At 53.8% G+C, this 71288-nt stretch overlaps 3 protein-coding genes across 4 annotated transcripts in view; 1 reads left to right on the top strand and 2 right to left on the bottom strand.

Annotated features, from left to right (window-relative positions):
• Nucleotides 1–1789, top strand: part of Tmep (Transmembrane endosomal protein) — a 30955-nt gene extending 29166 nt beyond the window's left edge. The window contains exon 11 of the mRNA XM_037218173.1: nt 573–1789. Within this exon, the coding sequence (XP_037074068.1) occupies nt 573–856 (284 nt within the window). The 3' untranslated portion in view covers nt 857–1789. The remainder of the gene's footprint in view (nt 1–572) is intronic.
• A 13047-nt stretch (nt 1790–14836) lies between these two features.
• LOC119095172 (tether containing UBX domain for GLUT4) lies at nt 14837–25707 on the bottom strand. The gene is made up of 12 exons (XM_037218049.1): nt 25504–25707; nt 24246–24387; nt 22389–22558; nt 21582–21741; nt 20185–20523; nt 19513–19681; nt 18200–18330; nt 17567–17702; nt 16746–16833; nt 15984–16161; nt 15573–15647; nt 14837–14873 (listed from the first exon to the last, which is right to left on the bottom strand). The coding sequence occupies exons 2-12, from the start codon at nt 24380–24382 to the stop codon at nt 14837–14839; spliced, it is 1620 nt and encodes a 539-aa protein (XP_037073944.1). The 5' UTR covers nt 24383–24387; nt 25504–25707.
• Nucleotides 25708–29774: 4067 nt separating this feature from the next.
• On the bottom strand, nt 29775–64155 carry LOC119095370 (uncharacterized). Of its 2 annotated transcripts, none has more exons than XM_037218214.1 (5): nt 64035–64155; nt 39248–39406; nt 36712–36846; nt 33558–33729; nt 29775–32444 (listed from the first exon to the last, which is right to left on the bottom strand). In XM_037218214.1, the coding sequence occupies exons 1-5, from the start codon at nt 64040–64042 to the stop codon at nt 31893–31895; spliced, it is 1026 nt and encodes a 341-aa protein (XP_037074109.1). In that variant the 5' UTR covers nt 64043–64155; the 3' UTR covers nt 29775–31892. The 2 variants fall into 2 exon arrangements, with proteins under 2 accessions (XP_037074109.1, XP_037074110.1); XM_037218215.1 differs by lacking the exon at nt 64035–64155 and adding an exon at nt 55093–55201.
• Between the last annotated feature and the right edge of the window lie 7133 nt (nt 64156–71288).

Here is a 71288-nt window from a genome sequence, read left to right as displayed (position 1 = left end):
GAGTTCATAAACCAGCGAGTGATGTTACCAGTGCGCTGGTGGCATCGGGACAACAGCGCCGAGCCACCGGGCGTGCCCTGTGAGCAGGTGGCGCCACCGTCTGTTGTCTGAGAAGGCGTGGGAAGTCATGCACTGACCCGGCCCACTAACCATACCCAATGCTTGCTGGTGCCTTCGCATGCGGCTGCGTGTGGTCTTTTGTTTCCTGGTATCGAGCTTGATGGCTTGCTTGTCGCACCTAGCACCAGTGGTGGTAGCAGTCCATTTCTTGTGTTTTGCTGGTTAAACGATGCTATAGCTTCGTAAGTTAAAAAATAGCGATGTGACTTGAACGTGGGGTAAAGCCTAGAAGCAACAGGAGCCTCCGGTGCTCTAAGGAATGTTAGTCAGTGTGCCCTGCCTGCACCAAGCGTAACCCATTGCGTTTCACGCATGAAGCATTCGTCATTCATTGCGTGGCCCTGCTTTGAGCGGCGGCCGGCCAAGCGCCGCCTGGTGGTGACGAGGCGCGGCGCCTCTGTCCGCGAACCGGCTGTGTCCGGTTTCGCCTAACCGGCTCTATCCGGTTTCAGCCGGCGGCCGTCCGGCCAAGTCGCATTCGCGCAGCCACTCGGGCAGTTACGACGGCGACGCCGGCGTGCCGCAGTCGAGCCTGCATGGCAACAAGCGGCCCCAACAACCCACGCGTCACCGGCCTCAGCTACACGGAGAAGACCACGCTGCTCTCCAGCGACGACGAGTTTCCCTGAGCGCCGCGCGTGGCGCCACCTGTGCTAGCCTAGTTGCTATGGTCACCGTTAGATGTCTCTGTGCGCGCGCCCGCCGGTCGGCAGTAGGCAGGCGACTCTGTGATTAGTTGGGTGCTAGGGGAGGCGCGGTCCGTGGGCCTGCGGTGCTGCTGCGGCGGCCCGAGCTCCAGTAGAGACATCTTTGGGCGGAATGTGCGAACACTGCCGCGCCTGATCCCTGCTAGGTGCCACTTGGACAGGATTAGAGGGTGATAATTATGCTAAGTTGAAGCGTCGACATGGCTTTGCTTGGTTGATTTCGTAATGGAGGCGTCAACCGCTTTTGTATTGATTTTCTATAGCATTTACCGGAATCGTTGTTACTACTTTGTTAATTGGTCGGCACGCCATAGCTCTCTTGCACGCGCATTTATCGATCGCTCCCTTGGCCGGGCTTGAAGACGTTGCATGTGAAGCCATTAGCGGCGGCTGCTCCAGCGCTGGCCCCTGCGACCTTGTGTGCGGTGTGCGGCGTTTGTACGCCTCGGCGTGGCGTCGCCATCTACTTACCGAGCGCCGGCTGAGATTACGTACTGGCTGTCGCCGACGGAGCGGACCCCGCGCGCTGCGACGCGCGTGCCCACGCACGTGCGCCTATTTATTCGGTGTTCCCCGCGGCGCGGCGCCATGAGCGTGCGCGTGCGCCGCCAGGCGAGAGATGCAGATCCTGATGCCAAAGTGGGCGCTGCGCGAGGCCGTCCAATGCCGCCGGTGTTGGTCTGTCGTGCGCGGCGTGGCGCCCGCCACGCCCCGCTGGTTGGCCGACGCCGCCGCTCTTCCCGCTCCCCCAGCGGCGACCACGCACTCACGTGTCGCGACAGGACGGCGGCGCTGGTGGCGTCGATCGCTTCGCCGGGCTCGTGATCGGTGGACGGGCGCGCTGGTGGCTCGTGGCCTTTGCGCGACTGTCGCGCGCGCGCTGGTGCCCCCTCTGCACTCTCGCCCAACCTCTGCGAGGGTCCGTGCCGGCCGGCCCCCGCAGCGTGACGTCTCGCGGCCGCGTCGCGCGCCGTTGCCGGCGGCGCCCCCGGCCTGGCCGGCCGTCTCGGCTGCGGCGCCGACGGCTGTTTGCGCGGGCAGGTGTCGGCCGGCGCCGGCTGTGGTCCGACCCGGCGCGACAGTCAATTGAGCGGGCGTCACGCGGCGGCCACTGCGGCACGCACGGCGACCCCGCCCCTCCCGCCGCCGCCGCCGCCGTCGCCGCCCTCCCTGGCGCCGACCGCGACAGAGCCGCATGCGACGGCGCGCGGCTGATGGCCGGGGAGGGCGGCGGCGGGGGTGGGGAGGAGGGCTGGGGTCACGGGGCGCAGCGGGCCGACGAGACGGTGAACGTGTCCGCCACCCTGAGCGAACGACACGCGAGGAGGTCGGTGCCTGTTGGATACGGCTTGCGGCGTGGCCGCCGCTGCTCCGCCGTCGGTGTGCCCGTGTCGAAGCGTGTTGCGCGCGTCTCTGTCACGATTGTCGTCGCTGTGGGAGGACTGGCAGACTGTCGGCGATCTCTTTCCACACCTTCGTCCATGACACGTTGCCGCGTGGTCGCCGTTCCTGCATTCTGTGACGCGGAGGCCGCAGCCGTCCCGCACGAGTCGTGCAGCGTCCGCCTCCGTCCGGCGCTCGCCGCGTAAACGGCTGCGCGGCGCCGACTCGTCTTCTGCTCTCGCGACGCGCAGTATTCTGTCTCGGGGCTGGCTTCGGGGTCGCGGCGACGGGCCGCCCGCTGCCCGCGGCGCCCTGACGCACCTGTTGTAAAAACCACCGGCTCTGCGGCCGCTGTTGTATCGTGCCGTCTGTGTTTCGACTCGGAGCCGCTATTGTAAATATTTATTTTCGTACATGTTAGCGTGCGATGCGGCGGTCGTCGTGGCGGGCGTCACTGCGCATGCGCCGGCAAAACCATCGGCGGGCGTCAGAAGACGTAGCTGCTGCGCCAGACCTCGCCGCGACGCGAAACTGCGCCGGGTGTCAGGGTCTGCGTTTGAAGTCTCTGTTAGATCGATTCGTGAATGTTTATCTGACGACGGAGCGGACGCGTGGCGGTTAGGTGGGGGAGCGCGGAGCCCGCGGGAGGAGAGAGCGTCGCGCGGAAGGAAGAGCAAGGAGGCCGGTTCACGTGGGCGTGCGCCAGTGCGGCGTAGCATTGTATGGCTTTGTCGTGAATAAAACCACAAAACAGGCGCGTCAGACAAGGCTGAGGAAGGCAAGGCTCGAATGTTGCAGCGGCGATCACGAGATAGGTCGTCTGTAGGCTGCTGAGTGGGATATCCGTGTGGTGAACAAACGGCGGCATTTAAACATTTTGATACACACGCAAATGCACTCCAAACCGCAGCGTTTCCACACTTAAATGGGACGGCAACGTAAAAAGCTGGCGCCACTCACACTAACCTGACAGGACATGTGGTCAAACAGCGCTGCTTTAGTCGCCCAAACCTCATAGCACTGAATGAATCCGGCTCCAAACGGCGAACCTTCCGGTGTCATTTCTACATGTCAGGATGCACCCGTGCCTATCAGCGGAGCGTTTCGGGTCGGGCGCGATGCGTTTCCAACCATCGATGCGCCGTGCAACGCCATCGTGTACAATTAATAAGTACATTTACGCAATATGTGCGGTGTGGCACATCACAGTTCGCCTGGCGAAAGAGTGCTCCGCACCAGCAGCATGACTGCGAATGAAAGAGGAGTGGCTGCAAGCTAGAAACACAACGTGGTGGTCACCATTCGCAGTAGCTATACCCCACTTTTTTTCTTGCTCACCACCTCACCACATAATGGATCCGGTAGCCCACGTGACTGGCGCTCATTATCGCGAGACACCGACCCCGCGGTAACGCACGGCAGGTGCGCACGCCGAAGCCCAGCGTTGGGCCTGGCGCGTCGCGACCGGATGACGTCACTCACCCAGGGTGACGAGACAGCGGATGACGTCGTTCTCACCTAGCTCCTCCGCGACACCGGGCGGTTGGCACCGCAAAACCAGCCGTCGTTGGCGTCGGTGGACCAGTGACGTAACACGCCACTACCAGTGACGTCACTCGGGCCAGGGCTCCTCTTCGGCACCCGGTCGGTGTTTGCAGTGATTACAGCGCCGCTCACGCATCAGGAAGCAAGGCACCAGACCCAGCGGGAACAGGAGCACGCCGAGGAAGACACCGCAGCCGGTGAAGCGGTTCTTCAACGTGCCCACCTGCAGAGGGGAGAAGGGGAGCAGCGTCAGTAGTGTCACCGTCAAGAAAGTTTAGGAGCAGACGGACGGGATGCCAACCCCGGAGCAGCAGGCCCACAGATCCGACATTGCGTCGATTGGGAAAAGTATTCTGACATCTGTGTCTTGAGTCCTGGGCAGCGGTGTAGTATCTTGTTCAGTTCGGGGGGGGGGGGGGGGGGGGTAAACTATAATGGATCGCAGGGAGGACGAACAGTATACACCTGAGACCATTGCTGCCGCATAGGAAGACTACGGTGCTCCCACTGATCATTGCTCTTATATATCTTTCAACAACAGGTTTAAGCAATTAGGTTCACGAACACTGGGCTTTTATACGTGGCGCTGGCCGCCATAATCTCAGCACAATTAGCAAAATAGAAGTGAGGAGCCAGGTCCTTGGTGGGAGGGGGGGGGGGGGGGCGGGCGGGAAAGCGTGCCCCTGTCGATCTCCGGTCGATCCCGGGGTCCATCAGAGGTGTAATTAAAAACGGTTTTGTGGGCGGGCGGGGGGGGGGGGGGGGGCTCTGCCGCGGGTCAAGTGGCCGAGTGTTTATCCTCGGGAGCATCCATATGCTATGTTATGTTTGGATTTTCGGCACTCCACGCTGCCATCTGCACGAGATTGAAAGGTATGCCATACTTTTGTGAGCTGTGTTATATTTCTGGATCTACATGACTATCGCGTGCAGTTCCCTGCACCCGAGTCTCACATTCCACGGCCTGCAACATTGAGCGTCCGACGGCAGGAACGGAACGGAACGGTTCGAAGCCGGCGCGGTACGCTCCTGGCAGCAACGTCGTTGCGCTTGTGGACACAGCAGAGGCCAGTCCGGCGCGGGGTGTCCGGCTGTCGAAGCGGGGCTGGCGGGGTCGAACGGCTCGAGCTTCTTTGTCGCCGTCGGCCGCCTCAAATATTGATGCCGCCTGGACAGTGACGCATATAACTCTGTTTGCACAGCGAGCAGGAAGTTTTACGGTGCGCTGGGGCACGCTCGCTCCGGGCCGCGGCGCTTCTGCGGCGTCGCCGCTGACGAGGCGTCGCCATCGACGGAGGCCTGGGCTGGGGAGGGCAGGCAAGGTCGTTCTCCTCAAAGGCGTAATTTTTCATCTCGAGGTTGTTGGGAACGCGTCTACGCCCCCTCCCCCCCCCCCTCCCGCCCCCGACGACGCCCCTGCCTGCCCACGTCGCTAGGTCTTACGTCTTACGGGCTTGCCACTAAGCTGTTCCCATCCCCGCTAACGAGGCTCTATAATAGCTTCACTTGTGAGGGGGCGGGCCTGATGAGAAGGTCAGCCGCGTGGGCGGGGCGGGAATCCGAACGCCCCAGCGTCGGCAACCCTGCGGACTTGATTTACGTGTGTGCCATGGAGGGGGTTCATAACGTGTATGGTGTCTGCCATCTGTTTGGCTACTTGTTAACATTTGCACGCCGCCGAAAGGCTAATGGTGAAGTGGCGTTTCCGGGTCAGCGCGTGCTGATACTAGCAAGACGGCACCCACAACTGGTGGATTGCTCGTTTCACCGACAGGTCGAGTCAACAACGTACATTTCTCCACTTCGCCATCCTTTTTGCCGCGCCCTGGCGGGCAAAGGCGTGCGGCGTTGCATTACCAACTCCTTGGTGCACGTCTTATTCGTGATAAGTGTTTTTCGAATGGTCATCTGATCTGACGGGAATTTGTCCATAATGAGCATATTTATATACGCATATGCATATATAATTATATATATACCGTCGCATTATATACATACATGTATATATATATATATATATATATATATATATATATATATATATATATATAATGGAAGTCTGCTCATGATAATGCCGCTGCATGGATGACGTCCCATCTGCTTTGTACCCAGACAAAATTTGCGTAGCAGCATAGCACAAAACGCGCAAACCGTTGATATACAGCGGCAACCGACCAGAGCCCATTAAAGCAGGTCCAAATGCCGGTGTCTTGTATATCATGTATGCGATTGTCCGTGACCTGACCCTGCTGATTTGTCTCATCATAGAACGCATGAATTAATTCACGAGTCAACACACGAGACCCCGTTACTGCCCCTCCCCCTCCTCACTTGAGGTGTTGGAGCTGGCGAATGCGGCCCGACAACGCACGTGTATGGCATTGTTGGGTCACGCACCTCGGACTTGTACGTGGCATCTCCCGCGAGGTGGGAGAGAAGCAATGGGAAGAATCTCCTTTCTCATCAGACATGTGCTTGAATCCCAAGTATGGATCCAGGAGCACATAGTGTCCATGTTTCAGGGACCTTTTTCTGTGCTTCGGGCCATTGGTGTCACGTATAGCCGATGCTGATTTGAGCCCCTCAGTGTTTTTCGGTGTCTGAACTGCTGATACACTAGGTACCTAAACATATCACTATCAATATCATCATCATATATCATCATAATTGCTTTCACACCGGCTGCAAGTGGAATGTCATTCCTCAGCAATAAATCAAGTTAAAACCGACCCAATAGTTTTTGTTTTATTTTGGCATTAGGTACCCCATTCAGAATGCCCGATTTCCGGTGAGAAATCAGGACTTGGAGGTAAGTTAGGTTAACTTTATGGCTTCAGCCCATCGATCCTTATTCAACCGATTTTAGAAAGTGGCACTCCCGCTCCAGGCAAATGTCTGCATCTCAACAAGCACAACCGAATCGGGAAAAATTCCTCAGCGGCGTTAGGCTCCTCCGACAGTTTCACGCCTCCAGGCCGTCCAAAAGCGGCCGCGTTGGGTGGGCCGGCGCGGTGCCAGCAGCCACACCCAGCGCTGGGGCGTTGGGGGCCGCTCGCACGAGCCCATGGATACGTCAAACCCAGCAGTCACCGCGGGCGTTCAGAATTGACGTGGTCCTGGTGGAAGGCTCCGCGGTGGACCTTTGACGGCGGAGGGGACAGAGGGTCAAGGGCAATCCGTGTATGAGGACTGGCTCCGCGATGGGTCTTACCCTCCACGGCCGGCTTTTTACGGCGGAGGGAAGACACGGTCAAGGACAATCCGTGTATGAGGACTGACTCCGCGATGGGTCTTACCCTCCACGGCTGGCTCTTTACGGCAGAGGGAAGACGTGGCCAAGGGCAGGCCGTGTACGCGGACTGGTCCTACGATGGGCCTTTTATGGCAGAGGGGTCACAAGGCCAAGGGCAGGCCGTGTATGAGAACCGCCTCGGCGGTGGGTCTTACCCTGCAGACGGGACAGCGCACGCTCTTGGGCGGCAGTCTGTAGTAGGGGTCGTCCGGCTCCTCGGGGCTACCCATGGTGTGGCGTGGCTCAGGTTCCTGCGGTGGGTGGGACTCTCAGACAGACGCCTCCCACGTGCTCATGGGGGCACTGTCGTTATACAGCGGCGCATCACGTGCTCACCGAACACTGCTGTTGCACAGGTGTTGTTCTCCGCAACAGCGGCTAGCAATGTTAAACGTTAAACATGCCTGGCAGCCGTCAACATGCCCCTGTTGGATATATGAGCATCTCTTTGGCATAGCGGCATAGCCAGGAAAAGTGTCCTGGTGGCAAATCGGGTTACCGGGGCCATCCCAGCCCGGGGCCTCTTCTACGTCGCTTAGGGGCCCTGTTTTTGGATTTATGGTATGCTTTCACTCTCGGACTCGTAGGTTGATGCATCTGGGCCTGTTTTATGTTTTAGAATACTTGCGGACGTCTTGCACTGCCAAAAGACGTTAGAGCCTTTGGTCCCAGGCAAGCCCCACCTTCAGGGGCAGAGGGAGTGGTGGGATGGGGAAGGGGGCACCACCCTAAATCTGTCTGGCTATGGCACAATGCTATCACATCAGCAGACCGTTCTGCAGACTGAGCATGGCAGCTGCCGAGGATCTACGCACACAAAATGCATGCCATTGGCTTGACATGAAGGGCACAGAGCTTGGGCCACCTGCCCGGAATGCCTGTGAAACAGCGGCGTCTGAACAAATATCGTTTGACAGAGCAAATACATGCCCTACTGCTTTCACTCGCCTCGCCCGCGGTTTACGTGACTGGAGCACCCATGAGGGTTATGCAACGTAAGCTATTTACGGCCCCAAGCGCCACTCCTTATCCAGGACCAACGCGCGGCTGGTATGTGCCATCGGACGTAAACCCACCCTGCTTCCGTTCTCCTCCGCCAGGTGGGAGGGCGGTGGCACATTGAGAGCGATGGTAGGCACCTCCGACGGTCTCTGGCTGTCCCCCATGTGGTGCACCTTCTTGGCCCGCGGCCCGGGCGCGATCATGGGCTCGCTCGGCTCTGGCGCACCGGCGCGGACTCCGCTGGTGCTCGCAGCTGTGAAAGGTCATGCGGTCAGGGCAGCAGAGCTGTTGTTACTGCTAAGCGGACTGGCGCAATGGTTTCAGTTAAGCCCTTGGCGACACAAGGTGGAGGTAATGAAAAGGCTCGAATAGAATTTACGCTATTAGATGAGAATGATCGTGATATGATGGAGCATTGTCTCAATCATACGACGGAGTTAAAGATGGAGCTTTCAGTTGCGTCGACGACTGTAACCTCATGGCCGAAGGCGCATCGGAATCAACAGTTGATCAACAGTACAACAGTTGATCAGATTGTTTGCCGACATTGCAGCATGTACCAATAATTTCATACTGCATGAGCATTTCCCCTGTTAACTTTCTCGTGACTAAAATCAAGAAACAGCAAAAACAATAAACTAACGAAATAACGAACAGCGCCTGAGTCTTACCTGGTGGCGAGATAAAGAACGTTTAAAGCTTTGAGCGGTGTCTGCCTTCACGTAAGTAAAAAGTCACGCTTGAAGGCAGGTCGACTGCACGCGCTGTCACAGCAACACCTGGCGCTGCTGTGACGCTGGACTCGAACCCCCTGTTTCGTCCACCCACGCCAGAGACAGCGCGCTTCACAACAGTCCGGCACCACTCCACACTAGCAGCGGCACCACCACACCAGCAGCGGCACCACCACACCAGCGGCGTCACCACTGCGCTCCGATACGTCCCCCTCCGCAAGCGCGTCACCCAGCCTCCCCTCGCGTGACCGTTAACTTTGCGGAGGTGACGACCCCACACAACGCTGCGGCACACGACCCCAACATCCAATGTGAGCCGCCTCCACACGGGCCGTGCCGGCCTCGTCACCGGCCACCGCGCGCGGCGTCAGCTCCGGACCTGGCGCTGGGTCACACAGCCGCTGGCGCCACCCGCTCCCACTGGGCGCCGCCCGCCGACGGTCGCAGCACTCCGCCACGGGCTGCCGTCCGTGACGGCGCCATCGATCTACCACCTGGGCTTCTGGGCCCGCTCGAGCCCCGCTCTGCTGCTGGGCGCCCGCGCGCCGCCTGTGAACCGCTGCTGGGCGTCCTCGAGCAGCTCCTGCACCACTCCTGGACGTCCCAGTGTGACTCCAATACCGCTCCTGGCGTCTGAGCGCTGCTTCTACACCACTACTGGACGTCTGGGCGTCGTTCTTACGCCACAGCTGGACGTCTGAGCTCTGCTCTTACACCACTGCTGGACGTCTGAGCGCTGCTCTTGCACCGCTGCTGGACGTCTGAGCTCTGCTCTTGCACCACTGCTGGACGTCTGAGCGCTGTTCTTACACCGCTGCTGGACATCTGAGCGCTGCTCCTGCACCAATGCTGGACGTCCAGGCGATGAATATCGAACTACTGCTAACTTCACACACGTCCGTTCCGGGCGTCTCCAAAACCCTTAACAGCACCACTCACCAGACGCGACTGGAGCTCCCCTCCCAGCGCCTTGATTCCTCGCGGGTGATTGGATGGGTCACGGGCAGCAGGGTAAAGGTGAGCTCATTCTTAACACCGCAGCTTCCAACAAGCGGCTCACATCGTGGGAGAAACTCGCGGTAACCGCCTCGGCAATTACTTAGCGGAGCATTTTGCTCGGAAGGCAACGCGCCAGTTACTCAAGCCGCAGTGGCTGAGGTTATAGAATTTATGTCATTTCACACAAGGAATTATTATAACGCAGCTTGATGTCCGCAACCGGTGCCCCTGACCCGCTAAAAAAACCCAAAGAAAACCGGCATGAGTGTGAACTGAAAGCACCCTTCCGTGGACGTAGGCGATTCTATCCTTAGCTAACGCTCAGCACGCTGTGTCATTAACAGTCGCTGTTTTGAAGATTGGAGGGCTTTGGGGAGTCAATTTATGCCCGCAGATACCGAACGAATCCGAACCTCGCATGGCTTGGCAGATTTCTGAAAACAGCGTACCTCTTGCATGCATACTTGGACTGAGAAAACTTGGTAAATCTGTCGCGCTCGCTACGACTGGTGTAGCGAAGGGTAGCTTCTGATCAGGCGATTTTAATTTTTATGAATGTAAATGTCTAGTACAACGTTTTGAATTGATTTTTTCTTCCTTCAGCGGATTTCCTAAGCAGTGCTTGTGGCGTGAGCCCCGATCCCACTATCCGATTGTAAACTCCCGGGTCAATGCCAGAGCTTTGCAGCCGAAGCTTAACATATCCCACCGCTCACCACGGTTCGTCCCCCCTTTAAGGTCACCTGGCGCGACCTCTGCTACCGGTCGCACGCCGTTCCAGGCTGAGGCAAATCGCGAGCACGTTAAACGACTCGAACCCATGCCGCCACTGCAGGTTGACTCGGAAGGCGAGCTCTCTAACCAACAGAGCTGTCAAGACGGAGAAGGCTGCTGGATATTGTGGGCTTTGGAAGGTTTTGGAAGAACTGGCCATTGTGGGCTTTTGGTTGGCTTTTCAAAGGCTGTTGAGTATTGTGCGACTATGCAATGTGTTCACTTGGAGGGACGAATGCGCCTGAGTTTTGGCACGTATGCGTTCTTTCAATGCTTTTTGTTGCGGTTTTGCAAACTGGCATTTACCTGTTAACCATCCGATGCAGGAGTCCACGTTCTCCACCATGTCACTGGTGGTCTTCAGCGAGCCCGACGTAGGAGTCCACGTTCTCCACCATGTCACTGGTGGTCTTCAGCGAGCCCGATGCACGAGTCCACGTTCTCCACCATGTCACTGGTGGTCTTCGGCGAGCCGGACGCAGGAGTCCACGTTCTCCACCATGTCACTGGTGGTCTTCGGCGAGCCCGATGCACGAGTCCACGTGCTCTACCATGTCACTGGTGGTCTTCGGCGAGCCCGATGCACGAGTCCACGTTCTCCACCATGTCACTGGTGGTCTTCGGCGAGCTCGATGCACGAGTCCACGTTCTCCACCATGTCACTGGTGGTCTTCGGCGAGCCCGATGCAGGAGTCCACGTTCTCCACCATGTCACTGGTGGTCTTCAGCGAGCCGGACGCAGGAGTCCACGTTCTCCACCATGTCACTGGTGGTCTTCAGCGAGCCGGACGCAGGAGTCCACGTTCTCCACCATGTCACTGGTGGTCTTCAGCGAGCGATGCGTCAGGCACGTGCCTTCCGGCCTCTTTTTCGGTGTTTCGGCGTGCCAGCTTAGACAACGGGCCTTCGTCAAACAAGCGCAAATCTAGATTAAGTGGGCCAGACTATCTCTCAGACAGCTGCATGTGCTGAGCTCTGAACTCAAACATGCAGGGCTTGCAACACTGAAGCCTAGTTAGGACAATGGCGCCGGCATAATGCATATTTTAGCCGCTCGGACCGCTGCCTGGACAGGCTAGGGCTATAAATCAAAAGTTGGATTTCAAATGCAGATGGCAAGCTATTTTACCTTAACATTAGAGCCGAAGTACAGGTCTATGAAGACGTCTCCACGGCCAGGCTTGTTATGTTTCCTTTGTAGATGCTGCAGATCACTGTATTCGTGCGAGGAAGGCACGAAGAGCTGAAGCCGAAGCCGAAGGCACGAAGAGCCGAAGCACAGGTCTATGAAGACGTCTCCACGGCAAGACTTATGTTTCCTTTGTAGATGCTGCCGATCACTGTCTTCGTGCGAGGGAGGCTAGACGCTATACACCTTTGCTGCAGTGCGGGACAAATCATTCCTCCTTTAGGTGTCAAGGTAATGGTGAAGCCTGGGATTGAGGATCAGCTGGGAGTCCCGCCCAGGCCTGACCTTCAGACCTTCATGAAGTTATGTAAATTACAACGTAGCGATTTGAAAGTATTCTACTTGGTTTCATAATCGCAAACGACCTGCCTTGTGTCGTAGCTAATCGTCTTTGTGCTTGTATTTAATCATTTAACACGCCACAACGCCACAGCCGGCTAATCTGTGCCAAAAGCTTTGCAGGAGCAAAGCATTGAATACATTCTTTCCCAAAAACACCACACTACCAGACGTCCAACTTCAAAGGAGCTACGGGCAAACAGTAAGACTTAACCTGCAAAAGTCCCACATCAGTCTCAGATTGTCCTTAAAGGGCCGCTGTCACGAAATAGGACGCCGCGTGCTCTTGCATCGTTATCGCTGCATCGTTGCATCGTTGCTTGGCCAGTTGACCAGCCAGTGGGATCCACGTGCCCGAAGTGCAGCACTGCGGTCTGCTACCTGGCACGTGCACTCCCCACAGCGGTAAACAAGACCCAGCGAGACTGTCCGCATTGTGCACGGGTTTTTGAAATGCATGGGGGTTCTGTTGTTGCAGAAAATCGGCCTTAGAAAAAATCTGGGTTGCACGTTTTTAGGCGTCGTTTGGCAAGCACTCAATCGACTGTAGATCAAACGCCGTTTTTGACCATGTGAAAAGATATGCTCAAACATATTACGGTTTTTATTTTATGCGTCCCTTCAGCCGGCACATTCGAATCAATTACCACGCGAGAGTCCTCATCCTCCGCTATTGATGTTTCAAACAGCACGGAGCCGACCGTCCCCGTCTGCAAATTGGTCTTTTCACAGCAAACACTTCCATTTTTTTCCATAAATGTCATGGATAATTCTGGATACCATGATTCCTGTTCCAGCCACCAGCGTGGATCGCGGAGTTACACTGCTGGGAGGGGGCGGGGCTCGGAAAAGGGGGACGAATTGCTACCCTGTCGCTCTTAGCGAATCCCACTAGCTAATGATATCCCTATGGGATAGATTGGCTTGCATCGCACCACACACAATGGTGTGATCGAGACCAAAGCGTTCTCAAAAACTATCCTCTCCCCATGCTCATTTAGAAAATATTGTGTTCGGGGTCCTCCACCAACAAATCTCGAGTTATTAGCGGCCGAGAGGCCTAGTTTCGCCGGACTACATAAGATGTCAAAATATCATTCGAAGGCGAACACAGCGTGCGTGTTTAGGCTACGCTTCCGGGCGTACGGGGCTGCTTTGGCTATTGGTGCCTGGCTCGCTGCGTTGGCTGCAGCAGGGCAGGCTGAAACACACCAACGGAGCTGCGGTGAGTGCCGGACTCAGGTGTGAACAGAGTCGCAGTGGGTACCGGGCTCAGGTACCAACAGAGCTGCAGTGGGTGTGGGACTCAGGTGCCAACAGAGCCGCGGTGAGTGCTGAACTCAGGTATCAACAGAGCCGCGGTGGGTGCTGAACTCAGGTACCAACAGAGCTGCAGTATGTGCCGGACTCAGGTGCCAACGGAACTGCAGTGTGTGCCGGACTCAGGTACCAACAGAGCTGCGGTGGGCACCGGACTCAGGTACCAACAGAGCTGCAGTATGTGCCGGACTCAGGTGCCAACGGAACTGCAGTGTGTGCCGGACTCAGGTACCAACAGAGCTGCAGTATGTGCCGGACTCGGGTACCAACTGCAAGTGCAGTCAGTACTTGCAACCATGAGGTCTGGACTTGACAGCTTAAGGCTGGACGCCCAAGCGTAATCGTGAAAACCTGCGGGGCTGAGACACTGAGGAAGAGTATTTTTGGCCCATGTGACGAATCACATAATTCTCGTGTCGCAAAAAACGCGAGTTTTTCCACACATGAGCCATGATCAATGGCCCACGGGATGCAGGTGTGGCGCCGACTAGGGGCGATATCGCATCATTCATTCATGGGCCCCGGGAAGGATTACTATCGCCCGGGATAGAATGAGGACGGACAGACCCACGCAAGAGGCAAAAAATTATCCACACCCAACACAAACAGGTTAATGATCCAAATGACCGTAGACACCGGCTCAGGTCATTATTGTGAGTACGAAGCGGGTATGTATTGTGGTGGCATGGGTATCGTGCGGTAGTGGGTATCTTGGTGTAGTGTGGATGCGGGTACTGTGGGTGTGAAGCTGTTCTTGTGGTTAAAACTGGTCATGATGATAGTACAAAATGGTAACATTCAAAGATTAACGAGGGTAAAAAAAATATAACACGCCAGTCAACACGCATGGATTGACGTAAACGTCGCCCGCTGGTATCAAACCTGCTGCAGCATCGGACCCCTCCCCCCCCTCCTGGCACGTCCTGTTCCTCCCCTTCCCCCACCCTCCTGGCACGTCCTGTTCCTCCCCCTCCCCCCCCCCTCCTGGCACGTCCTGTTCCTCCCCCTCCCCCCCCCCCCCCCCCTCCACAAACTCTCATTTGTCATGATCGCCGCTGCTGAGCAGGGACAAGCCTGCAAACACTGCACGTCCCGTCCCGTTCCCCAGCGCTGTCCTGACGTCTGCCACGACTTGACGGCCAGCCCCGCCGCCAAGCAGGTGCATGTCGCCGCGCCTCACGACCCCTCCCCTCGTTGCGCACGACCTCGCAGGCGCCGCCTCCAGCCAATCACCAAATGCACCAGCGCTGTAACGCCAACGCATTTATTCGCCCGCGGCCTCACGGCAAATCGGATCCAGGCTAAGGCGGCTCCAGGTGCCGCGAAATGCGTGGAGGCCGTCGAATCACCGGAAAGGCGGTCTCCCGAGGCCGCGGCACGGCACGCCATCGCACCTCTGGTCGGTGGATGAGGTGGGGATGGGAAGGGGCTTTCAGCTGGCGTGGCGGTGAGCGCCGGCCCAGTCGATACTGGGGGCGGGCCCCAGCGTCAGCCGGGCGCCGCGCTGCGAAGAGCTAGGCCCGGCAGAACACGAGCGCCGCCTATCGGGCGGCGCGCGAACTACGACCGCGCCGTGATGCAGCGGACACGCCGCGCGTTCAGGTATTCTTGGGGTCACGACAGGCGGATACATTCCACAGCAGTGAAACTGCCATGTGGGCCGCGTGACTATGTAGATCACAGAGCAGTGTCCGGACAGGACGGCACAGAGCGCAGTGTTTGTCGAGGCAAGCCCTGCTTCGATGTCCACACACACGACATTCGCGACAACTCCGACCACTTGACGCGACACGACTACAGCGGCTCGCGAGACACTCATGCACGCGCGCGGGCGGCTACCGCCTCCCTGAGACCTTCGAGGACCGAGGTTCCCCGCCGCTCGCGTCCCGGGGAAGCCCAGAAACAGACACCTCACGGCGCAGGGCTGCGACGTCCCGAGGTCCGACGCCGAGCGGCCCATGGCGCCAGCGCGCAGTACGAAGCATTCCCAGCAGCGCCGAGCCAACACACCGGCGCCGCCCACGCCTGGCGACCCGCGCCGCTACTGCCGCGCCATCTTGAACCACTTGGGCACGGTCCGTCGCTCGGTGGAGCCGGCGACGGTGGCGGCGGCGCCGCTCCGCGCGGCAGCCGTGCCGGAGCCGGGCCGGGAGCCGGAGCGGGAGCCGGAGCCGGAGCCGGAGCCGGAGCCGGAGCCGGAGCCGGAGCTCGACGCGTCGGCGGACTCCTGTGAGGAGTCGGGCCTGAAAGATGCACGAACGGGTGAGGGCATGGGTGTCATTTCTGCACTGATGGTCTGGGTGAACACACCCAACGAACAAATATCTCGCCCACATGATGACCGCATCCCATTATGCCACCCACAGTGTCATACGATCGCCCCTAATCATTACCCCGGCCTATAACAAATAATAAGAACCTTAACGTCTGCAGACACGTAATGTTCAAAAGTGATGAACACTACTTCTGACCAACATTTCTTTAAAGACCCTTCATGAACAAAATCACTGATATGCCACTTCCCTCATGACTGACTTAAGACCATATCACACAGACTAACTACGCACCGGCTAACTCACCTGAGTCTCTTCAGCGCATGCGCGGCGCCCGTGGGTGAGCTCAGCTGCTGACGAACAGTGTCGCTCAGTGCGACGGTGGCGCCGCCCTCGGCGGCCACGTGCACCAGAGCGGCCGGGATACAGTCGACCTCGAACAGCCGAGCCGACTGCGGCAGCGTTGTCTTGGGCGGCGTGGTGTCTGAGAAGACGCAGAATGGGTCAGCGAGTGACAGCCCCGGGTTCGAATCTCGCCGCACGGAACATTCACGTGTCCTCGTTGCCACTTAAGCGTGACAACCCTCGTGAGCCACTCGGCCGTTTGTGACGTCATCACAGACGCCAGAAGCAGCCCGCCACCAGCTCGAAGTACTGGTCCATGCATACCAGAATGGCAAACGTCTTCTGCAGGTGCTTTAACATATGACGGCGAGACACAAAAAAATGCTTCATTACGACCCAGCGATTACTCCCGTCTCACTAATTTGTTCCGAGCACGCCTACGAGCAGCTGTCGGTAAAAGCTAGCAAAATTCTGGAACAGGCGTGTAGTAAAGGCGACTATCAGAATTCAAAGTAGGTGGGGTATTAACACAGTTACGCTGTTATTATCGTTATTACGTCATCTTTTTATTATTATTACCACACTAGTTACGTAAGGGTTAGCGGTAATGTCAGGAAATGGAAAGTCATTAACTAGCGATCCCCAACAAACTGTCAACTGGCACCCAGGAAGGTGCAGCCTACAGAGATAATCAGAAGCCAGCATGGCGACCCCGATACTTACATAGCGTGAACTTGGCAGTGGGGTCCACCAGAAACGAGGCGACAAACCGCATCACAGACTCCACCGTGTCAGTGGAGAGGAACATCCCCTGAGGACACGCAGACACACTCAACATCCGTCTCATCGCCAGCAATGGCGATGTCTCCCTCTCCTCTTCTTGATAAAAAGACGGAAGATGCGTAGAGCACACCCAGCAGAGCATAAAGGAGCGAGATCCACACGTCACCCGAACAGCAGCAGATACTCCGTATCCACAACACAAATATATCAACCGAGGGGGGGGGGAGGGGGTGAGGGGGCAAGACGCGAGCTACAGTACGCTGCGTATACGGTGCGTAAGGCCTCGGCAGCGTAGTTGCCGTTGCGCAGACAGTGCGCAAGGCCCTGGAAGCGTAGCTGCCGTTGCGCAGACAGTGCGCAAGGCCCCGGAAGCCGCTGCGCAGACAGTGCGTAAGGCCCCGGAAGCGTAGTTACCGTTGTGCAGACAGTGCGCAAGGCCCCGGAAGCCGCCGCGCAGACAGTGCGCAAGGCCCCGGCAGCGTAGTTGCCGTTGTGCAGACAGTGCGCAAGGCCCCGGAAGCGTAGTCGCTGCTGCGCGCCTGCGCCTGCCAGACTACGTCGCTCTGACCCCGTCCGATCCGCCGCCCGGCGGTCCAGCCGTGCTGCACGCACTGCACCGAGCGGCATCGCGCTCCGCATGGGAGCTGTGTGGTGCGCAGACACCGACACAGCAGCCGGCGGCGAACGGCCAGCCATTGCAGGCCCCCCCCCCCCCCCCCCCCCACAACCACTCAGCCGCCCCGCGTGTCCAGCGGACGCACCTGCAGCACAAGCCTGTCGGCGAACTGGACCCGGACGACGCTGTGGCGGCTGGCCGACAGCCGGGTCAGTAGGTCAGCCTGGCGGCGGGCCTCCCGCCGCTCAGCGGTCAGCAGCGGGCTGCCATCCAGCGATGCCCTGCGAGGGGAGCGGTCAGGCTACGGTGTGACTGGACAGCGCCTTGGTACGACCGCGTTACGAGAGGGCGGTTCCTTACTGAGTAAAACTTTGTTTCAGTGTGTGTGTGTAGGGGGGGGGGGGAGGGGGTCTCGCTCTAAGGCTCCGTCGCCGGATGGCGATGCCTCGCTGGGACTTACGCTACATGTTAGAACTACCACAGAATGGCTCCGCTTGTCCCGCGATTTGAGTTAAGATATCTAACAAGTGATTATTTACGACATCATCTACTTCGACCAGACACTCCGCATCCTTACTCGCATCCTTGGCTGTGGATAGGTGGTTCTAACATCCGAGGGAGTTCAGGGGGTTGAGATTCAATCCCCTGAAAAACAGTTCTCATTCTCACACCAAAACAGCTCTCAACTCACAGCCACGACATCACTGAAAAAAACCTTACGATCGGCGAACCCCCCCCCCCCCCCCCCCTGCTCCTGCTGTCAGCCCTCGGTACCTACACCTCTTGCCGCAGCTGCTTCAGGCGGCGGCGGGCGTCCTCCTCCGTGACGTCATAAAAGTCATCTGGCAGCTCGGCTCGCACCGCGGTGACGTCATCAAGGGAAAATGCCACCGCCTGCCGCTCCCCCAGCTGGCGGGCGGAGAAGTCCGGTCAGAGGGCCAGCGGTGGTCGGCACAGGGTGAGCAAAGGGCCAGTGATGGTCGGCACAGTGTGGACAGAGGGCCAGCGGCAGTCAGCACAGGGTGGACAGAGGGCCAGCGGTGGTCAGCACAGGGTGGACAGAGGGCCAGTGGCAGTCAGCACAGGGTGGACAGAGGGCCAGCGGCAGTCAGCACAGGGTGGACAAAGGGCCAGCGGTGGTCAGCACAGGGTGGACAGAGGGCCAGTGGCAGTCAGCACAGGGTGGACAGAGAGCCAGCGGTGGTCGGCACAGAGTGGACAAAGGGCCAGCGGCAGTCAGCACAGGGTGGACAGAGGGCCAGCGGTGGTCAGCACAGGGTGGACAGAGGGCCAGCGGTAGTCGGCACAGGGTGGACAGAGGGCCAGCGGCAGTCGGCACAGGGTGGACAGAGGGCCAGCGGCAGTCAGCACAGGGTGGACAGAGGGCCAGCGGTGGTCGGCACAGGGTGGACAGAGGGCCAGCGGTGGTCAGCACAGGGTGGACAGAGGGCCAGCGGCAGTCGGCACAGGGTGGACAGAGGGCCAGCGGCGGTCGGCACAGGGTAGTCAGAGCGCGGCCACCAATGCACAGCGGGCACTGGCGTGTCAGTACAATACTCCAATACGCCACGTTGAGAGGCAATCTCATCCCAGATAAACAATGCTCAGAAAGGATGTGATCCAACCACATATTTGTCGCTACAATGAAGCGATACAAAATACGTGGACACTGCAACGAAGAAACGCAACATACGTGGGTTGAACAACATGGAAGGAATACAATGCATATGATAATTACGCTTTTTCGGCTTGTTACGTCTCCCATTTCATAAAGTGAACGCGGCCCGCGATGTCCCACCACCCTCTCCTGAAGCACCCGGGACTACAGCGACCGTAGAGGCCCCCAGGGGCCATGGGAACCGAGACAGGGCCTCCTCCCATGTGGAGGTCTGAGACGAGCCCAGCCAGGCCACCGCGACTCTGACCTCTGACCAGAAGCGGCCTTCAGGATACACCATGCTTACTTCACCTCGCCTCCATGGTCCTCACGTTGTACCGCAAATTGGCTCTCTCAACGACCGCAATGTATCACGGCAACGCCCGCGCAGTGAAAGATTCCTGCCCAGCGGCTTAGCACGCGGGACAACTTACAAAGACAAGCCTCTCCTCGGGCGCCTCCGGACCGGGCAGGCTGTCCCGGCTGCTTGGGCAGCTGCCCAGCGAGCCGCCCTCCACCAGGAACGCCTCGCCGCTGGTGTCTGACGTCACGCTGCCGGCTGACGTCACGTCTGATGTCAGACTCGGGGCGCCGGCGAGGTCGCTGCGGAGAAAGGCGCGCGTCATCAGGGGGTCATCGTCGTTGCGTCATCGCCACCGTCGTACAAAAGTGATGGGAACGTCGCTGGAAATGGATGAAAACACAACCAGAGTGGAAAACAAACAAAAAACATCGATGGAAACAGAAGTAAGGGAAGCATTCTGGTTTGAACTTGTCGCCAGGTTGCCCTAGCCTTCTTTGCACGACACACTTACAAGTAAAAAGAAAAAGAAAAAGAAACGCAGCATGAGCAGTGGTGGTCTGCACTGATTAGCAAAAAACAAAAACAAAAACGAAAATGCTGTCATATCTCCAGCACACTCATATTAAGCACCCTCGCTAGCCACCCGCAAAAATTTAAATGGCTCGCACCAAATGGCTAATTTTTATCAATGGCTGCTGCAAAAGTGGGCTATGGGACGAACAGCCCACAGTGCTGCTAGGTGCTGGTGGAGTCTAGATAAGACTTGCCGGTGGTATAGTGATCCACTGGACCATGGTCGCACCTGTCTTTGCTGTCCATGACGTCACAGAGCACCGAGGCCGGCGCTGTCGCGCCCAGCACAGGATCGCTGTTGGCCTGGGCGAGGTCACAGATCGGCGAAGTGCCACCAATGACGTCACGATGCCCGGGCGTCGCGGCCGTCTGCGATTGGCTGACGGCGGCCGGGGTGGAGCCGGCGCCGGCCGTCGGCTGCGGTGGTTGGCTGGCAGCGGGCAAGGCGGGGCTGGTAGCGGCGGCGGGTGGCGGTGATTGGTCCGGCTCAGGGGCGGGCGGTTTGACGAGGGGTGCGGACACGTGCGCTTGACTACCCGACTCCTGGCTGGCGGGCCGAGGCGCGAACCTAGCAGGGAACAGAGACTTGGCGTCAGTTTAAACACATGGGTTGGGTGGTCGTTGACCAGGCGTGAGACAACAGACTGACAGTTACCCATCAACAGAATGGACCAGTGGTTATCCATCAACAGACTGGCAGTTACCCATCAACAGACTGGCAGTTATCCATCAACAAACTGGTGGTTACCCAACATCAGACTGGCAGTTATCCATCAACAAACTGGTGGTTACCCAACAACAGACTAGCAGCTACCCAGCAACAGACTGACAGTTACCCATCAACAGACTGGCAGCTACCCATCAACAGACTGGTGGTTACCCATCAGCAGACTGGTGGTTACTCAACAACATAATGGTGGTTACCCAACAAACACAAAGCATGACACACTGATTCTCAATATCGTGTTATATAGGCTGATAAACTCATGGTAGCAGCAGGCATTTCACATGCCACACTGATTCTCAACATCGCGTTATATAGGCTGATAAACTCATGGTGGCAACAGGCATTTCACATGTCACACTCAGCAGAAGACAATCAGTCAAAAGTCGCACTAGGCGCTGTCCTGTTCATGAGTACACAAGAAAATGAAGAAGAGTCCTGTCCTGTCCTGCCCACAAATCCTGAAGTTACCGTTTCTAGCTACTCAACAAATAAACAAATCAATATTGATTACATGTGGTGGCAGACAGCGCAAGCGCATAGGAAAGAGCAAAAAGACACTATTAACGTAAGAAATTGGTGGGAAATGTCAAAAGACGTCCCTCCTTCAAAACCTAAAAATTGACCACCAACATAAAAATTCCTATCGCAACTTGCAACAACCAAACATCTAACAACGCTACAAATCCCACGATCACCTCCCTGACTCGCAGCCACTCAAACCCGCCTCAGCAGTCACAAAAATAACTCGAGCACCAGTACCACAGCTCATCCCCTCCACCCCTACCCGCCTCACCTTCCCCAAACTCCTCCGCCCGCCCCCCCCCCCCCCCCCACCCCCACCACGGTACCCTGCCGTCCCTCCCCCGGCGCGCGCGACCCGGGCGCGGGCGCCGTCTCACCGCAGGATGGCGCTGCCGGCGGTGAGCCCCAGACTGCGGATGGTGGTGGTGCGCAGTGCCTCGCTGCCCGCCACCTCGCGGCGTGCGTAGATGCAGACCGGCGCCAAGTGGTCGCCGACCGGCAGCAGCGCCTGCTCGTCCAACACCTCCCAGAGCGTGGCTGCCGGGCGAGGACAACGTGGCCGCGTGTGAAGAGGAGGGGTGTGGTCTCATGCACCTCTACGTGGTGCACAAACGTGAGAAACTCGTCTGGCTTTGATTAAGATGTGGTTACAACCGAGTGTCATTGGCTGTCGCGCGCTACCACATGAGAACCGATTACAAATGTGACCATAAAATAGTTTTACAGCGAGGGGAAAGCAATACCTGTGTCTCAAGAGTCTATGTCCTCGTCGTAGCGGGACACCTCCCACCCACCACCCCATCATCACCTTCTCCCCTCCCGCCAGCACCGCTCCCCACACCTTCCCTCTTGGCAGCACCTCTCACTGCGCCCCCTCCCGGCATCACCGCTCCCCACGTCCCCTCCTGGCAGCACTGCTCACCACGTCTCCCCTCCCCGCAGCACCGCCCCCACGCCTCCCCTTCACCAGCACCGCTCCCCACACCTCCCCTCCTGGCAGCACCGCTCACCACGCCTCCCCTCCCCGCAGCACCGCTCACCACGCCTACCCTCCCCGTAGCACCGCTCACCACGCCTCCCCTCCCGGCAGCACCGCTTACCACGCCCTTCCCGGCAGCACCGCTCACCACGCCCCTCCCGGCAGCACCACTCCCCACACCTCCCCTCCCGGCAGCACCGCTCACCGTTGCAGCTGAACTGCTTGACCAGACGGCGGCCGTCGGGCAGCTGGAGCGCCAGCGTGACGTCACCGTCCACGCGCGAGCGCTCCGACGGCGCCAGCTCCAGCTGCGCCCGGTTCGGCAGGTTGGCGAACCGCACAGAGCTGCTCAGGTCCAGCGCCCGGCTGTAGTGCCTGCGGACGCGCCCAGGTCACCCGCCTGCTGTTGCGGCCGTGGCGTCTGGTGGGTGCCGTGCTAGTGCAGTGTCTGGTGGGTGCCGGGGCGAAGCCGGCCGCGGCTTCGTTTTCGCGAAGCCGCAGTTTTTGTTGTGGACTTTCGATTTGGTTTCGTGCCATTTAAACGACTGGACTGGCCTTTGGCTTCGCCTTTGTAACATTTCTCAACTGGATTACGTTTCGGCTTTGGCTCTGAACGTGTTTCGACTTATGGCTCCTGGTTTCGCTCCATGCCAACTTGAACTGCTGTCTTGGACTTTGTCATAGCTATTTTTGTACTGCAGTGGTAGCTTCACTTCGTAATTATAGTCCTGCCCATCCTGACACCCTAATATATCACACAGCTTTTCAACGCAGGGATGCACGCATGGCTGAAAGCTAAAGCCAGCTGGACACCAACATCTCAACCAACCAAAACCAACCGGAAATTCTCAACACCACGCAACGCCCAACGACGGCCGGAAAAATAAATGATCGAACGCTCTGTACATGCTACCCTGCCAGATGAGATCGCAAGTCCGACAGATCTTTCACCTGTAATGCCCACATCTTGTCTCTATCTCCATGCCAAACCATGCTACTTCCTTATCGCATGTATCTTCAGCTAATACAAGATTGTCTTAGTTCCACAAAGCAACGCTGCACGTTAAATTCAGCTCCAGTTCGGCCTAGCGATTTTGAACAGATCGACATGGCTTCGAATTCACGTTTCCTAACTCCAAAGCTGCCGGCTTTGGCTTCGCGTGCACCGAGTTCAAAGGCATTTACTTCGGATTCAGCTTTGTGGTTACAAGCTTTGCATTCGCTAGCTTTGGCTTTGGCATCATCTTTACATGAAAGTTTTGGCTTCGGATTTGGCTATAAGGCCAGACGCCCGCCCTCATCCCTGTGGTGGGTATCCAGTGAGCAGTAAACAGGACATACACACCCATATGGCTGTAAGGGTACCATGAACAGAGTTCTGCATGTCAGTTAGTCTGAGCATCCACTAACAACACTACCATCACAGGCCTAAGAAAAGTGTCATCTGGCGCTTTAAGTACAGCAGCATATTCATCACCACAGGGGTACTGTAGAGCCAACAACAATACTGCTGCTGTGCCTTGATACTGTGGAGTACAGGTTCACTGCAGCATTGAAGGACTATGGTACCAAGATAACAAAAATATCAAGCATCTACTGGTGCTGCCTTACTATTTTGAGAACATGCAACAGCTTAGGAACACAATATGCCATGTTTGGCCAACCAATTTGAGCATTCAGGAAAAAGTGCTCTTTAACTGCTGCACAGAGGTGGGAACTGCAATGGTGTCATCCAAATTCTTAATGGAATCTGTGGAATCTGTTACCTCTGTTGAGTCACATGCAGTGCAGAAACTGCCAAGCCATCCAAAAAGCAGATAGGATCATTCAATCTTAGCTTCTCATTAATCAGATCCAAAGGTCATCCCATTATCAAGATGTAAAGCTGGCAAGGCCAAGAGATAACAGCAAATTAGTTGTAAATGTTATGATTGGTGCAGGAGTGGCTACCAGTGAGAAGCTTCTGCAACATTTGCAAGGGCTGGATACCATGCATGCTAATGCTTAGCTACCAATACTAAGATTCGATTATGACAGGGTGAAGACAAAATGTGTTACATACATCAAGTTGAATAGCTTGCCATCCAACTTCTGCTTGCTACATGCTTCCTCCAGAATCTGCAGGATGCTGGTGTTTGGTGTAACTTTCACCACTTGCCGGCGCCCTCCGGGGCACAGCACTGTCACAGACATTGACATTTTCTCTGCAACACAACGAGAGCTCTGTCACAGACATTGACATTTTCTCTGCAACACAAGGAGAGCTAACATAACCTAGAGCATGGTTCAAAAAATGTCACTATCTGCAGGTTCAGTTTAGTGAAACTCTAAAATGAGACAGAATCAAAGTAGTAGAAGGGTAATAGGCATGAACTGATTTATCCAAGGATTTTTACAATAAACAGTCTGAATAAGATGTGAGCACAGCCACACATCACTGCCAATTATAAGAAGATAGCATGGTTGCATCATCTTACACTCCAAATAACATAACTGTTATCTCATGATGCCTATGTGTTAGAAAAAATATGGATGCATCTAAGTCAAATACCTGCAAGAGACAGAGCTGGTCATTGATTGCCTGTCATTAAAATAACAAAAAATCATTTAGAACAAGTTTTACACATAAATAGAACAACAATGGGATACAAGGAATTGGATGAGCCATTATGAATACACATACTAGCTGCAGCAATGCTGTACACCACTTTGGCCCAGTCTGCTAAAAATCACCTCACTCCACTAGACACCTATGACTGGTTATGCAAACCTTGCACTTGCACTGAACTCAGGCAAGGCTGATCTGTGCCAAATTTTCCAATTTCTGCATGAAAAATTCCTTGGTGTTATCAGCCAGAGACCGATGTTTTTCACCGCTATGATGAGAGGTAAGCGTGTATTTTTAAAAGTTCACTGAGCTGCCAGGAGTGGTGCAGCACTGAATTCAATCTGCCAGACATCTGCGGGTATGTGATTGATAAAGATAAATCTTGTGAGGTCAGAGAAGCCACCACCAAAGATTCGTGTAAGGCCAGATCTATGAACTTCATTATGACCCATCTATGAATATTTTTATTAGAAGACTCATTTCAAAAACTGTTAGAAAATGGATGCATCATACCTAATTTGTTTTTAATTCGGTCATCCCCAACAGAAAGATCACCTTTGATGACCATGAAAATGACTATGAAATGATGACCATGAAAATAATAAAAAACATCTTCAAAAAGCATGCAAATTCACTGATGCAGTGAGTTAACACAATGCTGTGCTTATTTCCTTCGACGATGTGGCGAACTATCTGTTTGACTACAACTTACCTGGACGGTGTGTTCACTTCCACGATGGAAAAAAGAACCTTTTCTTATTTCGTTTACACAACAACTGACTGTCCCCAAGCGCGACTGAGGCACCAGCTTTCACGTTCCGGAGCGCACGTTGTTTACAACTCGGAAACCGGGCACTAATGACTGCCGCAATTGCGTGTCATTTGACATCATCCTGGGATTTGGTAGCTCATTCAGTTACCATATAGTAAAGAGGTATGGTAAGAAAACGAAGACAAATTTCAAATACAGCTTACATCCGAATGGCGTTTAAAAAATGACTGACCTACCCTATAGAATATCTACCAATCTTGCTACCATATATGAACGAGGCTTCAGATCACAATACATGATCGCAGTGTGAAGCACCAGAGCTCTGACGGCATGACAATTGCCATCAGTATGATGATCATCATTGTCATGTATCCATTACGAACCATTTTATGTGCATGGCTTAATGTCTCATTCGAGACAATGGGCTAGATGTCACGCGATAAAACGCAAAAATGATGCAGCCAATGTAAACACATCAGGACAAAATGCGTAGGGGCAAACACAATCAACGATATCACATAAGAAAATCCCGACATAGACACTGCACGGTTCTGTGAAGTCAAAACGTCATCACAACATCGTCAACGGTTCCAGGACGAGGCCTCACGATATGGAAATACTCTGCGCGGCACGGACAGTCAGGAAAAGGGCAGCTTAAACAAGCCAGCCATCGTCGACCGGGCACCCTAAGCCAGCGAAAAATATGACACTCATCTTGACGACTCAGAGTGTATACCCCCCTCCTCGCCTTCCATAATGATGCTCGTGGTTAGTTAAGATATGTCTTGTCCTGGGAGCAGGACATCTACAAGAGTCAAAAACTGCAATTCCATACTGTTTTGCTAAGATTTAAATTAGGTTCGTCACCATTGCACGCCAGCAAACTCGTTATCGGAGCTTATGTTTTGCCTCTCAGTTAGTACTAACTGTATGCGTGAGGCCAGTGGCCACTGCCCGCTGTCTCAGCCGAGTACCAAAGGTGAATTTCGCGCCCTGTGTCACCTCGTGGGCACGGGGCCTGGATCCCATTTCATCGGTCTCGGAGTCGCTTAGTTGGCACATGAGTGACCTTGTTTCACACCGTGACCACATAAGCGCGTTCAAAACCCTAAATGGCCCCTGCGCCCCGGTGGCGGTTCGGTCGCTGCCACCCCTCGCATCGCTGTTTGCGCGTGACGAGGTCGGGTGCGGCCCCCGCTTGGGGGTTCCCCGTTCCCTGGCTCAGACGTCCGGAAAGGCAGCGCGAGATAATGCCAGATTGGCTCGCGAGCGTTGTTGCACTGTACGGCCTCGTCTTGGAACTGACCGCCACCGGTCATTGTGGCTTCCCGCAGCCGTGTTGTGGTCACGTCTGAGCTTCACCAATGTGTCACAGAGGGAAGTGTTTGCTTTCGTGGGCTCTTCCTACCTTACCGGTATTTTTATCGCTATCGCATCTCCAATTCCATTGTACAATATGAAGCCCATTGGCTCCAATCAAACATTACGCTACAAATATTGAGCGACACGCAATGAATGCCTGATAATGATGATCAGGGCGCTGGCAGCCTCAGCCATCTGTTCTGCTGCGGCGAGCTGCAGCCGCACGGTGTGATTTGAAAACTCGTTGACAGATGGCAGCAGGATCGGAAATAATCCGTGGGAGTGTGGTGTTCGTTTTACGTTTAAGGCGCGTCAGCGTCGGGGCCATTTTGTACACGTGGGAGGGTCTGCGGTAGTTGCTCGTGTTTAAAATGTTGTTTCACCAAATGTGAAAAACCCGAAAGGCCTTGGCCACCATAAGGCGTAGCCATGGGGCCCGCTCCCCATAGGCCCTGATTTTTATTTTCTCACCACAGAGGATTCCGGGCAGAGAGTTCAAAACAGGTGATGCGTTCTCAGCACTCACTCCTCAGTACTCACGGAGCTCCAAATCCCTCCTTCAGAATTTTTTAACTACGCTCCTGCCACGACTGGTTTTCTCCGTGTTAAAAAGATGAGCGGCTAGCCAGCGGAGGGCATATAGCGCCACGCCTTTTAATGACAGGTAAACTAGTCGAAACCTTGACTAGCCACCAGTTAACTAGCCATTGCAATGCGCCGAAATGGGATTGTAGCGAATGACAATGCATGAATGAAAGATCACCGAGTTGTCAAATAACCTAATGCCTTCTGGTCGAAATGTGACTTAACGAACGGCAATGGGATGATTAAAAAATAAATTATCATGATAAATGATAAATGACGAACAACAAATTATCAATAAGTCTTCTGCCCTCTTCTGTCGGAACGTGACTTTGACGAACGGCAACCGAAGAATGAAGTCAAGTGGGCAGCTAGCTGAATTCCTTTCGTCGAAGTGTGAATCACACAACCGAAAATTTTCCTGAAAATGATATTATCCGACGTCCGCAGTACTTCAGTCTAGCAGAGACTGATATCTGATTGCTAGTTGGATATTGCGGGGCGCCACGATCGCCTCAAAATTTGATGTGCGGGGCCTTCTTGATGCGCTGATTCCGAAAATCATAAGCCTTGGGGCAGGATTTTCCGTAACTTGCAAGTTACAAGACACGTAACATGTCAGTTTGATATTGCGGGGCGTCGCGATTGCCTTCAAATTTGGTGTGCAGCGTGTTGAAAAGGCACTGCACACCAAACTTAAAGGCAGTTGAAACGCCCTGTAACAGCAAACTGGTGGGCGCAAAATGGCCCCGATGCCGACGCGCCCTTAAAACCAAAAACCAACCAACAGCAATCTGACGGTATGACGCGCCTTGCTACTCGTAAGTTGCGCAACATTTCGCCCCAAAACCTGTAATTTTTTGGAATCAGCATGCCAAGAACGTCCTGCGCATCAAATTTGGAAGCAGTTGAGGCGCCTCGCAATATCAAACTGGCATGTCACTCGTCTTGCGACTCGGAAGTTATACACAAAGTCCGACTCCAAAACCTATAATTTTCGGATTCAACGTATCGAGAAGGGTCTCCGCACAAAATTTAGAATTGGTCATGACGCCCCGCCATAATCAGCTGACGTTTCTGACAATACGGCAGGCCGATGGCGAGGCTGGTCGGAAAAGGCATCATGTGCGCGCCCGCATTAAAGGTAATTGGAGTATAAATCCGGCATCAAAAGAGAGCTTTTGCAATTAATGTCTTAACCCCGTTACCGGACGTGGGCAAGAATAACCAGTCATCATTCAGGTACCCATTCGGGACTGCCGTCTGTGGAACTGGAAATGGTGTTATTGTGGTGTCTGATGATCATGAACGATCTTCTGAATCTCCTTTTCAAGGCATGTCTTTAGGTCTGAGGCCATCTATTTTGCATTGTATACTAGTGGTTCCTCGTGAAATTGGCAACTTGATTAGTTTGAAGTACCCATCACCTTCGGGCTTTGGATGGCCAAATTTTGTTTACATGAGGCATGCCTACATAGATGCATATTTTGGACTGCCGTCATTATATAAACCAATGTAGATGTAAAGTCAGTCTTAGTTTTTGCGTTTTATAATTGGTTTGGGCTGTTTAGTTTCTTACCTTTCAAGGTATGGATTGTTGGTTTCTTTTGATGACTCTTCTCTGTTGGTTTCTTTTGATAAGCCTTCTGAAGGACCAAAAGGACTTTGCTATGGACAAGGGGGATTCACACCTAGAAACCAAGGAGGATGTATGTGGGTTCCTCAGCAGAACGCTTCCACTCACCTTAGTTTATAAAACCCAGGTGTAAGAATAAATGCATGGAGGTTTGGAAATTCTTGTGGTGACCCTTATATCATGATGAGGCCAGGTATACATACCTGGAATTAATATAAGGTATCTTGATGAGCAGTCATACAAAAAAATAAAAAACAAATGGTTATGCCTTAAGGTTTCTTGCTACTTCTTCTTTTGGCGTTAATAATAGTGTAAGGTTGAATGTGTTCACCTGGAATGAAAAATAAGGTGGGTGGTCGCATGCAGGATCTTTTCGGGACACCTGCCTTACGAGGCGGGTACAGGCTTTCAAATTTCTTTCAAATTTGGCTGCGGGGCGGGTGCGGGCATTCCAAATGTAAAAAACTGGCAGATTTATTACCGAGCCAAGACCGTCTTCTTAATTACTGCGAGTAGCTTTGAGGAGTGACCTGTGCAGGGGTTACCTGCATGATGCAGCCACACTCTCTCGTGATGTGACCTGCTCGCATCCATACCAGTAGCATTCCCAAGAAATGAAGCAAACGTGCACTGACTGTTGCCATCGGCTTTGTGTATTGACTTAAGACGGCGGACGTAACGAACCACTGGACACGCGGGTAGTGGTCACTTTCGCAATAAAACCCAATAAGGTCTGATGCAATGAGTTCAATTAAATTATTTTTTAATTGAAAAAAAATAAAACCCACCGACAAAATTAACACGAAATAATGGCACCGGGTCAACACCATTTCTAACGCAAACGGTCCTTCCTCGAGTCCGAGTCGTCGCTCGAAAGATAAAAGGCGAATTGTTCTGGGTTTCGGAAGCTTGAAACGCTGTCAAAAGACGAGAACTCGGTCGAATACAAACATACGGAAGCGCGCTGCGCGACGCTACGTCACCATCACAAAATGAAAACGCAAACCACCTGCTCTAACAGCAACGGCGTAGGGACTGTGAGCGTGTCAGGGTCAGGTATAAGCATGATACCAAGCTAGCGAATATACAAACAGGCTGTAGGCAACCACGATCGGCCAGTCGGCCCGCGGGATAAAATGCTCTCGTTTGACACGGGACAGACTAATCAACTGGCGAGAGACATAGCATACACGGACGACAGGGGATTGAAGCCAAAGCTAAAGCATGGGTGGTATGTCAGCTACAGCGTCCATTGCTCCCAAGCTCCGTCTGCCATTACCCTTAGACGTATTGCGTGCATTAGATCACGAATAAGCATGGTAACACGCAGGTTCACTGCAGCGAAGGTATTTAGAAAATTCTGTTATCCATGTCTTTTTCATTTTACATGTTAATTCAAATCACATAAAACGTTCATTTTGCCGGTGTGCACCGCCCCACTCACTGTCGCTGGTGCGCTACGACATCGCCTTAATTGCCTCACCCGGCCGAAGATGGTGCTTCCCCTCGAATCGTCGCATTGCACGTTCTGTGCACGCCTCACTGCACATTGCACATTCTGTGCACGCCCCAGCGCACATGGGCATTTGCATAATCCCGGACTGAGAGCAACACATCTACGTACTAATGCTAGTGCCAGGACGTCCTGGGAGAAGGGGGGAGCGGTTCGACCAACGGCAGCTGAATGAACCAAATGCCGCCATTGAGATAATAAAATGTTCACCAGACGTTTTGTCCCAGTCGAATCGCGACCACCCCTGGCACATCTTGCTTTGATTCAGACGACGAGAAAGCAGTTTTGCTGACCGCGGGGCTGCGGGAGAATCCGTGGGTAGAAAAGGTCGAACGCTGGCAAACAATCGACAAGCACATATCGTTTGACATTAGGCCATTACGCATTAGCATGATACCCTGTTCATATCGCACGCTCGGCAAGCAACACCATGTTCCAGATGTCAGCACGCCAACAGAAGTTCTCAGTGGGGACTTTACCAATTGTCCTAACGTTCGAGCTGTGAAGCCCTCTCACATCAGACAGGTTGCAGATGTGTATCCGTGCAAATACAACAAATCCTTACTGAGACGTTCAAAGACTGCAAGGCGATTCTGACTTCCGGAAAATTTCCTTTCAGCAGTGCAGGGAAGACTAAACATTCTACGCGTTACAAAAACCTTCAAGTGTTGTGAAGTGACTAGTTTAAACCGGTTTTAATTGAACTTAATTTCTGCCGACGTTGCGCATGGCATAGGCGCAAGCTGACGGTGAAATCAATCTCTCTAAACCCTCCATCAAAATATCACTGCGTGAAGGAATATGCCACAGTTCCTCCAAATCTGGCATAATTCCCATACATGTGCTACACGTAAAATAAGCTCTAGCTGGCTTCCTGGATAACGAACAAAGGACAATTTCACACACACCTGGCGCGGAACTTGCTCCTAACCTCAACTACACAAAGTAAACATCACAGCTAAGAGTGGCACAGCGCTGCCTGTCGCGCGCCACGTAAAAAAGCAGAGTAGTGGACCACAGTGAGTAACATGATACTCCTCAATGTACATCACAGGTCCTCAGGCATAACGTTCAAAGCAGTCGGTGCGCGACTTCGTCGCATCCTGCGGCGCCTGCGCACGCAGGCTCCTCCTGAAAGAACATCTCCCCATAAAATCTCGCCCGTCCACTTGCAACAACAACGCCTCTGTCCGCGCGCCGTCTCCGGCCCCCTCCCGCCTGTCCCTGCGCGGCGCCCTAGTCGAAGATGAACGAGGCGCCAGTGGCGAGCGCCATCTTCACCTTGTCGGCGCGCCGGCTGCGCCGCTGCAGCGCCGCCTCACGGCGTTCAACGCTGTCGCGCTCGTCCAGGCCGTGGCCGCCGCGCGTGCGCTCCATCAGTCGCTGCAGGACGCCACGGCTCCGCGCGCCGCCGCGCCGCCGGCACAGCCAGTACTCCCGGTACGGCTCTATGGACTCGGGCAGCACGGCCGTGCCGTGGTGGGCAAACTCCAGCACACGCTCCAGCTCCTCGCGCGTCAGCACGCCCTCGCGCTCCAGCTCCAGCTTCTTCAGCTCCTTGGGCGACATGGTGAGCAGGCGCAACGCGCCCAGCACCAGCTGGCGCCGCTGCTCCGGGTCCAGGCGGAAGCTGAGCGAGTAGTGGCGCAGCCAGCGCAGCACTGCGCGACCGATGTCCAGCTCGCGCGCCTGCAGTGAGTCGCGCTGCGCGAGCTCCAGCACCTGCTGTGGCTCCAGCGCCAGCAACGGGTCCGACGCCAGCACTTCCACGCTGTTGTTATCGATTACCTGGCGGAGGGTGAGGTTTGATGGGTGTGGGAAGCGCGGGCTGCTTCCCTGTTGCTACGGGGAATTGCGCATGCGCTGTCGCCAGGGTCACGCTCGCGGCCCCGCCTTTGGCGCTGGCTCGCACACACACACACTGACGTCCAGGTGTCGTGACCGCTGACAAACATGGGTTTCGCTCTCTGGCACACCTCATGACCTCTGGCACACATCATGAACTCTGACGTGCATCGTCACTTTTGACGCACGTCATGGCCTTTGACATACCGCATGACCTCTGAAACACTTGATGACCTCTGGCACATGTGTGCCTCTGACACCCCCACGACCCCTAACACCGTACAAGACTTCTGACACACGTCATGCTTCTTTGACAAACAGTCCTACCTCTGACATCCACGGTGACATCTACCATCTGACATCCATTTGACGATCACATGACATCCACGGTGCTGTACGACACCGTGACCAGCACAGACGACATGACATCCTACATACACCATGAAACCTGGCCATCTCGTGCCACACAGTGCCTTCTCGCAGATGACCTCTGAGACATATCGTGACCTCTAGCCGGTAGCGCGAGCTTTGAACCTAATTCAACATTTTACGGAGTCGGATTTTCTGTGCTAGGATAGTGTGTGTGACGTTTTTCTCCCCTTACATCAGCGTTAGGAACGTTGGCTGTTGCGAATCTAGCACAGGGTCTCTTATAATCGCGCAGACCACTTTTCCATTGAGATCCTTGAAACCCAAGCCATCCGTTTCGACATCTCAAACAATGACCAAGAGCTGAAATGCCGTGAGAAAACCACAACAAGCATAACACCTGTAATAGACTCATATGACCCCCCCCCCCCACACACACACATACACATACACAAACGTCCGGACCTCTAAACCCCACCACGACCGCCGACCAGTGGCCTTACCTCCGTCACAATAGCGTCCCCTGCCTGAACTTTGACACACCGCGGCCCACTCCTTTACTCTTAGCCCCACCATGACCTCTGACCCAAAGTCCACCCCCGTCGCAAACCACATCGTCCCCTCATTAACCTTTGACACACTGCGACCCACCCCATGACCCCCTGACCGCTGTTTATGATCTCCGACCTGCAGGCAGCGCTGGAAGGTGTGCAGCAGGAGTTTCGCGAACTCGGCCTGTTCCGGGTCAGACTCCACCAGGTCTGTCTCGGGGGGTGCGCTGGGCGCTGCTGGGTCAGAGTTCGCAGGCAGCTCCGGCAGCGGCTGCAGCACCTTGTACACGTGCAGCACGCTCTCCGCACTGGAACGGTGTCAGAAGGTGTACATGTGAAACACCCTGTGCTGGCTGCGTCAGAGTCAGAGCAAACGCGCAGCACGTTGTCTGGACCGGAACAGCCGTATAGGGCGACACGAACGGCATGTGCCCCCTACTGAACCCTCACTGACGGGCCCCCTAATGAACCCTCACTGACGGCTTGTTTACGACGGCGAGTGTCACGCGACATGACAGTACTAACTACAGACAGGACAATTGCGACATGACAGGAAACGACACGATACGACACGACACGACATAACACGACAGCACTGCACAGCACAGCACAGCACAGGAGAGGGAACAGGGCGGGACATGACTGAGCAGGACAGAACTGGGCAGGACAGGACAGGACGGGACAGGACAGGACGGGACAGGACGGGACAGGACAGGACAGGACAGGACAGGACAGGACAGGACAGGGGACGGGACGGGACGGGACGGGACGGGACGGGACGGACGGGACGGGACGGGACGGGACGGGACGGGACGGGACGGGACGGGACGGGACGGGACGGGACGGGACGGGACGCACAAGACAAGACAACCCAAGACAAGAAAAGGCAAGCCAATATAAGATAACTTATGTATAGCATCAGTATCAAATCTAACAGAATATCAAAAAGCCTATTCATAGCACCTGACGCGTAAAAACGGCCTTTTTGCCAGCGTACTGCCAAGACATACTAATCAAATCGTGGACCGCTGGGAGCATAGCAAAAATAACGCAACAAGGGATTGTTCCACATTGATAACGGTTTTGAACTGAAATAGCCATCTTGAAGATCATTCGGTGCAGTTACAGCCATACCCTTCTCAAGACCTAAAGCCCACTAGTTTCTGAGCTACGAAGAAACTAGTGGGCTTTAACGCGCCCGCGAAGAAACGCGGACTTTTTGGTGCAGACTATCTCGAGACCATTCAGGCATGCATGACACGTAGCAATGCTGTTCATACCCGCCACTCCGTAAGCTGGGCAGCATTTAATGCCGCAAAGAAGATTATCCCCCAGCTATCCAGATCTGATGTCCGTGAGCAGGATTTCCAAATATGAATGGTGCCAATTGGCTTTCAAATTGCGTTGAGCAGGCTGTGCAAGCTTAAAACACGAATCACGTCTTATCTTACATAGTCTAAGAAATTGGACATGGTTTTCTTACTCGCTAGTTGTTGCGGAAATTACAGGAATAAGACGCGTAATCGATAAACTTAACATTCAGGCAATAACCGAGAAGGTGAATGCCAGTAAGCATGTTAAACTTAGGGATATATATGCAAGAACACTATGAGGAATGCTTAAAACAAGGGCCTATGATGGTATTTGGCCCAGCGAACACCTCCAGCACTGCCACTGCCTTCCCTCCGAGAGTTTGAAGAACTACAAATAGGTCGCAGTTTCACACGACTGGTTTTGTCATTCATCACGTAAAGTTGCGTATAATTTAGACCAGTTTAAAAATCAAGTTCATCCCTATCACGGCAATCGCTGTTCACAACATATATGTTAGCGAGCAAACGGGCCGTCGCTGCCGGCGCGGCGGCGGCGTCTCCGCGAGGGTGTGAGCGGCCTCTCTGCCGATTGGTTCCCACCATCTGGAGCCCATAAACCCACATGGGTTTATGGGTACACGCGGGCGGGGACGCACGGTCCTTGCCGAGCAGTCCACGTTCAGACTCCGCCGGCGCGGCTCGACGCGAGCCGCGACAGCGTTTACGACGACGACTTCGGAGTGTGCGACGCCGCCCTTCCAACCCCTCTCTCACCTTTGCCTTGCAACTCTTTGGCTAATAGAGACTCTTTCCTTTCAACGTCTCAAGTCGATGGTCCTCCGGAAAACTAACGAACTCTTTCGCACGAACAAAACACTCCAGACAATCCGATACAAAACCTTCCATCGTTGTTCTGTGCATGCCGATAGCAGACCGATGAATTCAAGTTGAATATGTTAGCACCCAGACACGGATTCAGACTACGAAGGTGCCGGAATCGGGGGGAGGGGGCGGCAGACAACGCTTCCCTAACTTTCTTAAAACTTAGCACCTGCCTCCAACCAACACTGGAGTAAAATCTAGCACCAACCGTATGACACTGCATGGCAAAATGTGCTCCAAATACATTCTGCACCTGCACATTCTCTTCAGTTCTCGCACCCCTGCAGGACTCACAGTGCGGCGGAGACTCGGACTCCGCGCATGATCGGGCTCGGACTCGGGCACATGCAATACGTGGAAGCTGGATGGAGACGGGACTCTTATAGGACCCGGACTCATTGCATCAGACCTTGGACTCGGAGCGCAATCAGGTTTTTGACTGAGGTGCCGCCTGCCGTGTCCCTGGCCCCCTCGTGGCTGAAACTCTGCGGCCTGTCAGGGGCGTTCAAGGGCTGAAAGCCTTCTCCATCGTGCCTGTCAGTTTCCGGGTTTAATTTCAGACCGGCATTGGCAACAGAGCCGCTGAGGGCAGCGAGTGGCGCGCGCCAAGGGTGGAGCGGGGGAGGGGGAGGGGCTCAACGAAGCCCCACGTCGGGCTGATAGCGGTCTGAGGTAGGTGAGGTTGGACCACAAGCGAGGCGGCGGAGCATGCGTAATTATTTTGGCTTGCAGGTACCATGGCGCTCACCAACGCGGCACGTGTCCACATGACGCTGGTACACATGACGCTAGTCTACATGATACTGGCCCGCATCACACAAGTTAACATGGCATAAGCCCACATGGCACCAGTTCACATGACACAGACATATACTCATAAATATGCATGACACACACACACACACACACACACACACACACACACACACACACACACACACACACACACACACACACACACACACACACACACACACACACCATATATATATATATATATATATATATATATATATATATATATATAGCAGCAGACGCGTCGGACCCCACACTAGCTTCCGCCGCCTGGATGGTGAAAGAGCTGGCAGCACCTACCAGCAATGCTGAGATAGCTGGGATAGAATGGCCGTGCCCAGCCTGTAGCACTGGTACTTGTGCGCGCACTTCAGCAGCGTGATGAGGTGTGTAAGCCCGTTGTTGGACAAGTTCACCTCCTCGCCGTGCAGGTGCCTGAAAATGGCGGTCGTGCACGTGAAACACGCGCAGAGCGGTGTGTGGCCAGACGGAGGACACGGTCAGACAGCGGCACCTGGGTGCGGGCGTACGGACTATTGAAAGCACAGATTTTGAAGAAAAAACCGTTCGTGACACCGCTCAAATATTCTGCATTGCCCTCCACACACTTGAAGGCAAACTTTGCAACCCTACTTGTGTGTGTATAAAAACTTTACCTTCGACGAAAATTACTTCGCTTTGCAAAATATCACAAGAAGCTATTCGCTCCGAAACACAGACCGTCCCAAACATTGGATTATAAGGGGTAGAATTCGTTAGAAAAATATAAGGTTTCAGCAAAACTTCTGGGGTGAGAGGCAATTCAACGGAAGCCACCTGAATTCTATAAGGACAAACTCTTGTACTGGGGCATTCCGAGTAATTTTGGATGCAAGCATGTATCACTCCTTGTGAAGGCCTAGGGGCATGAGCATTACATTTTTCTTCTCTTTCACGATAAACGTGTGTAGCCTCAAGTCATCCCGTTTGTCGTTGGCAACAAATGAAGGGAGTGTACCACCTTTGGGACATTTCAAAACATACATGGTAAAACCTTAGGATCAGTTACGTCTGAAAATACCACTGAGTTGTGCCACTACAGCAACAAAAAGTGATATTAAGCAGATCAATTTGATAATTTTGAGGTCGTCGTCCCCAGATAGCGTTCAAAGCTTTCGAAGCACTTTAACACAAGCATTTTGGTGAATTAATGCACTGCGAACATTACGTAACGCACACACACGAAAAAGCAAAGCAAAGGAAAAACTTTCTAGTTGTGGACAGAGTGTACAATGGGATTTTTCCCGTCGGAGCGACTACGTCAAATGGAAATTCCGAGCTATCCAAAGAGGGCTTTCCGAAAACTGGTATCTCTGAGAAAATGGGACGTGTCTGATCTATCAATAAGTGAAAAGTATTAAAAATGTGTAAACGTCCTTTTAAGGAAGTGTTCACATTTCAAAATACCGAAGCGAGGATTAGATAATATGAAATAATATCGCTTATAACTGAAGGTAGACTTTTAAGTAAAAAGACTGCTCTAGTCAAGACAATTTCTCCATTTAGTAGGCACGCTCCTCAATGCATAATAGTTTGGTTGCGTCATCGTTTCTTGCAAAAGTGGAGTGAGAGCCAATTGATAGCCGTTTTATTTGAAGGTCGTACTCGCGCACGCCTGATATGAGCGACTCAAAAATAATATTTTGCTGGCCTTAATTGCCACATGGTCAATGGAGTGACAGGACTTGAATAACGTTGATGTGACGTCATGAATGCTTGGGTGACCTCGAAAAAGTTTTCACGAAGAAGTCTGCAAATTTTGATGACGTGCAGCTCAGAAGCGGCTGTGAGCTGCTCCGAATGATCTTCAAGATGACAATGTCAGATCAAAACCATACACAGATGTGGATCAGTCCCTTGAAGGATCATTCTCTACTTCACGACAATGCCAACAACGCCAGGGGCCCTCTGACGTTCAACAATGTGTGTCAAACAGTATCCCACTACGTTCAACAAAGTGCGTCAAGCGGTATCCCACCAAATAACGCGGAGGTGATCTCGGTGAAACACCACCCAATAACCTGAACGGCGACAGAGCCAGCACAAGCGCTTGCGGCAGGCTGATATGTAAATGGCGTCTGAATCATGCGTCAGATATTGCATACGATAGCCTTTTACGTGCGACTGGGCCTCGTGGCTTACTCTGGTCGCAGCTCCTCCAAACATCTGGGAAGAACCGGCCATAGACCCTAACGATGAGCTGGTGCTCAGAGCCATTCCCACTACCGTACCAGAATGCAACGCAAAGCATTGTTGAATCACCGCGTGACCAGACGCAGAGTACAAGTGTGCGGTGTGGATGTGAGACATCCGCGCATCACGCGGAGGACGTGTGGTTTGTCATCACTTGCACAATGCTCGCGCAACCACTTGTCGCCACCGCAACCGCGTGCCAACCACCGCAGCCGCGTAGTACGCCCGCAGTTGAAGCGAAAAGTAGCACAGCCTCACGAGCTATTGCTGTCAACCATATTCATGAAACCTTGCAGCGTTTACGTTACGAGAGCTGCAGTGGTATGGCCATCGTCACGTGCGTTTTCATCTCTGCGGCGATCGAAAAGTGGAACTGCGTCACGATCAGCCAAATCGGGGACTTTTATTTGGTTCATCATCGGGGGCGCCATCTTCAATAAATGATACGTAAGTAAATAGCTACGTGCCGTTTAACTAGAAATACGTTGACATTTACTTTGCGTCACGTTACGCTGAGTGAACAGCAATTACAACGACAAAATAGTTATGATCCGGAAAATGGAAAACATTCTCGGAAGAACGACTGGCTGCCACATCCACTTACCGCAGAAACGTCTCGAATGTACGTCTGTCGTCGTCCACTGCGATCGGCTTGGCCGGGTCGACGCGGCTGTGTTGCCAGAGCATGTTTAGCACGGGGTTTCGGTACACGACTTCGTAGCTCGTGCTTACTCTGTCGCCCCCACTCACGAGGAAGTCCACCCTGGGGGCACGGGGGTCAGCAGAGGTCAGCAGTAGCCGGTAGGAGTCAGCGAGGGTCACCGACGGGCAAGCCTCGGGCGAGGCCAGAACAGGACAGAACGCCTGTCGATTTCTGATGACTCAGATTTGTCGGTGCATTGCCGTAGCATTTGAATGCCGCAGGTTAAGAAAGGATAGTGTAACCGGTTGATGTAATTAAGTCTACGCTTCAGCCGTTTCATTAGAGTTGTCTCCGAGTTCCAGTGGCCGCGTAAGTAAGTGACGGTTACAGAAAGAATGAATGACAGATGGAATAATTGTTCAGATTTCCATTCATGCCTGATGCGTTAGCAATTACACAACAGTTCGGCCAGTTCATTCTCTGCCCATCGTCAGATGCTTTGAGCACTGAGAGGGGCTGAACGCATCAAGTCCTGAATTCCTTTTTAAGATTATTGGGATTCGAGCTGGAGTGCCCTGTTTACGAGTCCAGCGCTCTACCAACTGAGCTAACCGCGAACAACGGACGAAACACTTTTCGTTACTAAGCATCGCCTCCACAAGTCGTGATGTCTGTATCTTTTTGTGGTAAGGAACACCGGTCAGCCAATTGTGAAGTCACGAGGATAACAGATAGTACCCGATCAGCCCGCAACGCCGCGCCCAGCCCCCCTCCCTTCCCCCCCCCCCCTCCCCACACACACACAAGCGATAGGAACCCAAAATCAAACAAGTGACGGGCAGTTTTCGGACGAACAACTTCACCACTACCCATCATAACTCTCGTCCTGATATGCTGTGTTTCATAACACGGACTGATTAAGGTAAAGGCACCAGTGGCTTGGTCTCAACGAAAGTTTTCGCGATCGGCACCAGTGTTTATGATGTAAGGTAACAGATTAAACCTAATATGTCAGGTCAAAGACACATTTTCCGGAAAGTTGCACCTTTTCAGCATTGCATCATACATACAAGACCACGGCTCCTGGAGACATCAACCCCACAAAGGCGTGCTCCCTGATCAATTCTGAGCACGATCGTGCATATTTTCAGGTAAATTGAGCATTCATTTATGATATATGACCAAGTTAATGTGACAGTGGTGGCTGGCCGCTCGCGTCCCGCGGTGCAGCCGGTTGCCGCCCGTTGCCCGCGCAGGCCGTAGGTCAACATGCAGTGTTCTTTAAAGGCCGCCACTTCTCCGGAATAAGAAAATATAAGAACACGCTTGCGATGTCAAAACACGCGCAATGACTGCTCAGTAGAAACTGCCGTTTGGGCGCCATTGCACAACGTACCGGAGTGGTATCCTCAAAAAAAAACTTAGGGGATAGGGTGGGGGTTCGAATCGACCTCCGCCCTATCAGGGCGAGAGTTAAAAGGCGGCTGAACTCAGTTGCTACGAAGGTGTAATTTCTTGACCTGACACAATTATACGAACGAATGTTTTATATGACCCCCCTGTTTTTCGTCGTCGTCTGCGCTTGGCATGCCTAAAATGCTATCTGAACTTAAAAATAAGAGCTATTTCGGATGTATCGGATATAGGTTTAGCTAAAAGTGCTATGGCTTAACCTGCCAGAGCAGCCGAGACAGATAGTACTAACATATTCCCAGATCCTTACCCAATGTACTCCATTTCCACATTACTTGTACAGGCGTTTGCAGTCTACTGTGTCCGCCTTTGCCCTATCATGCCTTCGATCATTCGACCGCGCATCATGAGTTCAATGCCATCCGACAATCTTTGCCCTATCATGCACTCGATCATTCGACCGCGCATCATGAGTTCAATGCCACCCGACAATCTTTGCCCTATCACGCATTCGATCATTCGACCGCGCATCATGAGGTCAATGCCACCAGACAATCTTTGCCCCATCACGCATTCGATCATTCGACCGCGCATCATGAGTTCAATGCCACCAGACAATCTTTGCCCTATCACGCATTCGATCATTCGACCGCACATCATGAGTTCAATGCCACCAGACAATCCGATCTCATGTATAAGCTGTACGAGCATTACATTCAGCAGGCGACGCCCATCGACACCGGCGCTCATCGACACCGGCGCCCATCGACACCGGCGCTCATCGACACCGGCGCCCATCGACACCGGCGCCCATCGACACCGACGCCCATCGACACCGACGCTCATCAACACCGGCGCCCTTCGACACCGGCGCCCATCGACACCGACGCTCATCGACACCGACGCTCATCGACACCGACGCCCATCGACACCGACGTTCATCGACACCGGCGCCCATCGACACCGACGCTCATCAACACCGGCGCCCATCGACACCGACGCTCATCGACACCGGCGCCCATCGACACCGGCGCCCATCGATACCGACGCTCATCGAAACCGACGCCCATCGACACCGACGCCCATCGACACCGACGCCCATCGACACCGAAGCTCATCGATGCCGGCAGAGTGAGTTCATGTAAGAGTAAGGGAACCTGAGTAAGCAAGAGCGCCTGAAGTAGTTGGGTCTGCTGATGCGCCAGCTTCTGCAACTAGGACGGTACTCCTGAGGCCAATGCTACCACTAAAACCACTAACTCTAACCACTAACTCTAGGAGGACCACTGACCTACTAAACTAAACTACTAAACTAGCATTAACTTAAGGAGACCACTAACACCGTTGCACTGTCTATGTGACAAAATTATGCACTACTTGCATGCGTCAAAACTAAATTTCATGCATTGGTCATGCGTATTTAGCTGTCGTTCAACATCAGTGTTCGTTCATTAAAAAAACAGTGAAGGGAAAATGTCTGAAGAGAAGTAGGAATATATATATATATATATATATATATATATATATATATATATAAAGTTATAATTTTTAAACCTATTATCTTATTTTAATCAAAAATGTATAAAAGAATGGATTCTGCCAAAATATTCCAATATTTATATATACATACACACACACACACGCACACACACACACACACACACACACACACACACACACACACACACACACACACACACATATATATATATATATATATATATATATATATATATATATATATATATATATATAGAAGGCGCCCAAACATTGTGATAGCTCTCCATAAATACAAAAAAGTCCAACCACGCGTAAATAAAAACCACCAAGTTCCTTTGACTTCCTGTGCCATTTCCATTCCACAGGCAGTTCTGCTTTAAGTAGCTCTTATGACCCAGCCAGTGCATGGATCAATCCCGCCACGTCATTATCGTGCATATAAGATCAGACAATCTATTCGTTCTAAGAACATTCTCCTCGCAAACATCATCGCCCTCCTCACCTCTGCCCTTTCCCAGCTTCCCTCCCCAGACACCAAACTGCAGCAACGCAGGTCGGCGTGTCCCCAGACACCAAACTGCAACAATTCAGGTCGGCGTATTTTGAAGTGTTGCAGCGGTCGCCAACAACACAGAGGTCACGCCACAAAAATGTGTTTTTGCAAAATAAGTTTGCGGGGACTGAGCAGGGAAAAATAACTGAACACACCACGAAACCCATTAAAAATTGGCCTTTCCACGGCTTTGGCCCACTGACCGCTCAAAGTTCTGTTGGCTGAGGTCCCACCCCCTCCAAACCGAATAGGAGCCCACACCCCTGGCGTGCCGCACCGCCTGTAGAATCCCACCTGAACAGCCTGGGTGCGACCCGACGAGTCCCGTGCCGAGCGCACGAAGCGAGCCCACGTCGCCGAAGCGTGTGCCGAGCCCCCGCCGCTAAGGTTCAGAGCGAGCCCACGACACTTCACCACTGACCAGCGACGGCCACGCGGCACCTTTAAGCCATGCCCAGACGCGGGGCCCCGCGCAGAAGCGACCAGCCTCCAGGCGGTGAGTCGGCGGCAAAAGAATCCGGCGCTCCTCCGCAGCGGAGGACATCGGCGGGAAGTACCCAGAGCGGCCCCCGCGTGTGATCGGCCGGCGGCTGTCACCGCGGGCTACCGCCGCCGCTCCGTGGCTGACTCATCCGCCGCGGTGACGACGGGGGGCATCTCTAGCAGTGGCGGGGGGAGGGGGGCATCGAGTGAGCGTGATCCGCTCCGATCCGCTCTTGACTGTAGTGTGTAGGGTGGACCTGAACACATTGCACAACAATACTGCCCCACGCCTGCGTTGTCCTCACGTTTCGAACTAAAGGACAGTGCGGTTTTTCATAAAACTTAGTTCCAGGGGCGTGCGCTGCTGCATGACTGCATCCTCAGGTCCAAAATGCGCGGTGATGCCAGCAGGCACTTTCCGCAAAATAGGAGGTAATGCTGTTGATGCCCTACTTAAGGACATTAACGGCCATACCAGTAAAGACGAGCACCCACCCAAACACCTAACAACGCTGACCAATCGCTGCTCTGACAATTCCAAGTGGCCGAGCGCCACCGTGTCTGTAATCGTAACAGCGCCTGCGGTCCTCCCGCTGGGTCAGCCAGGAGCCCCGCCCCACCGACGGCCATTTTGGCAGCGCCGGCCCGGCGGCCGACTTTTTGGCGGGGTCGCGGCATTTTTGGCGCCGGATGTGTTTGACGACATTCGGCGCGCGATAAACAGCGCGCCGCTGCCAGTCGGCGGAGACGCGCTGCGGCCCACCGCACGGGCGCGTGACGTCATCAGTCGCCAGTGACGTCATCTACGGACAAAAACGCGATCGGCGGCAGGCTGACGCGGCGGAGAGCTTAGAAACGGCCAGCCGACGGGATGAGGCATCGCTTCAGCGTGGCGCGGTAAAGGCATGCATTTGGTGCCCTAGTCAGTCGGTGAAGTTATGCATAACGCGGCGGGGTGAATAATGCATACATACATTTGGTGCCTTTCGTCAGTCGGCGAAATTACGTATGCACGCGGCAGGGTGAATAATGCATGCATTTGGTGCCTGTAGTCAGTACGTTAAAGTCATGCATGCATCGACTTTGGAACATGCACTATGCGCCTCAATAAGTTGGCCTCGTCTCCCGCCTCAAAGGCGTCCAAAGCAATACAACAGGCAATCATCTGACCTCTGTTGACCGTGCGGCAGCCCACGATCCGAAATGACAGCGCAGTATAGCTTCGCTTCTGCTATGTTCGCTACAAGCCCCACTCATGTCCACGTTTGCGACCCGATTGAAAGGCGTGTGTTCGTGTTCACAATGCGCAATGCATCAAGCGACGCAATCCGGTGCGGGCAGCTGCTGGGCGACTGGATGGATTACCGGGCCGGGTGTCCGCCGCCGGCCGGGGACGGGTGAGAACCCGGGCGGCGGCGCACGCCCGGCCCGTCTCAGCTAGCAGATCGGACGAGTGGGCTGGGGGGGGGGGGGGGGGTCGTGTTTCCTGGCGGTGATGACTGTCCTTCGCTATTGTTAGGAAGTGCGTTCGGATTTAAGCGTTCCGCTACTGCACCGATCCACGCACATCATATGTACCGCTGCATGTTCATCATCGAAAACAAATAACAACCAAACCCCGAGCTGTCGCTTCGCCCTCCAGATGATGGTGTCCTCTCCAGCCCTCCTCACGGAACTGTGTCCCACGATCCACATGTCACTCGCGTACCACTGGCCTCACCCTCACTATTCGCACGGTCGCCGTTATCTGCACTCCTCGTCATGAAGCCCTCTCAAGCGCCCACCCTCTCCAGCTGCTTCCGGCGCTCCGCGCGCGGTGGAGAACCCCCCAGACCTAGCACCCGACACGATATGCGAGTGTGATGATACGCGATGGGAGTGACATGATACGTGATGAGTGCGATGGCCCCGAACCCAGCCGCATCCCTCGCCCAACAATGGACGCGTCCACTGCACCCTCATCGCGGTGAATCGAGTCGCTTCGTGATCACCTTGCACCAGGGCGGACGGCCAGACCCCGTTCAGCCCCAGGGGCAGACCCCGTTCGACCCCATCACAAAAGGGCGCCTGCGGCGCTGTCAAAACCGAACCACAGGCCGCGGTACCGCGAGCCGCGCGCCGCCAGCTGGCGGAGATAAATAAGGAGAGCGCTGTTGCTTCGCGGCGCAGCCGATTTACCAGGAGGGTCGGCGGACCCGGACGGCGGGAGTCCGGTGGCGATTTCTGGGGCGCCGTGACACAGCGTTTCTGTGCGCTCGGGCTCACCGCCCTGCGAAGACCAGCGAACCTCGACCTGCCGGCGCCGACCCGACCCCGTCCGAGTTCAGCCAAGCCGTGCTCGGCCCGTGTCGTGACCCCGTCCCTTTTGGCACGCAGCCGACACGGACGAGCCGCGCCGGCGGCGTCTTTGTTCCCCGACCGGACCGCCGCCGGCGTCGCGCGGGGTCATGAAGGTCACGTGCGCCGGCCGTGCGCGCATGGCTGCCGGCGCAGCCCAGGCGCCAGGCGTTTCCCGCCCGCGCTCCTCCCCCGCTCTGCCATGCCTCCCCGAGCTCGTGGGATCGCGTCGACCGCGACGACACAGGTGGCATCGGGGCCGACGGAAATAGCGGCACGCGCCGCGCCAAGGCCACCGAAGCGGCTGAACTTGCGGGCGGCGCGGACGGAGCGGGAGACCAGCCGGCCGGGTCGAGACGGGCCCAACCACCGGCGGTATGGCGCTGCCGGACGGCACGGCGTAGGTAGTTAAGTGGGGCGGCCGGGGCCCGGGAACCGAATCGAATTTTTATATGCAGTATAAGGCACGTGGACCAACGTACATAGTAAAAAAAGAAGCAAAGAACAAACGGGAGCAAACGGAAAAATAAGCAGATTGAAGACAATATACGAGGTCCTTCGTCATGAAAGGAATCGCGCGCCCATGGCGGCCCGAACCGTTTTCGCATTGCAAAATTTTGGATTGTGTCTTCCACTGAAAAACCCGCAAACGGCCTGGCGGCTAAGAGCTCGCCTGACTCGGGGTCAGGACAGTGGAACGCTCTCGGGACAACCGAAGCTGTGGGGTCGGTTGAAAACCACGAGGAAAACATATTTCCGTGAGCGTCCCTGGCTTGTCGCGCCATATGATCCGGCAAGTTCGTTCTGGCACGGATGTGCAAGCCTTTCACAATCAAAACAGTGCACGGGGTGAGTCATGGTTGCGCGCGAGAGAGCGCATCCTCACGCGGGGGAGTGCCCCTCTACCTGTTGATTTAAGGGAAGTTCGCTCCCCAAAGTGCCTACATTTGCACTGGTTATGCTTCCATGTGTAATAATTTAAGGTCAACCATATCATGACGTCAGATCCATTTTCCCGCAGACTACAAAGAAGAACTCAAACCTATCGACCAGCTCAGTGAATGACTTGTTCATACACCTACAGTGTTAAACCACAAAAATAGTAGCGTTTTATTCCGTGCGGCCTCTTCTTTGAACCCACAACTGTTTTTGAATGCCCAATCACGCAATATTTTTACATGTGCACACAGTGCACACACGTTACTGCGCTGCATTTTAGTACATTGCTAGATGTGCCCTATCATTTTACGGTAATGTGCTGTTGATCATTTAATTAATGCACTATATAATGTAACGTACTGCACTATATTATCAATAATGTAATTTATGCTAATAATGTAATGTATACTAATAATGTAATATATACTAATAATGTACTATATAACTAATAATGTAACTAATAATGTGCTCTATACTCATTTTACACATGAGGTGAAAAATAGCGTCACGCTTACATTTGAACCTGGCGTGAAAAATGGCAACACGGCTACATGCGACGTTAGTTTTAAGCCATTCTCTTCGTCAGCGCAACAAATAGCCATAACTGTGGTCGTCGTGCCATTAATTCGTGGTAAGCCCGCTTATGCATTCGATTCTCCGCGAACAGATCAGAAGAAAATGGTAACGTTCTGGGCAGCTAGCCACAGCGAAAGGTTCAATATATTGCCGGGTAAACGGCCATATATATATAAACATCTATAATATCCATAAACATCTATAATATCTATAAACATTTATAAACATCTACAGATGTTTATAGATGTTTATAATTACATGTACGCGCGTTACTGCGTGTGTACATGTAATTATATATTTCATTATATTCAATAGTGATGTAACTACTGTCATCTACTACATCTTCCTCCTAACATCTACTAACATCTACACAAAGCTTGACTTTCAATTTTTATATCCAGGTATACAGCAGCATTTTCAGTAGAAGAGCCATCTCCAAAGACCTGCGCTGACCCTCCCTGCACATACCACTGGTCAAAAGAGCTGGGGTAAAGCATAAAATGGGACTAACACGGAGCCGTAGCCGATCGCGGCCCACATATGCCATGTGCAACATGTGCACATGCCCTTGGTAACACGACAGCAAACAGTGGGTATTGGCAAACTGCTTTATTAGGTCCACCAACGCCGAAAAACCGCCCGGAAACTATGTTCTTTTTTAGAGAGATCTGTTCCTGCGAACAAGGAAAAAAACCTTTTTCTTGTGGCAGAGCGTACCACCATGCGCCAGGAACGACATAACGACATAAACTTAATAATAAACATAAACCTTACAACCATACATAAAATAAGCGTAAACCCTAACGACATAAACTTCAAGAATTTCACTCGAATTAAAAAAGCTCTTAAGTCGTTGACTGTATCGAAATACAGCTTTAAACATAACAAGCCGAACGTGCAACGAACCGCGTAACGCCTCCATGATGGCAGAACCGAAAGAGCATACCCTGCTCCACTTGGCACCGAAGGCAGCTGCCAAAACACGCCGCCTGCCCTAAACTGAGTTGGCCGGTATTTGGGCTGCCATATCCCAGGCCCTGACAGAACGACGAGCGAAGCTGCCAAAAGACCGCGCGCAGAAAAACAGCAGGACGGCGCAGAATGAGGCCGCGCGTTCCAAACTATGAGCGTGACTTGCGCATTTGAAATGGCAAGCCCCCCCCCCCCCCCACCCACCCCCCCCCCCGAGTGCTCTCCCGGCGAGGGCAGCAGGATATTCGACTCCAGGTGCAGTAAGGGTCATTTTGGTCATTGTGCAGAAGTCATTTCAGCTGTGCAGGCGCCCTTGGCAAGTCCGAAACATAACATTGCACTGTATAACGACTTGTGATTAGAAGTGCTCATCGGTCGGACGAACCCGCGGCACCAACACAGACTGCACCCAGACAACCCAGACACACTCAAAGCCAGACAGAAACCTATACATGCCCAGACACCCCGGTTTGGCAGGCTGTGCGGTGCGCAAACACACCATGCCCGGGCGTGTTCCGATAGGGCTCGCAGATAGATACGAGACGGCTGATGCAATGTAGCCCGTGGCTCACTGTAACGGATGTTGCTGCGCCGCGAGGGCCTCCTTTTCGCGCCGCATTCTGGACTATCGTGCCGCCCCGCTTCAGCGATTCTTCGCCAAGAAATGGGGGAGGGGGCACCCTTCCCTGTTCCAAACTAGTTGGACGGTTGGGGATCTCAATCGCTCAATCGCGGATTGGCATGCGTCGTCAAACTTGCTTTTTGGCATCAACACTAGCTTCAGTCGATAACAGGACAAACAGATGAAACGCTCATCGCGCCAGCCTACTGATCGGACGCTAAATTTGATCACATCTTCGACATGAACAGCTTTACAGTTTGAGGTACAACCTGTCAATGTGGTTGCCAAACAAAACCACGCTTTGCAATCGGCTGTTCTTTCCATACGAACACCACCAGCAGAAGCTTATGCACCGCTTACATTAGCCCTCACTTTGCTGGCACCACTGGACGCCCTTGACTAACACTTTACCCGTTGGCAGGGATCAAAATGACGATGACCATCAAACTGTTGCTCTGGATCATGACAAAGCCATCGCACTAACCGTTTGTCCCGTTACATATTTTACTACACTAGGTCGACTTAGAGTATGGCGCATGTTTTGTACTTTTCACTTGTTAGCTCAGATGCGCCCGATTTTAGTGATAATGCTACTTCCATAAAATAATTCTGAGTAGCTCACAAATTCGAGCTGAATGCCCGCTTCGGGTGGGAAAGTCACCTTGGATTTCCCGCCCACCAGTATGAAAATAATACTTTGCGCTCACCTTGCTTTTCCAACGGGTGTGTTCCGTAATGTTTGCACTACACTTAATCGTCAAAAGGCTTGTGTAGAACATGCTAAGAAAGCCTGAATCACACTAGTTAAAAATATAAAAACATGAAATGCCAAGAAAGCTTGGAGCACACTAGTTAAGCGAAAAAATATACAAACATGAAACTATCATCACGCGAATTCAACGAAACGTCACACTATGGCTTCAGACCACGTTCCCTTTAGGGTTTACCACAGCGTCTATTTTTAAATCACTTTTTGTCTTCGGGAAACGTAGCCTCACATGGTCTATAGTGACGCACTGGTTCGAATTTAAACCAATGCGCTTCGCGGTACATGACCTTCGCCGTCCGCTGCGCCAATCACCTGCGTTCATTTGTGCTGACTTTGCACTGTCTGACGCTGCTGCTGACAACTGTTCATTCATACCTGCAGAGGTACCGCTTTCAAGCTTGTGAGGCCCGCAATGTGGGGTTAAAACAGCTTGAAAGTGGCACCTCTAGTTCGTAATAGCTGACGGCGGCCCATAGCAGATTTTGCCGTTCGTCATGACGACGGCAGACGCCATGCTTCGGGTAAGACAATGACCACTAACGTCGTGCAAGTGAGTCCAAACAAATCCACTGCGCACTTGCCACAGAATGTACTGACCGCCCAAAGTGAAAAGTCTTTGCTTCGATTGTCTTCCCACGTGTGGCCCAGGTAGGGGGCGCAAGTTGCACCTGTGCTCCCCTATAAGCTTGGCCCCAAAGGACCCGAAGGTCCCCTCCAAAGATCTGAGGACCAGTGGGGGCAGACGGACTAGCCGAAGTTGGCATTTACTAACGGAATGGTCGCCGTAATGACTATTTAGGGGGTCACCTCTTTGCATTGGTCGGACCTCTGCACAATGCAAGGCCGTGTGCCGGCCAGGGGCCCATCGAGCCTAACTTTGGTACTTTGTCGATAAGAGATCCCGTTTCGGCCAGGAGAACACTTGCTGAACATGGACAGGACACAACACGTCCCTGTCATGGACATGGACAGGGACGAATGGCCGTGGTCTCCAATAACAAAGAACCTGTTACGTTGGTTGGGAGCCCCTGACACTGAGGGGAGATATGATAACTTAAAACGGGAGTCCGCAATAAGCCGTGGAAGGGCCATGTGCCAGTCAGGGCCCCCAGAACCGAACGGGGGGCCCACCATCCCATTTCAGCCAAGGGTCCGTCAAGTTGAAGTGGTGTCCTTGCGTCATTTCTTGGACCACCTGCGGCGATATGGAATCTTGTTGCGTCAATAAAGACACCTGCGTCGAACTGGCACAAACTGCCCGGGTCGAAGGTCTTCCCGTGCCAGGGAGAGCACCAATTTAATAAACATCTCTTTAAAGCCTCCGGATCAATCAGGGGACCCCGCCGCCGTTTCGCCAGGATGACAGCTGGTAGACATCTCTTGATTGGACGGAATGGCCCTGCGCCCTTGGCTGAGAACGATTAAGTGCCCCCTAGTGTTCTACTCTTCTCATAGGGTCCCCAGCCTGGAAAGGGGTGAGGGGTCTCATTCGTGTACAATTAAGTGAATAGAAATGCGGTAAAAAGGTCGGCACGCGCCCGCTTCTTCCAGATTATTGACGTCAACATGCCAACACAACTGCAACTTCCTACAGCTTCTGGCTTGTACCAGCAACAAAAGGTGAAAATAAAAAAGCAAAGATAACGCCACTCGTGTAATCAAATGGACCACATCGAGTGATTTTTTGGGAGAGCGGAGGCGGGGATTTCGTTAACGGGGACTCTTTGACAATCATGTGCCCCTTCCTCTCTTTGCAATGCTCTGCCTGCGCCCGTGTCACTTCCCCGGCTGGCTCCGCCCCTCCCCACGGAACCAAAACATTTCGCTATCCGAGCTATCGCTATCCACGCTGTATCTGCGAGAAAGGAAACGCACGAATGCCGTCGTAGCCTGTCACGCCAAAAAGCCATCGGGGAAGGAGCTCGGCCGACCGCTCCCGACACACACTGCGAGACTCCGGCAGCGACAGCGGCAGCGAGATCACCGCGATCGCTACGGTTGTCGTTCGAACATCCACCGGCCCGAACCTCAAGCACGGGCTCTGCGCGAGTGCCGCTTCAGAGCATATCTAATGCATAAAATCGGAACAGTCGCTGGCTTGATTCTCTGAGTTCAGGGCTGAGCAACCATCAGAAGAATTGTCATCCACGCGCCTTGCAAATATCGATTGCAGTGCAATGTCAGCTCTTGCTATCGTTAGGTAAAGTCAATAGCGACGGTCAAATAAATATGCCTGCCTGTCATATGGTGCGTCCCCTTAGTTGCGCACGGATAAGCGGCAAAATTTCACTAAGCCTACAATATTAAGCCTCAATTATTTTGCCAACAGACGCTTTAATGTCAGTGGGAGCTTGTGAATACGATGAGCCATGGCATACACTAACATTAAATTATATCGGACCCGCAGCCGGTATGATCTCTTTTGAGTTGTCGGGAGGGGGGGATCTGAACACACATAATATCCGGGATTTTTCGTCAAACAATACATGTAAGCACGCCTCACGCTGCACTGGAATGCTGACACTTACCCGAACGAGCCAGCTGTCGACATCCTCGCCCAGTTCAGGTCACGGCAGGGGAAGCCTCTCAGCGGTGTCACAGCGACAGATAACGACAAAGGTAGCCTCTAAGCGGTGCCACAGCGACCGGTTCGTCCGAGGTTGTGGGGTACCGAGTGCCCCGAGGTGACGTGGTCACCATGGGCCGCCAGCACCCTGCACGTCCGAGGTGTGGGGAGCGAGTGAGCCGCTGCCGCACCGTGGCCTCCGGGTGACGTGGTTACCGTGGGCCGCCAGCACCCTGCACGTCCGAGGTGTGGGGAGCGAGTGAGCCGCTGCCGTGCCGTAGGCCCCCAGTGACCGTCACCGCAGGCCACCAGCGTGCCGCTGTCGTCCCGTGAGCTCGCCGTGGGCAGTGACATGGTGGCTTTACTTGGCGTGGCTTATGGCTCTAGCTGCCGTCAAGTTCGAGCGCAGTTTTCTCTACATTTTTACTGGAAGTAATTCCGGAATCTGATGGTCGAGAAAACTGTATTGTTTTAAAATTTTGCAAACGACACCATGGGCAGAGACGCGTAAAACCCAACAGCCGTAATCTAAAAGCAAGACCAGGGGATAGCCGAGCGAATATGTACGGCACGCAACTAATGGGATTGTTGCCAGCTAATACTGCTGTCGGCTTAAATTAGAGTGATTGCGTCGTACGAGCACGTTACATCGACGAGAATCCCAGTTATTAAAAACAGCATGAACGCCAGCCGGGGGAAGTATGAGAAAATTGTCAACTTGAGGAAATTGACCATTTTCTGACCTGATGACCAAATTGACCTTTGAGCAGAACGGCCTGGCCCAGTCGTTGCACTACCTGAGAGCTTGTGCCTTGGCCACCATTGGTCCAAGTTCGTACGGTGTTTAGCGGCAAGAACAATAATTCCGTTAAAGTTGTGCCATATTACTTGCCAAGCATTTGCATCAAGGTGTTGGATCAGGCAGATTCCCCTGCAACATCCAGTATCTCCCACGACTTCACCCCCCCCCTTGTTCGATATCGTGGAAAACGCGACATTCTGAAGGAGCGAAAAGCTGATGAGCGCAGGTCAAATTGCTCGATGACCCGTGGTCCCAGTGTCACAGGACTAAAAGCCATTGTATACACAAAGAGGAGGTCGATATGTGCCGACGGCCGCGCTCTCGTGCGTAACGCATGGACCCATCCGTTTGGTATGCTTCAACGATGGGTGTGAAGTCCCAGCAAGCAAAACAGATGATATGAAAACAACTGTACCTACGTCAATGGAGGATGCACTGGGTACAGCTCACCACTAATCGATCTTGACAGTGTCCGACCCATACGGCCAGGTATGGGTGCGGGAGTGACGTACTGGACCAGCGTCGGTCGTCACTCAGAGCGTCGGTCGTCACTTATTCCGGAAACGATCTCGATTTCAACATACTATGGGTAAGCTGAGATAGATTGGACCATCAACACTACAAAGGCGTGCAGGCCTCTGAGTTTCTACCACTGCCTGTCCAAACGCAACATTTTTGCAGACGAATCGACAATATCGGTGGACCTCCACTTATGAATTATCACGAAGGGTAACCTTTCCAACGTTTTGATGAAAGTTGTATACCTACCAGCTGTCAAAGGCGTTCGGCGTAATTCAGCCTAGTTGCTGGCATCATGTACATTGTACAACGCTGCATTGAATTCGCCCATTTACCGTCCCGTTTGCTCCACAGTGCACAAGCACTAGGCGTCTTATTGACCATTGCAGGCGGTGATAGGCCGTGGCGAGGAAACGGAAACTGTGTTGCCTTCAGAATCGTGATACCTGGGTACTATCCCAGTACTTTTTGAGACTCGCATCTGAGTACGATTCCCGATCAGTGCGCGACTCGTGACTCCGCGACTCTGATATGACACCAGGATTAAAGAGTTAGAATCACGACCTGGCTGGCTTCGATGAAGGCAGCACTTTATAAAAGCAAGAAAGGACTACAGCTTCTGGCATTTCGGCATGATCAGTTCTTATGCTGACAGTAATCAACTTTCCACATGTCAGGAGATACTACACGACGTATCAAGGTACACGACACTATCAAGCAAACATCGCATTACTTCATATGAGACGTTGCTAAAAAAAACACCAGCAGCAACCTCATGATCATGAGCACAGCTTGCAGCATTAAGCGTTGGCAATATTACCAACGTTTGCTGGACAGCGTTGTGTAACCAACACCTCGTGGTATCTTGGAAGCGACGCCTCGTGGTGCATTGGAGGCGACGCAGGTCTGTCTGGGACTCAGCTCCGCTTGGTTTGTGCGAAGCCGTCGAGGCCCAGCCCCCAGCAAGGGTCGGGCGCACGCACGTGCCGCTCACACGGTATCGTGTATCACCCTGTGTACGCGCGCCGCGTTTTATTTGCGTCTTGAAGCGCACGGCACAATGTCAATGTCAAGCCTGCACTTGCAACACGGCTGGTTTGCCTCGCGCTGCGTTGTAGGCCTCACCGGCAGCGTTCGTCTACCGGCAGCGTTCTACCGGTTGTGCTACCGGCAGCGTTCTACCGGTTGTGCTACCGGCAGCGTTCTACCGGTTGTGCTACCGGCAGCGTTCTACCGGTTGTGCTACCGGCAGCGTTCTACCGGTTGTGCTACCGGCAGCGTTCGTCGTGGCAGCCTCCCTAAGATTGAGCGTGAATTTTGTTGGAATGGTGAAACTTGCTTAAGCAGCTCTGTTTTAAAAACAATTTGTAGACGTGTCGCCTCAAATAGCACCACAGCGAGCAACGATTGTGAAGAAAAAAATCGCGAGCAGCTACGAACACAGCTAAGGTTCTGGCGACAAGCAGTCACCACATGGCGCGTTCGGCGAAGGCTGCGAACAGCCGCGGACGGTACCGTCCGCAGGTCAAGCTCACCACTAGGCACCAGTGGTCAACCGGCGCGCCCCAGCAACCAGAGGTACGGGGTTCGATTCCCTGCGGTGACCGCCCTTCCTGCCAGGGTGAGAGGCAGGCGACACCACGTAGCCTCCACAGCTGAGTGCGCGATGGAGCCCCCCTGGCCAGGGTGACAAGCAGGCGACACCACAAAGCCTCCAAAGCTGAGTACGCCGCAGAGCCCCCATGCTGATCTCACCATTCGCGTCGCGAGGGGATAAGGTGTCAGGCTCGACCGCGAGGCTCCCTCGTCTGGCGCTGCACCGGAAGCTGGACCGGAGCGTGCGGCACGTTCGGGTCGAGTCCACAGGCTCACTAACTGCGCACCGCCCCCGACCGCGGCGCCGGAGACGCGGCGAGGATCCGGCCGGATGGGGGGAGATAGCCGGCGGAGGCACAGTTATCATCCGCTTCCAGGTCGGGGCTACGCGACACTGCACGGGTCAACGGGTCAAAGGCCGGCGGTGCGCGTCACTCCGTTCAGCTCCGTTCCGTTCAGCCTCGTTCCGTTCAGTTCAACTGCGCTCAGCTCCGGTTCAGTGGGCACGCTCAGGCCCCAGGATCGCATGCGGGGACGTAGTTTCGCGTGCGAAGACGCAGTTTCGCGAAAGAGTTGGAGGGATGCAGGGGAGGGGGCTCAGCAGTAGAAAATGACGCAACCTACGTGGTTCCGCAAAGCGAGTTGGAGGGGAGGAAGGGGGGGGGGGGCTGAGCAGTAGAAAATGACGCAACCTGGCACCACAGTCACACCAACAACGATTCTCCTCCGGATCTGGCCCACTTTCTTCTCAGCGTTGTGTGTGTATGCGTGCGGGGGGCTGAAAACCGCCAACTGAAAAGCAAGCTACACCCGCACTCGCATGCCATGTGAATAATTTTGTTGTCATTGAAATAACCCTCGATGAGTTCAATCATCTTGACGCGACGCTGCTATCCATTGGATGAGGCCTAGATCGACTGCCTTCATGGCTTCACGGAGCGAAGACCACTCCCTCCGCAGTTTTAATGACATGGATACTCCCAATATCTCGGAACATTTCCAGGGCGTCCGCTTGATATATATCAATGACGTGAAGCATGTGTTCCGCATGCCTAGAGCATTCAGCGAACACCTAAACTGATAACTGCAGGGAGTGATAATTGTCTGCATAGTGATTATCATCCCAGCAGTGTGTGGTGTCATATCAGGGACACGTAGAGATTGTATGGTGATTGGATACGCAATTACCATTGAATTCCTAGCCTAATCAACACTACTGTTACCTTTGCCTTTCCCGTCGCCTACAAATCCAGTCAGTGAAAATGCTCGAAAGGTGCACTGATGTAATAAAGTGGCTCCAAGCAATTCTCAAACAAATCAATCGAAACAAGTTTCTTCTTTGATTGTTGGAAAATGATTTGTGCTTAAAATCCAGTCCCACTATTCTGATTTTTTCAATGACAATTCGGGTTTGCAGACTTTTCCGGTCAAGGGCACTTTCTAGCAGGAGTTGTGATCCCAATACGTGAGAACTTGTGCATCGTGTGGATAATTACTGCGTTATAAAATTTTCGTCCCATGCTATTTGTAACGGGATTTCGTGTTTCTCAAACGCTTATGCATTTATGATACGCTCCATTTCACCCCTTTCTAATTTCCATCGCACAGAAAGGACCGATTTCTCATAACCCACCTTGGTAGTTAAGACGAACTTCAACAAACAGTACGCATTGAAACAGATAAACCAACAGAAAACTCAGCTGCGTAATGTGAGCGGCAGCTACTAACCTGTCACGCTGCGCGCGCCTCCTTCGCCGCCCAGCGCTTGCTCACCGCCCCGCCCGGCCGATCCCCGCGGGCGACTCCCTCCTCGCCCAGCGCTGGCCCGCCGCCCCCGCCCTGCCGATCCGCCCCAGGCGTCTGTCGCGCCTCCAGCAGAGCCGGTGCCCCCCCTCCCCGGCTCCGAGTGTCACGTGACCCCCTCCGGGGGTCTCGTTCCCTTTGTGCAGCTGCGGCGGCCCGGCGGCGGGCGTTGGGCACCGGCGGGCGTGGGGCCGCCGCCGGCGGCGGCCGGGTGCCGATTACAAAAGGCGCTCGTATCGCCGCCGCCGCGAGGGTTTGGCGTCCGTCTGCGCCTCTGCAGGTGAGCAGGTCTGGAAGGCGGTGCGTGAGGGGAGGATCGCCGTCGGATTGTAGGGGGGAAAAGACACGAGAAAGTTAGCCTCTTAGCTCCTAGAAGAGCAGATAAGAAGCGTGGCACGTCTAAAAATGAGGGCTGTGCCCCAGACCGATACAGTCTGTGACCAGTATTCTGAATTTCATCAATCGAATTTTCGGGAAAGGGAGAGTATCACCTTTGGAGATCATCGGCTTCAAGTGTTCTGTCATAACCGCGCAAGGCCAGTGAATGCAAGCAAACAAGGGGCTAATTAAACGAAAGGTCACACTAGTTAAACAAGAGATATGACAACGCATCGCATAAAGCGAGTCAAGACGCCCGCAAAATCGCATCGCGAACAACGCTGGACTGATTCTCCAATCCATGCTTGCTAGACAAAAATGTGCTACCTGCTTCAATCCTGTGAATGGAGATGAGATTCAGATCTTCGGGCTGGACCTGAATACTCAAAATTAACAGTGCTGTTCTGGTTGTCGTCGGAATGCAATAGGCCTTCCTCCCCGACTGGACGTGATGACATGCTGCCCTAAAAGTTCCAGGTAGACACGTCAATGAAAAAGACCGAGAACATGCGATGTTGCTTTACAACACGCAAGAAATGACGTGTGACTGTGACGTGCTAAACTCGGCTTTTAGCAAACATTTTCTTGCCTGATCCCCTTTGTGGAATTCTGCCTATGCCTCGCTGAAAATAAACAGGATAAATAAAATCACCGCAGCAGAAACTTTCCTGCATATGAGAAGTGCAAGCGGTCGAGCTCAAACAAATCCTCAATGAAGTTGCGTGCGCAGTAGTCTCCATAGATACCTCACAGCGCGCGCTCGCGTCAGCACCAGCTGACTCAGCTCGGGGCCGGGGAGCTGGAACCTCGTCATAAAACGCATGGCGCTGACAGGTTCACCGCTTGCCATATTCAGGGCGCATGAGTGAAAACTCAACTCATGTGGAATCGTCTAAAATTGGAACCAGCGCGTCTAAAACATCCAAGACCGCGTCGTGCACTGCGGCACGTTACTCCTTGGCTAGGCCATGTTGCTGTTGAGCTGAAATCTCACGATCGGGCGGCAGGGTCACAAAAATCCCTGCTTAGGGTGAGCTTTGACCCCAGAAAACAATTCGGTTAAAAATGCTCCGACTGTTTTCATGACAGAATTGCACGGCCAAAGATGTGCATTTAAGAGCCTCCAGCACGGTTCGTGAGTGTGGAAGATAATATTTTGACATGTGAACAACAGAAGACATGGGGCCGCGCTGGCTCAGCACGGCTGACGTGGAAAGGTAGGCTGGATACTAGCCAAAGCCGGTTGATCTGGCAAGAGCAGACGCTTCGGGGCATTGCAAGACACGAGGAAGAGCTCCTGCTGCCCTGTCTAACCAAAAAAGTTCGGTGATATAAATTTCCGACAAACCAAGATGACGCTGGGTTCATGCAGTTCAGCGGTAGGTAAGCTTTAAGTCCACGTAAAGTTTCGGGAACGGCAACACACTTTGCAGGTTCACATCCTGAATCTAAAGAGGCATGTGCAAGACCTTCAGGTCAGGGGTATAGCCATGCGTCACTACGCCAACACAAGACTGCTTCGCTCGATAACCCAAATCGGTAGTTCAGAGAAGCCCCTCACTGCCAACAGGATTCCACTAGACACGATATGAAAGCTGAGCGAAGACTGCTAAGAAGTTGCCAAGAAGAACGACCACTTTATAGGCCAAAAGTCATAGCTGGCGCTTAGTCATGCACCCGTCGGCAGGGCTGCCAAACGGACGATGGCCCTATCGCAGCGAACTGCCATATTGCATCATGCTGTGGTTTAATGCATGTCAGAATACGTCCTCCAGGCACTTCACAGCATTGACGCGGATTATCAGAAATTAGCTACATGGGTGAAAAGGAGTTTAGAGTCGTTTTACTCGCGCGTACTTTACCCTGGCATCATGCTGAAGCACATGCTTCTGTTCAGCCATTCGCAGACCACACGTACGTATCTGTATGCTTGACATCAGCGAACTTGCTTACCGAAATCACATGGACAGTGTCTGCCGGGATTAAATTTGCATTGGCCGTCAAACACTTCAATTAATGCTGTCCAATTTATGACGGAGGTTTTTTGAATTCACAGAAGATTTCTTCGGATGACGGTTTTGTTAAAACGTAACGAGTGCTTATGGCTTCAACCATATTTTCAATCGCTCGATCGCTCGCTGATCTCCAAAAAAGCTGAGGGGGGGGGGGCGACTGGCGGGGTGTCCCGATCTCTCTAAAAGCTGACGGGAGGGGGATTACAACTGCGCTCCTGTGGCGTAGCGCATGCTACCGCGAATGCCACCCTCCCCCCCCCCCCCTGCGGCAGCTTTGTATCACGGGGTCAGGCGTGGGTTCAGCGCGAGGTCTGAAGGTCGCGAGTACCGACGCCGCGGGCGACGGCGCCTCTGAGCCGGCGTCTGGCAGCGCGGACGCCTGCCCAGCCTTGACATGGACCGCCGCGTGCCAGGCTGCCAGCTGCACGCTGAAACCCGCGCACAGGTGCGTGCGGTGACCTTGGGCGGCGTCTGCGGCCACCCCGACCCGACCGCGCCCCGGGCGAAGCACGTGAGGCGCCGGCGCGTGTCCCACAGGATGAGGCCTCTGCGCTGCATCGAGGGAGGATGTCCGTGTCCGTGCTGCAAGGGACGACGCCTGGCGCGCGATAGCGTGGCGCTACCGTCGCGCCGACTGAGTCACATGGTGCAATCACCGTAGTGCGATGTGCTGTCCAATGTCACTGCGAGGCGGTGCACGCTGTTTCGGTTGGCGTTGACACCTCTGGGCTTGTGCGCAGTAACGTTCTTCAAAAGGAGTGCTCCACATTTGTATCGGGGTCTGAACTAATTAGCTATCTTACAGATCATTTGATGCAGTCCGCGGCCCTGCCCTTCTCAAAACCTAAGCCCCTTCAGATTCTGAGCTACGCGCCCGTGAAGATGTGCAGACTATTTTGTGGATGCTACTTTAAAGCCACCCGGGCATCCATGGCACCATAAAAACGTCATTCAAATCTTGCCATTCCATTAACCATTGGGAGATCAAGGACAATACAAATGCTGCTGTCGAAACGCTCACGTCAGGCGTTCGTGAACACGGTTTTCAGACGTACCGGCCGCCAGCTGGCTCTCGAAGCAATGCCGTGGAAGGTTGGATGGTTTAGTCGAACAATGACGCATCAATTAGCGCATTTACTGCACTGAGAAATTGTGTTGTCTATAGCAAGTCTTTTCCACTTTAAATTATACCAATAGTTATAAGTGGGCTTATTTCCATCATATCTGATGTCTGGTTCAATACCTCGAAGTGTGGAACATTTCCTTCAGGGAGTTCCTCATGCGTGTGGATAATGGATGGGTAATGCACGCCAGGGAGCTGATTCCTGGAAGTATATCATACAGTGGCCTCCACTTAGACATCTTTCCCTGCGTCACTCGGTGTTCTTTATCTTGCGTTTCTTCTTGTTCTTTAACGAAGCCAGCCCGCTGCCTAAAATGAGCGCCGCTATAAAAAGTTGATTAAAGCGAGCAGCATTGCTTGATCGATGAGCTTCTTCAACAGGCACGTTTAGTCGATATCGTCCCGGAGCCGTTGATCAGCCACGAAAACAAATAATTGGATAAAGCGACACTGCCAGCAGCCGTGGCCACGCCCCCCTGCGAAACGAAATCCGCTCCTACATCATACGGTACCTAAGCCATGGGTCAAAGGTTGCGGGAAGGGAGGCATCGATGTTTTTGTGAAGCCCAGGCCCCTCCGTGCCCGGACGTGCGCCATTCGACGGCGGTCGACGACGACGCGCGCGACGGCAGCTGATCTGTTTACACATGAACCGCTCAATTCCATGAGCCCCGTCGGTGACTGGTCAGGGTGCACTGGTGGGCGTGGCGACGCGGTCGTTCAAGGTCGTCAACGGACAGCGACGCACTCTCCCGGTCACTTGGGTTTATACTGTTCTTACAACGCCGGCGGCGGGTGTTTATTTTATTTCCAAGAGAACTCTATAGGCGCTATCTTGAGTCAAGCGAAGCATTGGCGTCACTCCCCCTGCCGCCAAGATGGCGGCGTGAGCCCAGTAATAGCCAAGCTAAGCTGCGGAAGTCCGCTCTGCCTTGGCGCCATCCCATGGGTTGGAATAGGCTAGAGGATACCCGGCTCTAGGTCTCGCCGACCGCGGGGGTGGACACATGCATGTCTTTGCCACCATCTGTGCTTGGGAAGGTCCGGTTAAGGGCACATCACGCACCTGCATCTGACGATATCGGACGCAGCGGTGTTCACACAGCAGCCTTTTCTGTAACTTTGCAACTCTGGTGGTTTAGTGACTGACGTGCGGCAGTCACTCGTAATTAGTGGCAGTGGGGTCAGGGCAGAGCAGCCCAATAGGTTCGAATCTCACACATGGAGTCGCATTTCCGCCCGCACACCATCGCCGCCAGCTGCCACGTGCCAGACGGTCCAGTCGTACCATTACATGCATGACAAAGTCTCATGCTACTGTTCGGCCAACAGACTTGGTCAAAATCGTCCCTCAGTTCGGATCGTTTGGGTGGTGGGATCAGCATCCAAGCAACCAGGGGTGCCTACCCTGGACAATGAAAAATTGCGAGATTTAATTTTTAAATAAAACAAATTTCCATGTCGTTTCGATCATGACAGTTACTGGTCAGCCTTCAGGGCAGCGCTGTCACACGTATTAATGACAACGTCGTATAATGATTCATAAAATAAAAATAATTTACCAGGCATTTCATTCATTTTATCTCCCGCGGCAAGTACAAATATTTCAAGTCGCTTGGCGCGAGCCCTCATGCCGGAGGGCTGACTGGCATGGCGGTGTCGACTGTTATCAGCTGTTATCCGTGCGTCGGCGAGTACAGCCATCACTTCGCGTCTCTACCCCGACCGGCCCCGCGCGCATGCGCAGAGGCTGAATCAGCCTGACACGCTTCACACTCCTCGAAGCCTCACCTCAGCATCAACCACAAACAACATCAGCCCGTATCGGAAACGCGGTATGCAAGCTTTTGGGACGGCATCGGCTGTCTCATCCACTTGGCCAACGCGGTACAGCTGACAGCGCCTTGGCACGTGCCGCGCAACCTGCCGCCAACACCGCAGCGGGTTCAAGGGTTCAAGCAAGAACTTTTTCGCCGTCAATGGGCGCTCAGAGATCAGAGGATGATGATGCAAAGACGATTCAGTTTCGCCTCTTTCCTTGCCGTGTCACAAGTGTGCCGTTCTACGTCCCAAAGAACGATGTGCCCTGCACCACCTAGCACACCTTTTTGTATTGCGCACGGGGAGACAAATGTCTGGCGTTTCTCGCTGGGCACAGTAGCGTTCTGAAACTGGCAATGCAAATAGATCCAAGCTCCTGCCGAAGGCACGATTTTGTTTGTAACAACTAAAACAAAGTCCCACAAGTTCCCCCAATTCAAGCCCAAATGTCAGAACGTGGAACCTAAACCACGATTAAAACTTACCGTTATGCGCCATACGCTAAGAAGCAATTCAAACCCTCACATGATTATCGGTTAGGCCGCTGTACCCCGCATGCAGTGCTATGATAACGCAAAGGACGCTGGTACGGTGTATCCCGCGACATAAATTAACATGTGCCGCCTTTTCTGTAAACGCTAACGGATCATTTTCTTTCCCTTGTGGCATGGGACAAAGCCAAAAAATGGCGGGTAGTCACGTTTCTGGTGCATTCATCGGGTTTCAACAGGCTTTGATAGATAAACAGCAAAGCCAGCACCGTTTGCACCAATTCACGGCAGGATAAAGTCAACGAAAGGGATTTGCAAAAGTCTCCCAGCAGATCTATAGCTGATTTCACGACCTAGATAAATGTTGCAACTCGAGCCTGACCTAGCGAGACAATATCTGCCAGCATTGTGATGTCTTCGTCCAGCGGTTCGGCTCAGCTCGGTCAGAGAGAGACGTGTAGCGACGCGTCGGTCTGCATTGGACCGAGTCCAGCGGCGTCCTGCCCCTGCTATCCCAGGCAGGCACGACATAACATTTAGTTCGGGTGAACTACCACTCATAAGTCACCTTGCGTACATGCGCCTATCATGCGTCCCGTACGATCCGCCACGGAACGGCGGTCAGCGCCCGCGGTGGTAGGTTCCACCGGCCGCATTCCACCGCGCGGCCGAGGCCGCGCCGCGACACGGCAGGGACAGCATGCTGCGCCGCCGGGCCGGCTGGGCGTGCTCACAGCAAGCGTGACATTCAGGGGTCACTCGTATCTCTATCTGTTTTTTTTTCACCGGGCGCATAAACCACGATGGGAGTTGCGCGTTATCGCTATTTCCATCAACCACCCAGCACCGAATGCCGCGTCAGGCGATGTGCGTGCCTATCGCGTGAAATCGTCAGATTAGCGCATGCCGCTCTGAGAAAATTTCACTCACCACACCAAAAATTGTTACATGGCTATGAAAAGGGACAGTGAAGTTGCGGTACCAAATCCTCTCTTCCCGTTGTTGGTCTAGGTACCCGTAAAAACCTCGCTATTGATAGATCAATGACCAAAACGGCGCTCTCATCCAGCACTTGTGGCCAATTACCATTTTAGGCTGCGCTAGACACGTTGTCAACCAAGGGCGCAGCTGCCGTGTGCGCACCACACCGGAGTCAAAGGCACCAATCACGGCCCCGCCCTCAAAACGCCGCAGGTGAGCGCCATCCCGCCACAAACGACCCCTGGCGAAGGGCAAAGCCTGCTCAAACAGCGCCCAGGTCGAACCGCGCTGGTGAAGAACACGCTCGCCACGCTACACCGACTCCATTTTTACTGTGAAGAAGCTTGACGGGCCGACGATCACTGCCGTCGCTGACGGCCGACGCTGGAGCCGGCAGCCCAATCGATGCGGCTGGGCTCCTCGGCGGCCTTCCGGCGCCGGCGAGCTGCCCAGCTCGCGGCGACCGGAATCAATAGCCGCCGCACCCACCTCTGCATGACTGGGCCAGATCAGCTGGACGCTGGGGCCGGCTGGCGGGCGGCGGCGGCGGCGGCGGCGACGGCGGCAGCGGTCGGCTCGGGTCGGGTCACCTCACCGCCGCGGGCGGGACGGGGCGCGGCGCAAGTGGCGCGGCGCCCAGCCGAGGTCGACTGTCGGCGCCGGCGCTCGTCGCCACCGACGGGGCTGGGTCAGCGCGCGCAGCTGTCGGAGCAGGCGGCGGCCGGCGGTTCGAGCGACGCACCGTTCGCCGCCGCGCGCCGGCTCGACGCAGAGAACCGTCGGCCGCGTTCGGGTGGGATCACCCGCTCGGAGGCGCCGGCGTCGGGTGGCGCGCGTGATATTGATCACAGCTTGGCTCTAGCATCGCTCTGTTTACAAGCGCCGATTGAATTCATGTAGTGGGGGCGAAGGGCACGCCAGGGTATCGCGTCCAGCTGCAGCGCCCAAGCTAAGGATGCGTTTTTTTAAAACCTCCAGGATATGGCCTGAAGTTTTTTTTTGCTATCTGGCGAGCAGACAAATTATTTGAATCCCAGCAGCTCTTGCGTTTTCCGTGCTTATAACTGCGGCAAGCATGGCGCTACTCAGTGTCTTCGCGGTACCCAAGATTTTGATCTGTACTACATCGGTGCTGCTCAAACAAACTTGAATGCAGTTGGATGCAAGTTGCAACGTTATTGTCAAGAACCACGCCCACCCCGGAACCCTTGCAATCATTCTCGGTTGGTGAAAGAAAATGTGTGAAAGAGAAACTGCCGTAACGTTACCGGCATTGCACCACGACCCTTCCGCCCCGTGTTCCGAGATACCATAATTATAGTTAGTTTGCCTATACCACACGGCCCACCACGTGAACACAGCCTCATAGTCCGATTGAAATGTCTAACATACACTTTGATATATTAGAACCTAGGCATTGATGGGATTGAATAACGCTGGTCGCCAGCCTGCGTGAAATGCGCGGAAAGGTATCAAAGTTCCATGAAGTCAGCTGGATAAGGATAAAACGGAGCCGAGTCATAGACCCGCGCTTTAACTCTGATTTCTGCCTTCGCCTTACCAAGTATATTTTCAAGCTGCGGTTGCATCTGCACAATGTGGCGGCATAGGCCGCGTGCGATCTGCCGTCAGCACGACTGCTAGCTGGAATTCGTGACGTCATTGGTGCTGACGGAACGTTCAAGGTGACCGCTAACGGGAAAGTATTTAACTTCACCCTTTTTCCTTCACATTTTAACCTGACTACATGCATGACATACTACCTATAATATGGTATATGGGAGTGTGGCACCTGCTTTGGTATTGCCATCTATCCTGCCTGTAAGTTAAGTATAGCTCTTCTCCTTCCCATCTCATTTCAATTTCTTCTCTTCTCATTCTTAGTGTTGACTCCATGTGTGTAAAAAAAGGTTTGGCTTTCACCACTTCTTGTAAAAAAACAAGGAGTAATGAAAGGCCTCCTAACTTAAACATGAAGCCCGCACTTTTATTCAAGTCTTACTTCTACCGACAAACTTACTACTAAAGCCCAACTTCGAGACGCGGGGCGGTTTGTTCCTTTTCTCCATCTTGTACGATTACTCCAACATCATTGATTTACTGAACAACGCAATCACTCACCACACTATTTACTGTAACTCACTTTCTCCGGCTCCACCTGTATTAGGCAGACCTAGTCCATTCTTCTCTTTCCTACATCGCATTCCCCCCACAGAAGAAACAAATGTCCCCCCCCCCCAATGTACTCGCAAACTCAAGAGCTACCATATCAAACTCCTGCTTCCTTGTCAGAGCGATGTGTGTTATTTGGTTGCGCTTTCCCTCCACGCCGACGGGCCGACAAAAATCCTGGCAGCGGCCCGCGCGTGACGTCACAAACCGCGCGACATTTTGTTAACATGGCGCGACGTAGGCCGAATACTGGGCCGCCAGTCGTGCTGACCAACATACTGACGACAGAACGACCAGGGGATAGAAAGGTCATAAGTCTCCGCGCCACGCACTCTCAACCCGATCCTCGGCCCGAGGCCACCCGGCCCGGCGCGTTGCGTTTCCGGGCGTGGAGTCGGCCCCCAGCTCAGGTCGGGTCGCAGCGGGACCCTGCAGCCAGTGTCAGTTCAAGACCTTAGATACCGGTCGAGTGCCAGATGAGAACAAACCGCTGGGGGGGAGGGGCTCGTTTGAGTCAGGCAGGCGGCCGGCTTGGAGTGGCGGGGCTCGCAGCTGGTGCCCGAGCGCCCGTGTCCGATTACGCCGGCAGGCCTGCGCCAATACCGACGAGATAAGTCGTGCCCTCCGGCAAGAACAATAAAAAAAAACGCCGTAAAAGGAAATATTCGTCGACGGGTGCTGGTCCCGCGTGACCGCTATGCTGGGGCGTGGATTTCGGGACGTGAGATCGACGATCACTGTGGGCCTTTTCGCCATTAGCAGATCTTGCGTCCAGTGATATCGAACGGCGAGCCTGCAGTTCGTTGAAATTGCAATGTTGCAGGAAAATCGCACCTGATCGCACATGGAAATGCAATCAAACCTACGCGACGCCTTTTAAAGAGTTGCACTTCTCGTTGGGGAAAGCTGCAATGGGCCAATATGGGTGGCTGCAAAGGTATGCCCTGATAGAACGCATGACAACCAGGCCGGGTCGCTCATGTTAAGAGCTTTCCCAGTTCTTTCAAGTGTGCCTCTGTCGGCCTGGCTCTTAGTGTTCCATGCTGAGATGCGCCGCACAGCGAAACAAAGCGATTATTTACAGACACTCGTCGTCAGCGCGCTGGCTTCTGTGTCGCTCCGGCCAATGCTCGAACGCCACTAAAGGTTGCTCTAAAATGACAGTCGGAACAGCAGGCTAAGCACCGCCAGCACGAAGCGTGGTTCTTGTTAGATCGGTTGTGCTGCTGGATGAGTCAAGATGGCGGTCTTGTTCAGCGCCGTGTCGCTTGATGAGCTGCGCCACAGTCCAATGCTGCGAAATGTCACGCATTGGCACGCTATAGCGGCGTATTTGAATGATGGCTAGCTCTCCTCGGAACGGCAACGGTCTGAGTAATGTGATTGACGATTTTGTATCATGATTTCATCACCGGATTTACCCGCGGCAATTCGAGATGAGTACTTTGTAAATGGACAACACGGCAGCGCATGGCGAGCACTGGAAGGGGGAACATGAATAAACTCGTAAACTTTCGGAAGACGACGACTCAGTAGCGGCTCCCTCTTGCCTGGCTGGCAACTGGGTGCACGTGCCCCTCAGCGCCGGCCGTCGGGGTGAGTCCGCCGTTATCGCCACCCCTGTGCGGTGACTCTGGACGATAGAGGGGTGCACTGCAAGCTCACCTGCGCGCGCCAGGCAGCGTACGCTGGCGGCGGCTGCTCCCACTAGGGAAATGGCCCGTTACCATTACGAACAACGATTTGCGTGAGTTGCTCGCGCGGTTGCTCCTGTCGGGTGGCGGTGGCGGGGGAGGCAGTGGGGAGGGGGCATTGTTGGACCAGTTAGACAGGGGCTCGACTGAGGGCTGGGGCAGCTGAATGGTCACTCGTCGTGCTCTCCTAGAGACATCTACGGTCATCTCTGCACGCCACATCGCGAAGTGGGAGAGGTTTAACATTCTGTTTGGGTCCTCACCAGATCGGCTTGGCTCCTGGACCCGGCTCTTGGCTCGGTGTGAGAAGTATAACATTCCATTTGGGTCCTCACCAAATTGGCTCGCCTCGACCTGGCGCTTGGCTTGGTGTGAGAGGTTTAACATTCCGTTTGGGTCCTCACCAGATCGGCTTTGCTCGACCCGGCGCTCGGCTCGGTGTGTGCCATGCAGTGAGCGCTCTTTGGTCTCCGCCCGAGCGGCACGCGGTGAGGCCTGTTCGCAAATTGTTCAACAGCGCGTAGCGCGCAGCTTAGCTGTGCTGACGCCATCCAAAGTCAATCGCGGCATTAGCCGTTATAAATCAATACAGAAGCTGGAATTGCTGAAAGTTGATACCAAGTTAGTTTGGTCACACACACAAACACACACACACACACACACACACACACACATATATATATATATATATATATATATATATATATATAGACACGAAGTAAGTTTGGAAAAAGATAACGTACAGCGGAAGCAAACCGTTCATGCCCCCGACCTGGGCTACCGGCGAGCTACCTTGGCAACCTTGGCCTTCTGCCTTGGACACCTTGGCCATCTACCTGGCTATCTTGGCCTTCTGCCTTGGGCACCTTGGCCATCTACCTGGCTATCTTGGCCCTCTGGCCAGCTACCTTGGCAAGCATTGAGCGTACGATGCAGCAATTTCTATTCACCGGCATGCTAACATATTAACATGCTCCGTGAAAGTTTGAAGAACTTTCCATCGCATTACTTTCCATTACTCTTTGCCGCGGTCACGTCACACAGACTTTGCTTTCACACCCGATAAAAATGACGCTCTTAAGAACTCTCGAAGAAGATAGATTCTAGAGAACTTAACCCTGGTTCTGTATTCATTTGATAGCTGTGGTCGAAGCACAGGATGATGTGCTTCATGCACATGCCTGTAGGTCAGATCGTTCAAGCCAAGTCAAAGGCACCAAATGAACGACTTTCATTTGAAGAATTTTGTGTTTCTTTCACGACGTGGTTTGATTTATCTTCTGTCACATTAAACGATGTTAGTTGCATTTGGACAAGCATCAGGGCGGTGCAACGGATTTTGAGTTGGGGTCGGGGGCATGACGAGCATCTGCCCGCAGAGGGACAATACCCCCCTCTGCCCCCCGCCCCCTGATGCGTGACCCCTGACAAGCACCGCAGAGCGGGGTTTGCTCCGGTGTTGTATGCGCTCTGCTTAGTTCGTGAGATTTCGGGGTGACAGCCATAGATCCAATACTTGACTCTGATGGCTTGGTAATACCTCACACTCACCGAGGAGCACCATCGACGCATGACCCAGGATGTCGCCTGGGATGCGATGCCGCCTATCCCACCACGCCAAAGCATGCACGTTCTGACGCACTGAAAGGGACATGCATTCACTACATCTAAGCGTGCTTGCCTTCGTTGGCCCGCCAAAGGTCATGCGGGTCAAGGTCATGAACGATGATGTTCCATGACGCCTGTCGGACTGCAGGTCGTGCGAGCTATCTATTGTCACTGTCCCGCTTCGGGTGAAGCGTGGGCACTTTACGAGATAGCAGGCGCGCATGCCAGGCCATTGTTCTGCAACGTCGAGGAGCGCTTCTGCGGCATGGTTCACGAGCCGGACATGTGTTTACGAGACGGGGCCAGCTTGCCTCTGTTCCCGTATAGCGATATAGATTCCTGCTGACACATCTAGCTTCAACGGAATGCTCCACATTGGAAGATATTGAAGAAAGCATGAGATATGATAAAATATTCTGATTTATAACCATTGGTATACTCTTAAGCGGACAAGACTGCTGTAGACAACACAATCTCTCTGTTCTGCAAAATGTTCCTCAGTGCGTCATTGTTTAGTTGCGTCATAGTAGCTGGCACAACAGTGATTAAGAGTCAATTGACGACCGTTTCATCTTGAGAATCGTGCTCACGAACGCCAGACATAAACATCTGGACAGCTACATTTTTCTCGACATTAATCGCCGCTCGGATAACGGAGTGACAATATTTGAATGACACTACAATGGCGTCATGAATGCCTAAGTGACCTTGAAATAATCTCCTCCAAATAGTCGTCGCATCTTCGCGAGCGTGCAGGTCAGAAACTGGAGGGGTTTTGATCTTAAGAAGGGCAGGCCTTTGAAGTGCACCGAATGATCTTCAGGATGGCTTTTTCAGCTTAAAGCGCCATACAAATGTGGGACACTACCTTCCAGCATATGCTCGCTTGAAGCCAGAAGCAATTGCCACGCCACCCTCTCCGTCTTTGGAAAGTCGTGTAGCAATGGGGGGGGGGGGGGGGGGCAGCACTTCAAAAACACCGTTTTCCGCCATAAGCTTGGAATGTGTGCACCCTTCGACAACTAACCCGGGAGCAGTGCTCCCTGGTGCTTCTGCTGTGTTTCCCACGCACCTATGCCCCTGTCTGTCATCGGCAGCAGGAGTTCGTAAATGCGACTGGACGAGGAATTTTACCAAGGCTGTTTACGTAGCGTTTATGTATTGAGTGATCACCGGGAGGTCCATGTGCTTTGCCAGCAGACTTGTGTCTGAGCTATGGCCCAGATTTCCAGCGTTTGATTTCACTGAAAGCAGTGTTCGTGGACGCTTCTCTGTTTGTTGCGCTTCCGATGCAGCACGAAGCTCAAATCTGATGGTGACAGTAGGCGCTGCAATTTTGAGTACTCAGTGACATTGAACCGCTTGTGACCCGTGCAGTGCTAGCACATCACTGGCGTTAGAACATTACCATAGTAAAAAGATTCTACTTACTGCGTGAAACTCCACCACAATAATGAGCATTTCGTGTTTTCGGCTAGATATTTTTGGGATCTGTAGGTGGGCAGCCATCATGTGTCTTTCAGTTGACTGGGGCTTTCCCCACACCAATCATTAATTTCAGGACCCATGCAACCACAACAGCACGTGCATGGGATGGATGTGCACAGGTGTGAACCGAACCGTGTGCCTTCGGCTTCCCCGACGCCTAGTTTGACCACTGCACCGACAGCACGTTGTCGTGATCGATGCCTGACGAATACGTGGGCATGTAACAATGCAAGACGCTCGAAAAACAGCGGAACGCGACAAGCTTGCAGCGATCGCCTCCGAGGGTGGCGTTCCACCAGCGTGAAGCCCACATGTCACGCTGTTTATTTTGTTGTTTTTGGTGGGGGCGTGAGGTTTGGTTTTGGTTTCATGAAGTCTTGGCTTTTGGCTGTTGAAGTAAATCAAAACCAAAAACCACACACAGACTTTCACCACCGAAATCACTCGGCGTGCGGCGAGCCCATCGGCCTGTATGAAGGGTACAGTTAAACCGGGCCACTGTCGGGACCGGATGCTGAAGCCGGGCGCCGCGCGCCTGGGCCGGGGCGCGACTAGCACGCGACGCTGGGCGTGGCCAGCTGCAGCGTGGACAACCTTGCTGTGACGTCAGATCACATGATTTCCTCTAACCGGGCCAGATGGCAGCCCTCAGCCAGCGGGATACTGATGTTTGCTGTCTGGTTGTGAGCGTTTTCGCCCGATATGGCGGCAAGGGTCCTGTGGTGAACATTTCGAATTCAACGCAAGCGGGGCAAAACTTCAAGGATAACACCTTCCAGAC

This window comes from Pollicipes pollicipes, unplaced genomic scaffold, assembly GCF_011947565.3.
Source record: "Pollicipes pollicipes isolate AB1234 unplaced genomic scaffold, Ppol_2.1 Scaffold_4219;HRSCAF=4965_pilon_pilon_pilon, whole genome shotgun sequence".
Classification (NCBI taxonomy): domain Eukaryota; kingdom Metazoa; phylum Arthropoda; class Thecostraca; order Pollicipedomorpha; family Pollicipedidae; genus Pollicipes; species Pollicipes pollicipes.
Note: the sequence above shows the minus strand (reverse complement) of the source record. Positions and strands in the feature narration are given on the sequence as shown.

Excerpts from the sequence above, each read along its gene's own strand:
- LOC119095172 (XM_037218049.1), bottom strand. The coding sequence starts at position 24,382 with ATGTCAATGTCTGTGACAGTGCTGTGCCCCGGAGGGCGCCGGCAAGTG. Across the intron at positions 19,682-20,184 it reads GTCATGGACAGCAAAGACAG|CGACCTCGCCGGCGCCCCGA; the intron begins GTGCGACCATGG and ends CTTTCTCCGCAG. Across the intron at positions 18,331-19,512 it reads CCGAGGAGAGGCTTGTCTTT|CTGGGGGAGCGGCAGGCGGT; the intron begins GTAAGTTGTCCC and ends TCCGCCCGCCAG.
- LOC119095370 (XM_037218214.1), bottom strand. Across the intron at positions 36,847-39,247 it reads ACATTCGAGACGTTTCTGCG|GCACCTGCACGGCGAGGAGG; the intron begins GTAAGTGGATGT and ends CGCCATTTTCAG. Across the intron at positions 32,445-33,557 it reads CCTTCCAGCGCTGCCTGCAG|GTAATCGATAACAACAGCGT; the intron begins GTCGGAGATCAT and ends ACCCTCCGCCAG.